This window comes from Numida meleagris, chromosome 1, assembly GCF_002078875.1.
Source record: "Numida meleagris isolate 19003 breed g44 Domestic line chromosome 1, NumMel1.0, whole genome shotgun sequence".
NCBI classification, from domain to species: Eukaryota; Metazoa; Chordata; class Aves; order Galliformes; family Numididae; genus Numida; species Numida meleagris.
In genome coordinates, this window is record NC_034409.1 from 107060178 (window position 1) to 107131689 (window position 71512).

Genomic DNA, 71512 nt, shown 5'->3' on the forward strand with positions numbered 1-71512 from the left:
GCCATCATGTTATGTTTGTGGCCAATGAAAAGAGTTTGTTCTCACTCCAGTGAGCATTTCCAATATCTATTAAAATTCATGAGCATTGTATTTGCACATGAAGGTGGATGGGGGTACATAAATGAGGCAGCGGTACTTCTCATGTGAAGGATTACTGAAATAAAATGTTAATTTACTAGCTGTAGTCAGTATTGCTTCACTGTAGGTATGAGCTTCAATATCTTTTCCAACAATGCTAACTAGAAGCAGAAAGACAGTCAACTGGAGCTGAAGAAGATTATCTACATCTAAGCAGAGGAACATGCAACAGTAATGTTACTAACTGAAGATGTGTCTGCTTTTTAACTTCAAAAATCGTAGAGCCATAAAATGAATGAACTGGAAATGGAAAAATCCAAAGAGATCATCCAGGTCAACCTCTACTGTGGCAGATGTGGTGGGGTGCTGCATGGAACTGCATGAACTGATGCTTGGATGGCTCCACATGCCAGACCTGAGGAGCAAAGGTGCTGCTGGACAGTCTGGCTGTGGGCTTTGCTGGTGTGGACCCTGGGTCAAGCCCCATGGACATCTTGGGGTTGAGCAAAAAGGTCTCTTTTGGCACTGCTCTCTGAGTGCTAACCACAACACCTTGATCAACCCAAGGCACCAGCCAGGCTTTGAGGGCTGAACAGATCAGTAAGCTCCTGTCAGGGCAGCATCAACAGCTCTAGGCTTAAGAGAAAACAACAGTAAAGAGATCTTCGGTCCCTGCTGTCTCTTTCTCTAAAATTAAGCCCAATTCTAGGCTTGCCCATGTTTGCCTGGAGAGCACTTTGTGCCCCAAGACAAACCAGGAGACGCTTGCTGGTATTACCAGCAGTCCTCCCTCCACTTTGGGAGGTGTTGCAAAATGTGTAAATCAGCATAGCTCTTCAGCCCATGGTTTTCTTAATCAGGGCTTCAACTCCAGCCTTTGAAGCAGGCTGTACTCACAACAGACCTATTAAGTTATTTGCTTCTGCTATTGTATAACCAGGAGATCCACACATGCCCCACAGTTACATAGAAGCCATCCATGCTTTCTAACATCAGTATTTATGCAAATCTGTGGGATATATCATTTGGCTTAGAGTTTTGACCAAAGTGCCAACCCTATATTTAAAAACTACCGTGCCATGGAATAGTATCTCAGCAAATTCTCCCTGTCCCAGAGAAAAAAAAAAAAAAAACTGGAGCTATTGGCTTCCAGTCACACCATCTCTAATTCTAGCCTCCAAGCTTTGAATGATTCAGCAGCAGCAGACTAGGATCTTCCATGCATTATTTTGATCCCTAATCCTGCCCAGTCCTCCTCCTTTGATATGTAATAGGAGGCTGCTGGCAATTGTGGTGAGTGGCTGCTGTTTGCCCAAGGGTGGTGAGCAGACACCAAATGCCAGAGCTGAAGTGTGTTACCACTTAGGCAGACTCTTTGGCATGGCCTGAAAAAAGTAGATCTGCTGCTGCAGCTGGAAAGGCCCCAGGGATAGAGCTGATGGTGAGTTTGGCCAGACAGTGCTCACTGAGATAGTGAGGAGGGCTAAATAACCCCAACAGTATGACATCGGCTCCCAACCTAGCTTCCCACTTTGCCAATTATAGCAGGAAAACAGGCTCTCCCAACCCGAGCATTAAGTGTATGCCCATAGACGCATATATAGGAGTCCCTGCCTCATCCCAAAATAGTGCAGAAGTCATTTTCTCTTTTTAATATCAGCTCTCTTGCTCCTTATCTAAGCTCTGCGAATCACTTAGGCTTCTCAGACCCTGATGTTCCTATGCCTAGCCTTCATCTTAGCACAATACCTCCTGGAGCATGTCTTTATGAAAAACAATTAAACCCTTGAGGACACTGCACAGGAACTCATCCCAGGAAACTCCCCAGCTCCTCTTGCACAAAGCCCTGGCCCTGCCTTGAGCTTTCTGGGGAGTTTCCACTCCCTCTGGGCTTTGATTAGCACTGGTGCCACGTGGGTGGGTTTTTGGTGGGTCATGTGTCTGATGGACTGCATGGAAAGGGAAAGGTCTGAAGAGCTGCATGGGCCGATACGTTGTGTATGTCTGCAAGGCTAAACAAGCAAAAGCGAGGGTGGTGTCCTGAGGGAAGACACTGGTCTTTGATTTGTTCAGGTGTGCTTTGAAAAAAACATGGCAGAAGTCACGATGGTTAGGGTTTGGCTTCACATGGGCTGAAGACCTCTTCAGCTTTGTGTGCTGTGTCCTGATGGATGTAAAAGTAGGATGTCTTTCTTAGGTTTGATAGTCCTCATTCATTTTGAACCATCTCAGAGTCTGTAAAGAAGGATATTGAGATTACAGATGGGGCTATGGCTCAAGATGGCTCGTGAAAATCTGTAATTTCTGTTTGGTTCTTGTAGTCCTGTAACACCAGGGCAAGAGTTAGCATCACCTGGGGCAAAAGGCTCACAATTCATTTAGGCTCAGCTCAGGATCACTGGACTAGAGAGTTAAGAGCAGAAGCTGAAATTGGATGTAATTAAGCATCTGCAGAGCCTGTCTGGGGAAGATAAGTGTTGCATCCTGCAGAGGCAAATTGCCTTTTATTTGCTCAGAAGTAGGATGGGGTTTTCTGTAAGGGTAAAATTAGAGCTGGTGCCTCCTGGCTCAAATCCAGCGTTGATCATTCTGGGCCAGATTCAACATTGAATAGGCATCATGGCTTGCACCTAGTGTATAGGAAACTATGGTCACTGAGCATGAGACTGGAGCCAGGAACACTAGTGGAATGTCTTCATCTAGGACAAATGGAAATAGCTTGGAATTAATAGGAAGGCTGGGTGTTAGTAGTCCCTACTACTACCATTGGCCTGAATTTACCCAAGCTATGTTGCTTGGGTTACTTATTTTGATCCTGTGGCTCTTAACCCTGACTCTATATTTAGCAGAATAGCCCAACAAAAAAACACATGCTGATAACCTGTGCTGGCACCTTGCTTCAACTTTAGGCCATGTTCTGAACTTCTTTAGACCCGCTTGTACCAATCATCTGACTATCCCTCCAGCCATGAGCTTCCTTACACCCAGAAATCTTCAGCCAATTTCAGAATTATCTAGAGCCCCTCAAAAACTTGCCTCCAAGCCCATGTCCCCCAGGGCATTATCTGTCAGGACAACGTTGCTGCCCCAAGCCCCAGCTCTTACACAGGCACCACCTTGGTGAAGGTAGGTGGTAGCTTAAGGGTTGGTAACCATTTAACCCTATAGACAACGAGACTTACTCTACATCTTTGGCCCTTGCTTTTAACATACTGGTAGACCAAGCTCTTTGATTTCTTCTATACTTGTCCATAATCATAACTCTAGCCCTTGTGTTAGCCCATTAGCCTGGTCAGCTCAGCCCCACCCAACCTACTCAACAATAAGTTTTGAGAGCAAACTCTCACAATGAGCACTCACCCTAGGAGGATGCAACACATGAAACACATGGCTCTGCTGCCATCATGGTCATCTTCCTTCCTTAAGAGTCTACAGCATGCAATCATAAACCCAGTTTTCCAGCTCCTAGACCAAAGTCCTCAGATAAGTGCAGTAATACTCTGAAGCATTTCATAGGAGCTTCTTATTTTTTGGCCCTTCCTGGGGCCATTTTAACAACAAAGTGTAGGCAGTCTTGGGGGGGATTTAGCTGTCCTTACTTTGGCCACCACCATTCCTAGGTTTTCATCCAGACAGTCTACACTCCCTCTCTGGTCAGTGCAGGACACTCAGCTCACCCAGAGAGTCAGGTTGGTATGGGAGGAATAAACACACTGAGGTTTCCTCTTTTTCTCTCCACTGACTATTGAGGGAGTTTTTGCATGCTTGAGGCCTATTAAGAGACCTAAAGCTGGCTGTGCTGGATCCCACCAGGCTGTGAAAATTTATATTTAATTGATAGTCTACACAACTGTGATGAAATATAGCTGACTAGCCCCATTCTCTCAGTTTTATTTAACTTGCCAATATATTTCCAGCTTTTGCAAACATGTTCTTTGCTGGTGATCTCAAAAATTAATTAATAAGTAGTCTGCATACAGCCCCCTGCATTGAGATCTGGGATGTTTGGCAGGGGAGACAGCACTGCAGTGGGTGCCTGGTCCTGCTGCAAGGGCACTGTAAGCACAAGTCTTCAGTGATGCTTAGGCACCTGCTGCCATGAATTTTGGCAGTGAAAGGAGCTGGGACACTGCTGTGCTTAGGCAATCAGCTGAGCCCTTCCCTAGGCACCATACGTGGATCCCCACCACTTCTGGAAAACTGCCTGACACTGTGTGTCTATGTTCATGCAGCCCATGCTGAGCAAGGAAGCGGTGGTAAGTGGAGGCCACAGAGAGATGCTGCAGTCAGAGGGGAAAAAAAAGAAAACAAGCAAAAAAAACCCCATAATCTTCTTTTTGGTAGGAGCTGTCAGAAAAACACCTGGTGGAGAGCTAATTTCAGCTGTTACCTGATACCAGCTTGATATCACAGTACCATCTTGGGTGGGGTCTTTGTAGAGAACAACTTTGCTACAAGAACATTAAAGCTGTAACAGCTGGCTCAGACAATGCAGGTAAAAGGAAATAAAAGGGGAGGATAAGAAAGTAATTGTCATAATTAGGCAGGAGAAGAAAATTGAACAGTCTGTGTAGGGGGGAGCAGAGACAGCAAAGTGCTGCTGGGTTGCCTGCTGCAGGTGTTGAGCTTTAATGGCAAAGATTCAAAAAAACATTAAGAGTTGTATAATTAATATCCTATGAATAATGCAGATAGGTGCCCTCACAAGTAGTTGAATAACTGATTTTGTTACAGGGGTGCTGCATAATTTTACAATATGCTTCTCTTTTTTAGCTGCCTGGTTGATTTTCTGCCTCTTCTTCCTCTTCCATGTTTCTGTTTAATGATCTGTTGGCTTTTTTTTTTTTCATTGAATCAATAAATTTCCTGCACCTCAGCCCATTTCACTGCTGTGAGAGGTCCTTAAAAACCTGGCCCAAACAAGGCAGCAGGGAGTGAAGGAAGGCTTTCTGAAGTCCTTCATCATAGATAATGGAGTGGAAAAGGAGAAGGTTCCTGCAGAGGCAGTAGGAAAAAGTCTGCAGTGGCTGGGCCAAGTGACAGGTAGACTGAAGTGCAGGGGTTGCTGCTGGCAGCTTCACTCATGAAAAACTCTGAAATAGTTTCTCCATTAGATAAGACAGCAATGGCTTCCAGCCTCCAGAAGATACAGAGCAGAGGAAACACCTACAGTGGGGGCTGAAGGCTATGGCCCATCCTTTGTGTTCAGTTTTTCCTCCACTGTGAGTTATTCTTTGGCTCTGGAGGTCTTCAGTCACTGAAAGCTCAAAGGAAAGAAGAGGAGGTGACAACGGCAAGTCTTAAGCATCCTACCAGTGGCAGCTGGCTCACCTGAAGGAAAGAAGTGCATGCTGGGCTGCTGGTATGTGTGGTAGCTGTGGGCACACCTACGCACCAGGAGGGACAGCCAGGTCATGCCAGGGTGACAGCACAGCTGGCAACTGCAGTCATCTGGGAGTTCTCTTTAATGTCTCCTGGGTCAAGGTTGCTGTCAAGAATGAGGCTAAAATAAGAAAGGATGGATATGTTTATAGTCTGATGGCTTCTTAAGATGAGGGATCAGCACCTAGTGCAACCCAGGCATAAAAGCAGGCTCTAGCTTGGGGCAGCCATTCCCTGGAGAGTCTCCTAACTTCTTATTTGCATGTATGCTAGAAAACATCTTGGCTGCAGGTGGATGTTCCTGGTGAGAAAATGGATGCCTTCCTGGCCCATGTTCTTCCAATGACTTGAATGAAGAATGGGATGCAAAACAGACTGAATTTAATCCATAGTTAAAGGATTATTTCTTCTTGGCTCCTCAACAGTCACATGCTCAGTGGAAATCCGGTGGCAGCATGTGTGTCACAATGTAATGTTAACAGCCTCATTACATATCGACTCTGTTGCAGCCCAGACGCTGCAGCCAAGCTCCCTCCCTGGCAGCAGGGAGGTGCTGGTGCCCATGGTCTCACTCCACTCCAAATGTCTTTTGGATGAAATAGTAGGTTGGGGCTGGCTCTTCAGGAGGGTCACTGACGTGTTAGATGGGGTGGTAGGGTGAAAACCAACCCCCTGGGCTGTCAGCAGCTTTCTTCACACACCTCACCACCCATCCCCATGCCACAGCACAGAGCCGCCCCGAGCCCTGCTGTCTTGGCAAGATCCTGTTCCTGCCTTCCTCAGAATAGGGCGAGCTAGAAAACAAGCTTCCTGCAGCACCAGCATGCACCAACTTGCTTTCTGCTCACTAGCCACTTCTCCCCAGGTCCATTCTTCTCCATGACTGGCAGAGGAGAACCTGTATCTGATGGAGGATGGTGAAGAAGGCTATGCGGGAGGCCTTCAAGGAAGCCATTCTCCTCTGGCATGGCCACAGGACACAGACATGGCTAAGGACTGTGCTCTGCTTGAGTGGAAATTTTTGTCCCTTTGCATCTTGATACCCAGTGGGTTTTGTTAATCTGACATATATTTAGGACTTAGAGGCCGTTAGGAAAACAGGCAGAACTCAGAGAAACAGCAGAAGGACAGGAGGGGGTTTGAAGCATTGCTGCTTGTAAAGTGGGTCTAGGGCTGTGAGAATGCTCTCTGTGTGCATGTATGTGTGTGAAATACTTAATAAATACTTTATATAATAATAATAATACTCAAGTTGCATCAGGAGAGGTTCAGTTTGGATATTAGGAAACAGTTCTTCTCAGAAAGAGCAGTGAGGCGCTGGCACAGGCTGCCCAGGGAGGTGGTGGAGTCACTGTCCCTGGAGGTGTTCAAGAACCTCATAGATATGGCACTGAGGGACGTGGTTAGTGGGCATGGTGGGGGTGGGCTGACGGTGATCTTAGTGGTCTTTTCCAACTTTAATGATTCTATGATTCTACTTTATATAATAAATAACAAATAATACTTTATATATAAGTAGTAAAACTTTACAAACAACTCTTCTACTGGCCAAAGACTGCCCATTTCTGTAAACATCAGACCAGTGATGCATCAGCAGAGAGCAGATGGTCAAACAGATGTTCCAAAGATTTTATATACATATATATATATTATATATAATACTATACATATATAATATTAAAAGGACTATTTAACTATTACATATATTACATATTATACCATATATATTATATACCATATGTTATATACGTTATATATATCTTTATATATCTTTATATATTGTATATTACATACTTATGCACGTATGTAGTTTTATATATATATAAAATAAATGGCAACAGTTAAGAACAATGTAGGATTCTGGAAATCTTTAAATATTTATTACAGATAATGCAAACACTGTGGTGACTGTGATGTGGAAGGTGTTCTCCTTCTGGGCCTTTTATTTCCCCGCTGCTCAGAGCAGGATAGTTTTTAGAGTCTTCCTCCAGATTTTAATGCTGAAAATGTTGAGTCAAAATGTTGAATTTGGTGAATGTTGCTCTGATCCAGCCTGTATTCAGCAGGCTCAGAGTATCTAAACTGGAACAGCCACAGTAGTGCTCATGGCTGTGCAAGAAGCTATTTCTTCATCTTGTTTTTGCAGCTGGGATTTGATTCCTTCCCAACAGCGGCAGCACCTCGAGGGAGTGGATTGCAGGGCTGCGGTCTTGCTGTGATGTGTCTGACTAGGCAGCCTGGAGCAATGCACCTTGGGGCAACTTTTGGCTATTGGGATGATCTGACAGACCACAGGGAGCAGGGATGGAGCAGCTAAGTGGGAGAGCTGCAGGCTGCGCTGGCACCAAGTGGATGGTGGGATTAGGTTAGCAAAGCATCACACTAACTTCAGTGCAGTACTGCCAACTCCTGTCTGATTTTCGTAGTCTGTTTCTGAAAGCAAAGCACTGCAATCTTGTCTGAACATGGCGTGGACTGGGGCAAGTTTGCTGGATGTGGTGGTTTAAGAGCTCCCTACCTTGAAAAGGGCCTAATTTTCACCACAAAACTAAGAAGTGAATGTCGCATTTGTGGATGTGTGCGCAAACACCCACCCATGTGTGTGAAGGCCAAGCGTGGGCATGCATTGGCTCTGTACGTGGGTCGGCCAGTGCGCGTGTCTGTGTAGGCAGGTACACATGCACACACACCGGGCCATCCCTGTGATCAAAGTGAAGAAACAGCCGCATTAAAAAGCGTGAATAACTTCAGATCACGTCCTTATTGCCTCTGGTGTCTCACCTCGCCCAGCCTCACCCTGTCCCACGTCCCTGCTAATTGCCTGCAAACAGCAGCAGGGAGGCAGCGGCTGCCAGGACTGGAGCATGCTCACCACGAGGCTGAACGGGTCGGGCCTTTCTCTGTGAAGCTGTAATGTGTTGTGAAGCTTGTGTGAGGGTGAGACACCACCTCCTTGGCAGCCGCAGAGCAAAGGGCAGGGAAGGTGGGAGAGGGGCCAAGGGAATGCCCTGTGTGGAGCAGGCATTCGATTTTGCAAATGACCAAATACGTTGTACACGTAGAACTGCTACTGATAGAGCCACTGAGATAAAAGTTCCCAATGTTTATTATAATTGTGGCCTGCTTAACCTCCTACAATGCCCTTAGCTAAGCATCTCTGCAAACAAAAAGCAAACAAAACAAACAAACAAACAAAACAAAAAAAAGCAACCAAGATGATGCTGCGACAAAGCCAGCCTCACCAGGGGTTTTAAAACGCAGAGCAGGCATCAGGAATGACAGCTCAAGACTTGGCATGCTGTGCCGTGAGTCTGCAGCCCATCTTCATCTTGCCACAGCCAGAGGTTGCTCCCTGCAGCTGTCCTGTGTTGCCTCTTGCTTTCCCATAGGGCAGATGTGCTTTTAAAGGATGCTCCATCATGACAGTGCAAAATCAAGTAGGGGCAAAAACTTTGGGGCAGTGCTTGCAAATGGGCCCTTGCCCATTCCTCTGCAGGACAGCACAGGGCATCTTTCCCCTTGCCATTATCAGTTCTAGTGTCTGCTTTGTGCTTTTGCATGTTTCTTCTCAAGCCTTCCCAAGCAAGGTGTTTCTGTGCAGATCACGAGTTGCTCTTTGTTAGCATTTAAATGGTCTACATAATTGCAGAGGGAAGCCTGAAACTCTCTCCATTAGTTTTCCAAAAGCAAAAGGGAAATAAGGTGGCAGTAGCGGTGATTTCGCTCCACTTTTGTTCATATGCCTGCTGTGTGGTCTCCTACAAGCTCTTGACATCCTCAGTGGGGTGACGATGGCAGCAAGGTGTTCCTGGTTGGACTGGGAGCTGTAGGCGGGCTTTGTGCCAGCCTCTCTGCCACAGCCTCGCTGGTGAATCAGAGCCATGCAGCCGCCTCCCCGTGCCACTTGCAGTCTGCCTCGCAACGGCTGCCTTCTGTGCCCCATGTCTGGCTGCTGGCAGCCCGTGACGCCAAACCACAGCGTTATCATGACCACCCAACATGCTGGGATCTGCCCTCTGCTCTCTCCTCTGTTGAAACAGTTTCCTGAGCTGTTGCCATCCATTTAATCATCATCAGCTTTGGGTTGGAAGTCTTTCCCTAGTGTGGGTCCCCAGAGATATTATTTGGTGTTTCACTGCAGCGGGGAGCTGAAAGCATGTCATGAAAGCCGGTGGGAGCGGGGCAGCACCATGTGCCATGCATCCTCCTGCACTACCCAGCCTCTGTTGTAACAGCAGTCAGAATCTTCATGTGGAGGCTCGAGCACATGTGTGAGCCAAAGAACAGGATGAGCTGAGCTCACAAAATCACAAAATCAGAATATCTCGAGTTGGAAGGGACCCACAAAGATCATCAAGTCCAACTCCTGGCTCCACACCAGAAATTCAAACCCTGTGTTTGAGAGCAGTGTCCAAATGCCTCCTGAACTCCAGCACTCGGGGGCGAGCCCTGGGCAGCCTGTTCCATGCCCACCACCCTCTGGCACAAACCCTTTCCCTAACCCTCAGTTACCCCTCCCCTGACGCAGCTCCATGCCGTTCCCTCGGGCCCTGTCGCTGTCACAGAGAGCAGAGCTCAGCGCTGCCCCTCCGCTCCCTGTGAGGAGCTGCAGCCGCCATGAGGCCTGCCCTCAGCTCCTCTGCTCTGGGCTGGACACACCGAAGGGCCTCAGCCGCTCCTCACACACCTTGCCCTTAGACCTTTCCCCATCTCTGTAGCTCTCCTTTAGACGCACTCCAACAGATTTATGTCCTTCTTACATCACAGCACCCAAACCTGCACCCAGTGCTGGAGGTGAGGCCGCACAGCACAGAGCAGTGGGGTCAGCCCCTCCCCTAGCCCAGTGGCAGTGCTGGACCTGGTGCCCCCCGGGGAACAGTTGTCCCTTTGGCTCCAGGGGATGCCGCTGGCTAAGGTACAGCTTGCCATCAGCCAGAACCTCCAGGTTCCTTTCCGTGGGGCTGCTCTCCTGTCTCTGATCCCCTGTGTGCACTTATATTTGAGGTTGCCCCATCCCAGGTGCAGAATCCAGCACTTGTTCTTGTTAAACTACAGGCCTCAGGACTTGCATGCAGAGCAGCCTGGTGCCTTGCTTGTGCAGGTTTTCACCCCTCTGCCGAAGGAGCCCTTGGTGGTGCAGCTCGGCTCCCACACGCCTTGTTTTCCTGGCAGCCCTGCCGTGTGGAGCTGAGGTGGTGCAACGAGGAGGCAGGAATGAAAAGTCTGAGGTTTGCCTCCAGGCCTCTTTGCAATCGCCCAGCAATCCTCTCCCCTCGCCTGCTGCCAGGCGTGTTTGAACCGCAGGCTTGTTGAGTCCTCTCAAGGCCTGTAGAAACATGGCACTGCAGCTCCTGGGTCTGAGGAGTGGGTAAATAACACCAGCGGGTGCTGGGAACAGGCTGTTGGGAAGACAGGTCACGCACCACGGGCTGCCTCGTCACCCAGAGACCAAAGCTTGGATCCAGGAGGTGGCAAGAGGCACTGTCCGCTGCTAGGACTCTGCTCCTCCGAGCTCTGCTACTGTGGGGGGTTAGAGCTCAGCTCTGCAGCACTCTCCTTGCCATCACATCGAATACCAAACCCATTTGCCAAGAACACAGGGGTTTGAACGCCTTTTTGGGGATTGTGCGATTGCTGGAGCCAGGGGTTGGAGCGGGCAGAAGCTGCATGTGGCGTGACAGCTCCTAATCCTGCCTTTGCTCGATTCTGGGTGTGCGCTGAGGGTGAGGGAGTGAAGCTGCTGCAAAGTCCAGCTGGGACTTCAGTAACTCAGCAAGCAGCACACATGACCAGGAAAGTCACCCATGGGAGACCTTCACAAAGCAGTAATTCCTAGCTGCTCCTAATGCTCACACTGCACCCCATTCAGCCCTCCTGCCTCTATGGGAGGCCGCTACATGAGGAAAATCGCCCCTTCCAACCTCAGCAGCATGGCATTCAATCCCCTAGTTGCTTTTTCCCCAGTGCCTTCTATGTAACACATAGCTGTTGCCTATTGTTGTGAAAGACTGGAAAATAAGGACTCATAAGTGTGGCTTCATGTTTAATTAGAAGCTAATGTGCTAGTATTATTAGGCACTGAAGGAATGTACTGGCGAAGCAGTGCTCGAGTTGTTTTAAAAGCATAAGTGTATACTTTCTCTTTGCCTAGCTGGCACACGCTGGCATTATTAGGAGGCACAAGTGCTGCTACTTAGTCCTACAGCTCTTCTTTTGAAGTTCAGGCAAATACCACTGGAATTAAGTATCTCAAATCTGTTTGTTTGGAGGACTTGAAGCATAAGGTGTGTCCCAGGCTAAGCCCAATGTTTAATCACAGCAGCACAGGACTTGAGAGAGTAAGTGGTCTGTGGCTAAATTTCTGTAAAGAGATAGTGATGAAGTGCAGCTTAATGAAACACAATAACTGCACTGGTCTCAGAAGAGGCTAAAGGAAGCAGTAAGCAAATTACAATATTCTTGTTTGTTTTATGAGAAGTTTCACTGTCATCGCATTTAGGAAACTTGCTGTGACTGTTAGGCTCAGTAAGAGGCATACTGCTTTGTAACCTCCAAATACTGACACAAGCACAGCTTCACCGCCTACTTCGTAGTACAGTTCCACTAGGCAGGTGGTGAAACATCTCCAACAGGGAGCAGTTTGCATCTACCTGCTTACATAAAGCTCTGCACTACATGGAATTTAGCCAGAGGGTTTCAAACAGGTACAGAGGGGTACCCTCTGTGTAGCCAGGAACAGTCTCAAGCAGCAGCGAGCACCAACCCTTCCTTCTTTATTGTTCAGCCAGCACTGCTGCCATCACCCACGAGAGGAGCAGCTTTGCTCTCAGGGAGGTAGAAGCCTTTGATTTGCTTCAAGATGGGAAAGAAAACCAACATGACAAAATACAGGCATGTATGGGACACAATATTTTATTAATAATGTGCCACATTTGAACTTTGACAAGAGTGAAATTAAAAGGTGTATTAAAACATACCCACTCTAAACAATCTATTTTCTTCAGTAGAAAAAAAGCATACAACAGGTGGAAATACTATATACACAGTATATCAGTCTAGGCAACACACAGTTCATTCTCCCAGGACATGTACTGTGGCGTGGCTGGTATGGTTCTCTAACATGTCCCTACAAACATCACTTTGCAAATAGATAAAATGGTGTTAGAATATACCATCCAGTTAAAGTCCAGTATGAATTTTCTTTTTTTTTTTTTTTAACCACTAAGCACATACTTCAGCTTACTGATCTTAAAATGGATAGAAGATGGTACTGCATATGAAGAGATCAGTGTTAAGCTTTTACTTCTGCTTGTGTAATTTCGGGATCCTTTCTTGTTAATGACAGTCTGCCTCAGTCATCTTGATTACATGGAAAACTATAATCAGTGTCTCCATTAAACAGAATACCTTCTGAAAATGAAACTTAGCCAGGGTTTATGATTAACAGTATCTTGAATAGCTCTTTCTTCACCTCTTGCATTCATTTCCAGTAGATTTGTGTTGGGTTTATTTTACTGCGGAGGCTTCGAGCCCAAAATACAGATCACTGCAATAAACCAGGAACCTAATCCATCCTTTTTCTGAGGAAAATCAGAATGTTAGTTCTTAAATTAGTTTGTCCAAAAAAAAAAAAAAAAAAAGGCAAGGGGAACCCTTTCTCACAACATCGTGGGAGGGGAATATCACTATACAAGTGGGGCAGGCACACGCAGAGTGGATGATCCAGACCACAGTGTGGTGGGCTCCAGCTCTTAACCTTACATTTGGCTTTAGTCCACGTGCTCCCTCTCACACACTTGAACATGAGTAGCTCCTTGCTGGCCGCCCCTCAGTCCATCTGCTGACGCTGCTGGCGAGCAGGTCACTGCACAGCTGGACAAGGCTCTTGTGAATCAAGTTCCAGCAACCTTCTCGCACCAGGCAGAAAGGTAGCAAGTACTGTATCTTTTGGTTAAGTCTCACTTAACAACACAGTAACTGAGCTACTGCTGCTCTGCTGAGTAAGCCGGAGCAGGGTCTGAAATGTGGGCCTTTGCAGATCAGTGAGTGCCCCATGCTTTAAAAGAACCTCAACTGTTTTTGTGTGCCCTCCTCTTGCAGCCAGATGAAGAGCTGTCAACCCCTCATCGTCAGAAACATTGATGTTTCCTGAACTGACAAGTTCTTCTACTACTTCAGAGTGCCCGTTTTCTGCAGCAAGATGCAATGCTGTCCTATTTAATGGGCCTCTGGCAAAAACATTGGCCCCTTCATCCATCAGCAACTTCGTTGTTGCCAAATGGCCGTTGCGAGATGCCAAGTGCAGAGCAGTACATCCTTCCGCAGTTGCTGCCTCAATGTCTGCGCCATGTTTAAGGAGCAGCCTTGATGTGCTTGTGTGGCCAGTTTCAGCAGCTATGTGGAGAGCAGTCTGCGAGAGCACATTCGGTACGTTGACATCTGACTCCAGGTCTATGAGTAGGCGAGCGACACGGTAGTGACCTCGCTGAGCAGCCAAGTGTAGCGAGGTCCTTCCATCCACGGTCTGCACATTTACATTTGCACCTGGCTGTTTGGCTAGAAGCTTTACGATGGGAAGATGACCTTGCCAGGCAGCATAGTGCAGTGGCACCCAGTCATCCTTTCCTTTGATGTTCACATTAACGCCTCTTCTCAGCAGAATCCGCACAATATTCTCCTGGCCATACTGACAGGCTATGTGGATGGGAGCTCTGCCTTCAAAATCTACCTCATTCAAGGATGCATTCTTATCAAGCAGCATTTTGGTGCTGAAGTCATCCCCGTTTTGGGCGGCAAAGTGAAGAGCAGTCCACTGATCCTCATCTTTGGCATTAACATTGATTTTCCTTGCCATAAGCAGCTCCACAATGCTTTTTATTTTCTTCTCAATGGCTATGTGAAGAGGGGTGGATCCCTTCTTGTTGGTGAGGTTTGGATTAGCATTGTAGAGGAGGAGCCATTTGACACATTCTTCTTGACCAGCTTCTACAGCTAAGTGCAAAAGACTGCAGTTCCCATCCAAAACAATATCAACGTCTTGAGGCTGGAGGATCTTCATCAGCTTGCTCGTGTCTCCAGCTAAAATGGCCTCCGTTAGCTTCCTTTTCTGTATGTCTGTAGTACCAATATCTAGACAGAAAAAAAGACATCACAATGTTGATACTTGACAATGCTTACTTGTCCCTGGCTAGCACAGCTGGTGGCTTCAGTAGTGTTTTCTGACTGCAAAAATTGCCTCCCTCTCCCACTGCCATACCTGCAGAAGTTTCAGAGCTAGTTTACATCATATTTGGAGCCCACACCTCCTCTCATTCTGTCTCCAATCAAACTAAGAACAAAGGAAGCAGCTGTTGTCTCCCTCCACTAATCACGCTTTGCCTAAGTGGAAAATAGATGCCTGTTTTATGCAGTACATATTGAAAAGGGAGCGGCTTATCAGGGGTGTCTTTTTTACAGTGTTCCTGGGGCTGCTGAGAGAGCTGCTTGAATGTTCTCAAAAGACAGATGCCCAGACTTGGGCTTAGTATTAACTGCAAAAGCTACAAGCTCCTGTACTGGCATTAGCTTTAGTTCCACTCTGACGAGGACACTAGACAAGGTGATCTCCTTTCCAACCAACATTTCCATGACTGATTCTGTAATTGCTTTGATGGGAATTCGGGTACCTTCTTTTGGAAAGTAAATTAAATGTATTGTTTCTCATTATGTCATGCTTGGGAATCTATTCATTCATTTTATTTAATATAGCTACCTCCAGCAAACAAATTTGCAGTACTGACAGCAGGAGAAAGCAAGGCATATTATTCTTTATATGGCCACTCTCCAACCCATGGGCTCCCATGCTCCAGTCCAAACAACTATAGAAAAACCAACAACTAAAAAAACCATGACTGTTACCTGAACTCTCTCTTTCAAAAGAAAGGGAAAGGGAGCCTCTGGATGAAAAAGCTGAATCTACAGATGAAACTCCTGAAAGCCGCTTGTCGCTGGCAGCAAGTTTGGATTCAGAAGAACTGCGGCTGAGATCCTCAGGGCCTTCCATAGTCTGTGAAATCCCTGAATCCAGCTGGGACAACAATTCTGATAGACTGTAATCCTTAACTGATGCTAGAACAGGCTCCTGTTTCGGCTGGGATAGTGCAGACATCCCCTTCAAGAGAAACACACAAGCATTTTAGAAAGGTCACTAAGGAAAATGGAGTATGACCCTCTACGAGAGAAAGCCTAATTCTGTTAGCTTGTAGGTAGCTTTAAGCACTGTTCTTACTACATGAAATCTGTCTAAAGTGTTTGTTGTTTTCTCATTTGTATTATTTTATTTTTTTTAAGATCAGACACACCCACATAGCTCCAGCCCTTATTTTCTAACTGTTTTGTTGTCCCCCAGCAGTCTAAGGATCCAGTGGAACTCAGTTTTGTGCAGAGGTTTTCCTGAGCTTGCCTATACATCTGCTGTCACTTCTGCAGTCCAGTCCTTCAACAAGACCCAATTCCACCAGGCAAGGAGGTGTTAAAAAGCAGCAAAGAGAAAGCTGTGTAGAAGTTAGTCACAGAGAAACCTGTTTCTGGCAGAAAGAAAGAAAAGGAAAAAAAAAAAGTGCATTTTAACATGAGATAGAAAGACGGAATACCTCAGATCGCTGCTTTGGCGAACTCTTGGTGTCCAAGTCCTCAGCTATCATTTCCTTTGTTTCATCTTCTGGTTTTTCACAAAGTGTCTCTGTTTCTGAAGTAATTTCTTTGAAGAAAGAAAGACAGGCTTTACTGTTTGGTTGGATGGTTGGTTGGTTTTGTTTGGTTTCTAAATAGGAGAGTTCTCCCCAGGTGCCCTACTGCTTTTCTCCATCTTAATGGTTACGAGATATTACAGGAGAAAGACTCCAGTTTTGGCTATTCCACCAAGCATCTCATCAGAAGGCAGAAATGTACAGCTAAGCAAAGAGTGCACAGAACTGACTGAACAGTTCATTTTCACATTCAGACTGGACTGATGTTATATAGTGGCTACACGCAGGAGTTTGAACTAGTCAACTGTTAGCAGACTTATGTGATATCTCTTCCCATCCATTGCCATATTTTGTTCAGGGAGAAAGAGGGGAGTGGATGGAGAGAAGAGACAACTCTCTGTCATTAATCCTAAATGAAGCCACTGGGGGATAGTACGTGCTACACATTCTACTGCACATCCGAATTCATAACAGGTGCTTTGGGCAAGTTCAAACCTTTGGCCAGAGTTGCCTTTTTTTCTGTAAACAGAAAAATGGTAGTGCAGATTGTTTTGTAACAAGAAGACAATTCTGTTTCTTGGCACACAATGGTATATCTCAAGAGCCAGGGTATTCAACACTTTGGTATGGGGTACAGAGTGCATCCACTCCATCTTGGCATCTACCCTGATACAGGTGATCGGACATGAACATAAAACACCCTCCTTTCAGGTACTGGCTAAATGGATCAACTGGTTCAGTACAGATCTTATTCCCGATATGTTTACATAAAACCGTCATGGTCTGACTTGTCCCCAGATAATCTCTTCCGCCACCAATGAATAAGCGGCCTGCATCATTGTCTCCCTACAATGTGCTCTATTTATTCTGTCACAAAGGTTCGCAGCGTTTACCTCAAGGATTAACAGAGTCCTGAGCAATAACGTGACTCATAGAAGAAGAAACAGGCAGCCAAGTTACGAGGAAATCTTACCTTGAAACGTTGGCCGTTCACCAGGATCATCCTGCCAACATTTTTGCATCAGTTTGATCAAGTTATTACATGAATGAGGTCTGGATTTGGAAACAGCAGGTAGCTCTGGGCGGTGGCCTTTAACTACTTTTACCATGATATGTAAAATATTGTTTTCCTCTGTAAAGCAAAAGCGCACAAATGAAGCTCTCAGCAAAAGGAAGGATTTCTCTTTTGTCTAAGAGTACTAACAGTGCTTTAGGTAAAAACTTAGTTTTTCACACTTTTTTTTTTTTTTTTAAGGTCTAGAGCACTTTATCAACAAGGAAAAAAAGATAAATTGGTCTTATTCTTCCACAACACTTTCAGCAACACATTAACATCTACTTCTCATGTATCAGTTAATCATCAGTGAGTGACTACGTGGTTTTTCTACCCATAAAAGAGGCAGAAACAGAGAAAAAAAATACCAAAATCCTCACAGTTCTTTGCTACCTCTCTTCGGTTTTCTGTATCTGCTGCGTGAAAACTGAACCACAGTTTTTATATAAACCAAGTGCCTGAACTTTACATAAAGGTGAAGAAAGAACACAGCATAGTAACATGCCTCTTGACTCTGAAGTCAGCCACTGGGCTCACTAGAAGAAAAATGAGTAGTAGACTGGAACTCGCTCAAACATGTTTGCTATTACTTAGGCTAGCTGCATACAAAGGAAAATAGTCATAAAGAATAAATAACTGCCTGTAGATTGGTACATTTACTGTGGTGCAGAACAAAGCTTACTCTCACAGGCAGCTTTTTTATTTTTATTTTTTTAATCTGCACCCGCAAACTACAAATAAACTCCAGAACCACTCTACAGAGAAGCTGTTTCTGAAAACAATAGGGTTGCCTGCCAGTTGGCTTTGCCCTGCACCTTCCTTGCTGGCTGTGAACATCTGTTAGAAGTCTGAGCAGGCCACACACTGATCTGGATTAGTACAGCAAACTCCAGCAAAAGCAAAAAAGCGCAGATGAGGGCATCCCATGGCAATATAGGTTCTGCTTTTAGGATGTAGGACAAAGGACTTGAAATCGTGCTTGGAATTTGAGAGCTTACATACGCTTATTGCACAAGACCAAAGGAATTTGAAGAACATGCATTATACATATCACTTGTCTTGTGGGGCTGGTGGGGAGGGAAGCGTGCACATCACTGAAAGAAAGGTAAAAGAAAATCCAGTGCAAACCACGATACATCAAACTTACCTGCAAAAGGCTTCTTCTGTGTAAGAACTCCCCAAATCACAATGGAAAAGCTACAAATATATACCAAAAATAGTTTTAGAAAAGCTTTAAAAATAATAAAAAAAGCCCACTATTAAACAGAAGCATAATTTATTTTGCTAAGTTCTCTTTCCTTGGCCTTCACTACTGTATGTGTTTCAGCTGAATAACACACACAGCAAGATGCAACCAAGAACTATGATCTGAAAGTCTTATTTGTGCAGGAAGGAACCCGAGGCAGTGAACACAGACTTACTGGATACTGCGGATTTCTTGTTAACATTTACCAATTACTCCACAAAAACACTAACAAGATCAGACAGCAGCAAAGAATTACTACGGATGTTATTTTAATACTAGCCTGCAACACAACTATACAAAAATACATTTCATTTAGAACATGACATATCTTGTAATCTACAGCTATGACTTCCTCTTCCTAACAGCCCTACTGCGAAAGAAGAACCAAAGACATAGTGATGAAATCCACTGAAGATAGCTAAGAATTGTGTCATAGACTAAGAAAGTGGGTCAGGATGTACCTTTAATGGGGGAAGATAAGGTGGGCAGAGTAGCTCCCATGTCAGTTGCTAATAAATAAACATTACTTAGAACTATTGATTTCCATAAGACCAGGATCAGCTGCAGTTTGTTAAAAGCCTTCTACCTTGTAAAGACTTCACATAAAGCAAACCAAAAATGAGCCTTTGCAAGATGAGGCTGAAACTAGAGAGAGAGTTTTCATGCTCAGTTTTTTGGGTCATTTATTCAAGCACTTTTAGGTATTTTCACAGTTAACTGACCTGTACACATCATGTTTGGTGTCAAAACACCTGTTCTTCTCCTTGATGCGCTCTGGAGGAAGGTATGCAATTGTGCCACACAAGCCGTCCATACTGAGGTCATGGGAATGTGACAAGCCATTGCACTTCGCAAGTCCAAAGTCAGAAATCTGCAGGAGATGGAGGAGGAGGGGAGAGAAGTGTGCACGTTACTATCAGACTTCGAAGGAGCTTACGAAAACCTTTTTGTAAAAAGAGAGAGAGGTAATGCAGTGACTCAAAAAAACCCATAGCGAGCTACTACTCTGAAGTGCCAAGCTAAGAAAACAATGCTGGAAGCATTACGCTGTTGTTGGCTTTTCTTTAAGGTTAAGCTAAATAAATAAATAAATAAAAGCAGCTTTTTGCAAGCAGCAGCATGTTAACCCATTACATGGCAAACACAACAGTCAGACAATTTATTGCAATTTAAAACCAGTCAAAAAGTAGCTAGTGCAAACTAGAGGTTAACACAATTACTGCTCTCACCATCCCCTTTCCCTCTGTAACAGCACATTGCCTGTTATGTTGAAGTGTTCTGAGCACCTGTTTTTAGACCAGGGGCACAACCAGTGCAAGAGAATTGCTCTTCCAGATATTACTGTTGCACTGACCATGCCAACAAAGACCAAGCCCGAGACCAGGGGCACAAAAGGCTTAAAAAACACACACTAAACCCACACAGGGAATTCTTTTTGGCAATGAGCAGATACGGCAAGTTGGTGCAGTGACGCAGTAAATGCAGCTGAAATGAACTAAACAAGTGACAGCAAGTTGAGAAAAAGGAAAACACACCTCCACTTTAATTTGAAGTGTCAAACAAATATGCATTCATTTGCTCTCAAAGGCATACCAATCATCAAGCAAACAGATAGGCAAGGAATTTTCCTTTGTCTTACTTATTTCCCACTGGTCAAAAATGTCTATTATGCTAAGTGGAAATTTCAAGACAAGTCGAGCCTTTTTGGGCCACTCAGCCCACTGGCTTCTGTCTACACGATAGATAAGATTTCTCCTTCACATAACTGCCCTCCACCCCAAAATGGACTTAAAGATTCTTTTTATCTCAAAAATACTCCAGTTTTTCAATGACTCACTCCCTCAGCACCCTTTTGATCTTCACAGCTTCTCCTTTGAGAAAGTTCTCCCTCAAAACAACAGGCATAATTAAAAAAAAAAAATATATATATATATATTTTTTTGTAAATAGACTCCAGCTTGACACTTCCAGAAGCTTCTCTCTAAAGATACCACAGGGCCAGTTGTAACATGCACCCACTGTTGGAAAGGGAGAAAACTGCAGCCAGATCCACTCTGCTGGAGATTGGGCAGGGTACACACTGCTGTTGCTCGCCAAATGGTAGGAGTCTCCTAGCATGAAACAAACCAGCCCACACCGCTTCAGGAGGAACTTCTCCTAGGAAGAAAGAACTCAGGAGAGACGTTGTGTAGACTGCCTGTGCTCCAGCACACAGGAATATAGAATCAAAGGATCACATGAGTTGGAAACTCAAAAGGCCATCTGGTCCAACTCCCCTGCAACGAACAGGGATCCCTACAGCTAGATCAGGGAGCTAAGAGCCCTGTCCAGCCTGACCTTGAGTGTCTCCAGGGATGGGACATCCATCACCTCTCTGGGCAACCTGTTCCTACCTGTATCTTAAATCTGTATGGCAATATGGCAATAACTTGAGAAAAAGAAAGAAATGGGAAGTCATCTGGAGGAGCAGTTTCTCCTGCCATGTTCTGGAATATAGGAAAGCAGGGAGTAGTCAAAAAAACCTGTGTTTGCAAGCCAGCTACCCTAGGAAGAGCTGCACTGATGGCCCCACTGAGTGCTGCAGGAGTTTGGGGTGCTCAGTGCTCCACACAGAACAAAAGCACAATGCCAACATCACGCAAATCCTTGTTGTCAGGTTAGTAAACTCTCTAACTCGTGCAAGCCTGAACAGATCCGACTTGGCAGAGCCCTGCTATCCTTTGATTAACATGAAGCAAAGAGCTGTATACACCTCAAGAAATCCACATGGCATGCAGGCATAATTAAAGTAATACACCTTCCTCTTTGTCTAAACAATACCAGGTTTCCTACTGTGTAAGTTAAGAAAAAAGATGAAATGAACACAGTGCAGTGACAGTGCTGTGTTAGGCAAAAACTGCAGCTACCTTGTGTGCATCTATGATGGAGCAAAGAGGCGAGGTTTGTGCACTACGAGGTCTCACCCCAAGCCTACACACCAAGAAACAGGTAAGACACACTGCATACAGCCTTGTGAACCCGCCCCTACCAACTGTGAAGGATTAGGCTTCATACCAAGTTAAAGGAAATTCATCTGCTGAGCAGAGCTGCCATCATACTGAATGCTGCAGAAAGCACTGGACATGAGGACGTGTTATCTGCCAGGCTGCAACAAAAGAGCAAGATCCCGCAGACAGCTTTTGTGGCTTTCATTAGTTCCTTTAGGATAACTTTTCCTCACAGCACAGGATATTTAGTCATGCAGTTTCTTTTAACATCAGTGGGAACTGTGCAGTGGGTGGAAGATACAGCCATTTAACTTATCTCTCCTGCCTTTAAGTTGCCCATCACATGCCTCGTTCACCAAGCACCTTGCTGGCAAAGTTCCTGTGCCTTCCACCAAGTCCCTGCTACCTGCAAGCCTGTGCCCACCCTGGGAACTGCCCCGTGCCACCATCGGGCACTTAGTCCTTGCTTCGGATGGATCCCATCACGCTTCAAAAGCGCACATAATAGCAGCATGGTTAAGAGGAGACACGGAGGCGACAGCCTGCTTCATGCAAAACAGGTGGTGAAGGGGTAGGAAGAGAAAAGAAAGAACAGCGGCCAAACCCCACAGAGGCAGCGGGATCGTTCATGTTCAGACAGCTCACCCGCTCCCTGCCTCTTAAAGGTCTGTGTGAGAAGAAACACGTGAGCAGTCACTGGGGAGGGGAGCTGCCCAAGCTTCCCTGCCCACAGCCCAGCAACATCACCCTACTGCCAGATCCCAGATCCAAAGGGCATTTTCCACAAAACTTTTCTTTTTCCGTTTGTTTTAAACTGAGAGTGTTGCGCATGTGGACTTCTAGCTGTTTCTGCTTTTTGCAGACATTTCATAGAATCATGAAGGTTGGAAAAGACCGCTAGGATTACCTAGTCCAACCATCAGCCCATCCCCACCATGCCCACCAACCACGTCCCTCAGTGCCACGTATTTCCATTCAGGTTTGTGAAAAACACTCACTTGCAAAGGTTTAAATGCTTCAGTTGGTCAAATTATTTTACAGAGCTTCTACAGAAACTAAAATCTCTCTCTCCCCTCCCATTCAACTACAGGGGTTACTGAAGCTATTCCCAAGCAGTGCTGGGGTCTACCTCCCAGAAACAAAATTAGTGATTGGAAACTGATGGCTCCTGATAGCCCACCCTGAAGCGTGCACGCAGTTCTGCATGTCATCTTTCCGCAAATAAGACTCAAGCATCCACCACAACAGACTCAAGTTAGAGTTCGCCCAAAGGTTTTCTTCATCAAATAGGTAACATAAAGCGGTCAGATTAATTTTTAATCTCTGTTGGCACATCCAGTATGTGTCCCTGGCCAAACTCTCCGTGCACTTGGCTACTGAGAATGCCATTACATCTGTCTACAGGGATTTGGCGGTGGGGCTTTTTTTTGTTTGTTTGTTTATTTTTATGGGGGTGAAGAGGAAAGGTTGTTTGGTTTTGTTTTTTATACATTAAAACGTTTTAAAAGTCTTACATGGGTTATTTCTGGTGTTTCAGATTCCAAATCTATAAAAATTAATTATCTTGATTTCACATGTAGACAAAGCTACCATCTGGACTTCAAACATGCCTTTACATCAGTGTTTACGAACACACTTCAGATAGCTACAAAACAAAGTCCTTCTAACAGGAAGCTTTAAAAACCATCTCCTCACAAATCTGTTTTTTTTTAATCTGTGATGTTTTCAGTGGTTTCTTCAGAAGAGCAGAAACCATGGTGAAACGTCCATTCTAATCCATCATGAATGTATATGCCCACAGCAGGGATGGTCTTGGTCCCCCCTCTGTGCCTTCACTAGAGAACTGACCAAGGTGAAAATCGGCTCAGTTGGCTGGGATCAAAGAGCCAGGTAACAACAGCCCTGCATGGAAACCTTCATCTGGAGGGGTGGGAAACGGAGAAGGGACTCAGAACACAACAAAGCCTCTTCTCATTTCTAATAACAGGAGAGCACTTGCAGCTAATAAAACGGCTGTTAACTACATCAGCTAGTCTAATAAAAGAGAGAACCTCTCTCTACAAGACTGGCCTCCAGCTGTTACCTCTACCTACATCAAGAAGCTTTTCCATCAATTTTCTACCTAAGCTTCTTCTCACTTCAAACTCTATAAATTTTGCACCCCTTCCCTTCAGCTGAAGGTAACTAAACATGGACAGGACACCTGTGTGGAATGAGAGCACAGCAGGAAACTTCACACTGGTTTAAGCTGGAACAACAGTGGGGTGAAAGCCCCACTGAACATTACACAGCTGAGACAGTTCACCCTGACTCAAGTTCTTCAAAACAAAATCTGAGAGATGAAAAATAACTGGTGGGATTTGCTTGTGTATGTATCTACACAGAGAAAATTATATATATACATGCACAAATACATACAATACATATATATAAACACCTATATATACATATACAAATGCACATACATATATATATGAGCTGCAAAAGCCAGACTGGATAATAAAAGAAACAAGGTCTTATAAATAATGTTTTTACCCAGAAGTATTAAGTTGCAGGCTGACTTCGCTTTAAAAACCCGAACAAAAAGTAGCTCCCTTAAGAAGATAAGGAACCTGGAAAGCAGTAACAGAATACATGGCCACGATAGCTGGCAATAAGTCAGACAGAGAGATTCCTGCGTGTGGGGGGTGTATTCCCCTGCAGATGGCCCTGGAGAAAGATCCCATTGGATTAGCGCTGGATGCAGCATCACTTCCCCAGCTCCAGCTCCCTGCAGATGATTGCCAGAGACCAAGGAGCTCGGAGGAAGAATCCTAAATTTGCACAAGCGATGGTAGGGCAGGAGAACAAACTTGCTAGCTGTGCTCCAGGTGAGCAAAAACTAGCTGTTACAAAGTCCGTAAGCATTTGAAGCCTGCATCTATGAAACATCAGAGAAAGGGGCAAGGCAGGTCTCACTGATACAGACAGAAGGAACAGCTCGAAATTAAGGAAAAAAAATGCAGGCTGTTGGTTGCTAGCAAAGCTTGCCAGGGTATGCAATAATCCTCCCAAGGAAATCACGCTGCTCAAGGCAGCCCAGAACAACAGGACAAGGAGGGGAAGGGAGCTCCCACCTCAGACTTTTCAGGGCAGGAGGCATGCATACGACTACAAATGACAGCAAAGCCTTATTCCAAGTTATACATATTATATATATACATCTAGAATCAGCAAGGAATCCCCCAACGTGAGAAAACTAATAAACACACAGCTATCTACGTCTCAGCTCAGGCTAATCTCTCCTCTTAATTATCCTCCCAGTAACCAAATTCAGCACACACACTTATGTAACAGACAGGAGACAGCTTTAAGATATGGAGGCACCCACTTGATGATAAGTTCTGTGCAACACTGCTGCATTAGTCATCATCCTCTCTTGGGGTTTTTACAGTAAGTGTTGTGCTTGTAAAAGAAGAAGGGCGTGTTTCCATTGAACTAGCAATACGGCTCAAGAAGCTTTTCTAATGTACTCCACTGCAAGACTGTTTCCTGGCTCAAGGGCAAACAGCTTATAAAAATCCTCCCTACCTCCAAACTCTTCTTTTGCAGTCTGCAACATCCCTTCGCTCACTTTAGGATCCTATTAGGGACAGGTCACCTACTAAATTAACACTAACATTTTAGAAGTAAAAACACTTCAATCATCACCTTCATTAGCCTTCCAGCAAGAAAATGCACATTAAATGAAGCTGCAGGGTCTGAAATTTAATTACAAGTTTCACATCACACAAAAAGAAGGTTTGGGGCCACATTTTTAAAGCGAAGGCTCCTCGAAGAATATGTACATCTCTTATTTTGCATGTAGGTTTGTATGTCTGCTTTGCTGATTGGAGGACTTTCCAAGATGGCTGCAGACCTGAAAAACTTCTGGCTGGAAAAAGCTTAGATTAGACTATTCTCTTCTGAGCTTAATGGAAAGGGTCTGAAGAATGTGCTCTACATATGAAACACAAAGGAGCAACAGCTTAGAGAAGTCAACAATGACCTCACCTGAAAAAAATTTTGGTGCATTTTGCACTTTGCCCCCTCGTATTACATCACCTTACAGATATAGCCTATAAAGTAGGCAGAATATTAGGCAGCATTTCAGCCTCCTGAAACGGTGAGAAAAATACAGCCTTCATATCTTGGCTCATGGATGAGTCAAGAATTAGGAATGTAAAAGTTATGCAAGCAAGCATAAACTTTAGATAAATAAATACTTAGCAAAGGCCTCTGAGAACATGTGTGAGAAAATACTTTGAACAGTTCAGATCTCAGTGTTCTGACCATAATACCAGGGATTGCCTGCAATTGCCTTGTACCTCAGACAGAAAATCTTCCTAAGAAGTAAACCATTGTATGGCCTAGAAAAAAGTTGAGAAAGTGTCAGGTCTGATTCCATTAGGCACATGCTTCTTACGGCTCCAGCTCTCTTAAGACATCAGGAAAGGTGTTTTAATTTACTGAAAACTTCATTTTTAGAGTAGTACAGCAGGATCACAGCCATTTGCCCACTTTGAGGAGAGCAGAAAAACAGGGAGAAGGCGGATGATGGCACTGGAAGATCCGTGACCACATGTGCTGAACTACATCAGCCAGGGTTAGAGCTGGGCCACTGATTTGAAGGAAAAAAAAAAAATCAAGAAAAAGATATATTTCAGTCTCTTTCCTCTCCAAATGGAAGAATCAGAAAGCAGACACAATCTCTTCAATCCAGCTGTCAAAACAGAACAACAGAGAAGGCCAACAAATCTGCCAAGTTACTTTGGAAAAGGATACCGAAAAGAATTCTGTTAGTGATACAACCATAAAAATTTCCCTGAGTAACTTCTTGGTAAGCATAAGCAGTCATGGGAGAGGTAATTTTTTGTTGTATATGCTCTGAACAAAAGAAAGAAGAAAATGAGTTGCCGCCAGGAAGGCTCTGCTTCTCTGGACTCCCACTGTAAATGGGATTCAGGTTATTTAGTGGAGCATACACAGCCCAGACCTAGACAAAACAAGGTTGTCACTGAGAGATGTGGCTCTAGTATAGATGATTTAGATATTCACACTGCTTTGCTCTCCCCTTTCTCATCTGCCTTATGACCCTACTGTAAGGAAATCTGTAACAGAACCCATTCCTTTTGCAAAAACAGAATTCACCACACTAGTACTCTACTAGAATTTCAGGAGACTTCTCACAGGCTCCCCAACTCTACCTCCATTTATATACCAAAATGGTACATAAATCAGGTAGGCAGGTTTGGGGAATGGAACAGTTAGGTATTTTTCTAACTCAAAAGGAGTTGTTCTGGGTTTCTTCCAGGCCTTTGGGTTTGGCAAAAGCCGTGCAAGGATATGCAAAAGTGGGTTTGGGGCTCAGAACACCCAAGGCATACCTTGACATGGTAGTGGGCATCAAGCAGGATGTTGGCAGGCTTGAGGTCCAGGTGAAGCAGTGGAGGGGACATGCAGTGCAGGAAGTTCATGCCCACAGCTGTCTCATGGATGATTCGGAAGCGCAATTCCCATGGCAGAGGTTCAGAAGCCAGGAGCTTTTCCAGAGATCCTGTCTCCATGTATTCCATCACCAAGCCAACCGGCTCTTTGCAGATACCATAAACAGGAAGGATATAACGAAATTTTGCCATTTCCATCTTCCTAGCTTCTTCCAATAACTCCATACGCTCCCTAGGTAGGAAAGAATATACGGTGAAAGATGGACTAGCTGCTTCCTCCCTCAAAACAAGCACAAAATACTTGAAACTGAAAAACATGTTTTGTGGTCATCACCTGGCTGAATCACACTGCATGCATCCAGCCTATATACCCCAGGAATATTTTCACATTTACTGACTTGACAGTTCACAGTTGCTGAACCACAGGCAAGCTCGCACACTTCAGCACCGCAAGTCCCCCTAGTGCAGAGCCCACCTCATTGTTCTGATGCGTGAACGATGCGGTTAAGAACAAGGATTATATGTGTAATGCTCAGATTCACCACTGCTGTAACTCCCTGGACTAAAGTAATTAGCCTTTTCTGAGTCATACAGCTGTGATCAGAAGTGAGCATGACAGCACTGCTTCAGCTGCCTTGTGTCCCAGGCTGCACAGACCCAGCACTGGCAACAAGAGTCCCTCAGACCCAATATTTAGGGAAGAAAGCTCCCCGTTGCAACCAGGTGGGGCATAGTAGAAGCCTTCTTTCCACCAAAATGTGATGTGGCACTGAGGGACACGGGCTAGCAGGCATGGTGGTGATGTGTTGACGGTTGGACTAGATGATTTTAATAGTCTTTTCCAATCTTAATGATTCCGTGATTCTAAAATCACTTCAGCACGACACTTGCCACACCACAGCTGATGCTGGTGTTCATTAGGTAACAGGGATGGCACAGGTAACGAGCACCTGTGTGTTGATTGCAGGTGGCGGCTGGCCTGACCCCGCAGCATTAGTCAGGCCAAGGCAAGGCATCCCGGGTCAGGACCCTTAATTGCTACGGCCTTCTTCTGCATGGCTGTGAGCTGCAACGCCCCAACATTATCTGTCTGCAGCCAAGGTCAAAACGCAAAGAGGTGGTCGTGTTCTGCACCTGTGAAGGGGAGCCCTGCGTGACAAGTCAGTCAGAAGTTACAATTTTGATGGCAACACACAGAGCAGCTTTGGGTCACAGGTATCAGCACAGCACAGCAGCTGCCAGCCACCTACTAACAGACCAGAACATGAGGTGGTCAGAGATATAATATTCCTGGACAGAATCTCCCACAGCCTTCTGCACGCCTCCTATCTGGGACCTGGAGCGCTGAGGACGCTTGGGGATGGACAGGTGACAGCAGCAAGATTTGTGTGGGAACACTGCTGGCAAAAAGCTCACAGTATGTCCCCACAGTGACTGCAAGAGCCATCATGTGACACCCAGCCTGTGCCCTGAGGCTCCCCGAGAACGCCTACCATGATGGCAGCTCCCAGCACAGAGGCAGGAAGGCCCTGCTTTGCCCAGTGTGGGACTGCTGGGTTGGCATTAGCTCTGCCTTATGGGTAATAGCTGAGGGAACTAGGGTTGTTCAGTCTGGAGAAGAGAAGGCGCAGGGGAGATCTTATTATCTTATTGCTCTCTACAACCATCTGAAAGGAGACTGAGGCAAGGTGGGAGCCCACCTCATCACCTAGTTAACAGTGATGGGATGAGAGGAAATGGCCTTAAGTTGCACAAGGGGAGGTTCAGGCTGGATATTAGGTAACACTTATCCAAAAGAGCGGTGAGGCAGTGGCACAGGCTGCCCGGGGAGGTGGTGGAGTCACTGTCCCTGGAGGTGCTTAAAGAAAGGGTAGATGTAATACTTAGGGACACGGTTTAGCAGGCGACATTGGAGGTAGGTGGATGGTTGGACTAGATGATCTGAAGAGTTCTTTTCTAATCTTAATGATTCTATGATCTCCTTGTAGAAACCTTGACCAGCTGCAGCACTCTGCAATGATCTGATATGCTGAACATTTCTCCTCAGGAATGGCTCCAATCTAGCAAGAAGCTGCAGACCTATTTCAGAGACAAGATCAGGCTGAAAAACGATTGAAGAGGGAAGCACACAATACTGGAAGGATAAAAAGATAAGAGAAATCTTTCTTCTATATTAACCATGTCGACTCCTGCTGCTCCCTACAGCAGCTTTCTTGTGAAATAATTGCCTTTGTAGACAAGTACCCAGTTTGCTCTCTGGCACGCTGGAAGGGAGCGCCCCTGAATAACACAACCAACTCCTTGCCCCCAAGCCACATGCATAGCCAGCATAATTCATCAGGCTTCAGCGAGCTGAGCGCTGGAGTCAGCGATGTAAAACACCCGTCTGAGCCCTCCGAGGCAGAGCAGGAACCCAGCCACAGCTGGAATGGAACAAGAGCCGCTGGGCCCAGGGACAAGGGGGGTTCCCTGGCTAAGGAAGCACTGCCAAAATCAGAGATCAGCTGTTAGAAATGGGGCATCTTCCTCAGTGGAGAGGGAGCTTCCACTTAGAATAAAACAAAAATCTCCTTTTCTATTTCAACCAGGCTCAGTTAATTAGTCAAGTTATTTACTCAACTAACAGACAAGTGTCCTAAATCTAATTTGCTCATTTAAATAAAAATCCCACACAATTGCCATCTTCAGGTTCTTCCCATACAAAGTTCATTTGAAAATGAAACAGGCGGTGATCTGGCATAGCCACTACAGTGTAGGTAGTCTAGTTTTCAAACACAGCCCGTCACCTTCAGAAAACAGGAAAGAAAAAGCGAGAAGAAATAGCCAGAATACAACTTAATCATTAGTCAAGCACAGGAGTTCATTTGCATTAATCCTTTCAACACAAACATCTCTTTAGACAGGCAAGGCCACCTCCATCAGGCCAAGATGAAAGGTCTTTACTTTTGCTTCCCACTTGGTCCAAGGATCTGCTGGCACTCAGCACTCAGACAACATGCCTATCACCACAGTACACAAGTGCTAACACTACAAGGATGCTGCAGGTATCACTGTAGTCCTCCGAAGAGGAGGGAAAGATCCTTATGAGGCTTCTAAGTCAAGAGGCACAGGACTAGCCTCTGTTATAGTTTCTTATTTCACACCTACAACGTTGAAGAGTCAGAATTATCTTCTCTAACCACTTTCTCTCCATTCCCTTTCCTCCTCCAAATATTCTAACATTACAGCAGTTAAAAAGATTTGCATCCAGGACAGCTCAGCTCCCATAAATCTAGGGGTACGTACGCTTTCCCACAAAAAGCATTAGGGGAGGGGGCATGGACAACAAGAGACCTAGCTCCAGATTCAGTGGCAAGTGACACCTGCCACAGAAGCCAATGACAGATCATCCATTTTCAGAACAATCAGAAATATTGGACAAATCACTATACAGGACCTCCAGCATCCCTGAAGGCAGACTGAGCAGCTGTCGCTGCATGCCTTGGGTTCTCTGGAAGGGACAAGGGAATTGCTCCTGCGGCAACTTTCACCACAGAAATTATGACTGTGCCCACACTTGTACATACCTGATCTTTACACTCTAGAGATAACATTCCGTGTGCAAAGACACAACTTGCAGCTCATGAGGCAGTCCTTCCCACACTGCTCTCCAGCTGGGAACACAGATTACCTCTGCAAGCTGCTGGCAGTGAACACTGGGTCCACAAAAACATGACACCCCTGAACTTTTCATGCACTCTTTCACTTGCATCAAGGCAGACATTTAAGAGCACTCTGTGCTCTTTGCTGTGCCATCTACAGCTGTAATGACCTTCACACTACTGAGAGAATACAAATAAGAAAAAATATCGGATGGTCAGAGCAGAACATGCTTTGGGCCAAAAATAAATCAGAAAATCCCTTCTTTCGAGTTAACACAGCTCTCAGACTTGCTGACAGATTTCTGCTGCACAGCCCTGGCGTGACAGGATTATAGGTGAACCAGCACAGCTGGGCTCACTCTGCCTCTAAAAGGGAGTGAGGTGAGCATTAAGTTCTACCAACACATCCAGAGACCGCCTGAACACATTCAGTCACCTCTGTCACCTGCCTAAACAGATGCAGCATCCGCTAACAGCAACACATTCCTGCACCCCGCTCTGTTCCGAAGTTCTACTCCATTTCCAAACCCAGGTGTGCATAAGATTTTGTTCATTTTTCCCAGGCATGAAGGCACACCTTTCCACCCCCGCATCCAGCAGGCACCCTCACCGACCAGCACACCTAGCCAGGAGCATGCTCTGGGAACCGTTACATCGTTCACACTCCTTACAGTCCATCCAGTCACATCCCGCTCTAAGAAACACACAGTAATTTCCAGGCTGTTCTCTCAGAACTTGCTACCTTTTCTCCACACCAGACCTCTGTTCTGGCCATTGGAGGTATGGAAAAGACTTGGCTTTCTGCCTGCAGGTCCTGGGGGCTGCCCCCTCCGCTCTGTTCTTCAGCCTTAGGCTGACCCTACCCATCCTGAGAGTACCCGGAGCTGCACGTGAGAACTCCAGGTCAGGGGAGGAAAAGTGGGAGCAAGTAAACCCTAATAAATGGGATTTGGCTAGACAGCCAGAGAGGGCTTGGATTTAAAAGTAAAAATATTTCTGGCTGTACATTCCATTTTTCTTCTGCTTGAGGCCGCTTCACTATCCGGTGAGATAACTGCCAGGGGAGTTACTCCAAATCTCTTACTGTCTGCAGAAACACTGCAGGAGACACTGCAGAGCGCTGCCAACACCAAACCAGTAAAAATGGGGTTTTAATATGGTCCCAAATAAATAAAGAAAAGCCTCTGCGCTATTCAGTTAATGTTTTTATGCCTCCGGTAGCTCTAACTCTGCCACTTCAGACACTTCCAAACATGGTTCCTCAAGTTAATCTCCTGGATTAACAGTTCAATTATATGGGCTTGTTTCAACTAGCTCCAAAACTTGTGAACTACATGGGGAGTGTTTTATTGTGTCTGTGCCCCCCTGCTATTTGAATATACAATTTGCAGTAACAGCCTTTTCAAATGCCAAGGACCCTCCCCCAGCTTCTAATTAATGCTCCCCTTAAGCACCTGAAACAAATTCTGCAGCAAAACAAATACACTCTTGTTCCAGTAACTGGATTGCCAAAATGAACCATGTGCTGCAGAAGCCCCATGCTCTCAGTGTTCCAAAAGTCTCAAACCGTTTTAGTTCACTGCACCTCAAGTTCACGTGATTTCCCTCATACTTGCAGACCTTGTAACCACTGGAAGAGAGGCAGCTCTCCACTGCACACTGAGTACTGCTAAGAGAGACATGGACCTGTTGGAGCGTGTCCAGAGGGCCACAAAAGTGATCCAAGGGATGGAACACATCCCCTGCGAGGATAGGCAGAGAGAGAGAGGGCAGTTCAGCCTGGAGAAGAGAAGGCTCCCGGGAGAGCTGAGAGCGACCTGTCAGTATCTACAGAGGGGATACAAGAAGGAAGGGGACAGACTCTTTAGCAGGGTCTGTCTGATGGGACAAAGGGAAATGGTTTCAAACGGAAAGGGGAAGTTTAGACTGGATATAAGGAAGAAGCTTTTTATGATAAGGCACTGGAACAGGCTGCCCAGAGAGGTGGTGGATGCCCCGTCCCTGGAGACACTCAAGGTCAGGCTGGACGCCGCTCTGAGCAACCTGATGGAGCTGTGGGTGTCTCTGCTCATTGCAGGGGGGTTGGATCAGATGGCCTTTAAGGATCCCTCCCAACGATTTTATGACTCTACCACAGAGATTTGGTGGCATCTCTCAAAACTAATCATTCACATTACAGTAGGTGGCAGCACAGTTAATCTTATACTGTAAAAAAAACTGAATGCATTTCTAAAACGTTCAGCAAATAAAAGCGTAAAAGCCATTCTAACTTATTTTTAAGGGGTGTTTTAATGGCAAAAATCGATCAGTTGCGGCACTGTTTTGCTTAGGGCTCAGCAAGCATCAAGTTTAAAGTTTCAGCGGCAGGAGGCCAGCCCCGTGCTGCTCCGAGTGGCCGAGCGGCACGGCTTATTCCCGAAGGGGACAGAAGTAAAGGTGGTGGCGGTGGCCCTGACGTGTGACAACGGCTCGGGGAGCGCTTACTGTCCAGGCTCCCTGCACCTGGACACTCCGGGCTACATCGCCTGGTCCGTCCGTCAAAAATAAGGTGACACCAGCAGGGCAAACAGCAGCGCACCCTCAGAAGCGTTTGAGCTGCTGCTCAAATCTATGACTTCCATTAGCACGCTCAGTGTAGGCTAAGCAAAAAAAAAAAAAAAAAAAAAAGAAAGGAAGAAAAAGGAAAACAAGAAGCATCGGTGCGCTCTCCATGCCCGGTGCAGACAGCCGTCCCGCCCCGTCCCCACGCCGTCTACCGAGGCGCTGCCGCCTCGCCCCCTCCCCAGCCGTTGCCCCGCGCCGCGCCGTGCCCAGCCGCCTTACTTCTCGTCCACGTGCAGGCTGGGCGAGCACTTGATGGCGAGCCAGGTCTTCCAGTGGAGGTGGCGCACCTTATACACCTGCCCGAAGCCCCCCGAACCGATCTTCTCCCAGCTGCCGAACTCGCTCTCCTCGAAGGTTTTCAGCAGCCCCATGGCCCACGGGGAGCCGCCGTCCCGCGCCATGCCGCCCCTCGGCCGCCGCCCGGTTCCGCGCTCCACCGCGCCGCCGCCTCCCGCCGGCCCAGGTGAGTCAGGTGCGCCCCGGGGGCCGGGCCCGGCCCAGGAAGTGACGGCGTCCCGGCCCCGCCGCCATGGCGCGGGCACGGGGCGGCGCTGCGGGAGGGGTCTTCTCGCCGTCGGGCAGCGCCATCCCTCGTCTCGCGCCTCTGGGGCGAGCACAAAAGCGGTGGGTGTGTGAGAGTGACCTGCCTCGGCGGCCGGGAGCTGCCAGAGGTCATAGAATCGCAGAATAGCTCGAACTGGAAGGGACCTACAAGGATCGTCGAGTCTAACTCCAGGCTCCGCACGGGTCAAACCCTATGACTGTGAGCAACGTCCAAGTGCTCCTTGAACTGTGGCAGCTTGGGGCCGTGCCCACTGCTCCGAGAACGGAAACATCAATGACTCCATTCTTGGCTTTTCCCGTAAATGGGGCCTATTCTGAGAGCCTCACCTGGGCTGCAGCCAAAGAGTGCATCCACACATCCTGCTTCAGACTGGGAGACGCAGTCCCACCTGCTCCGTGCTGCAGAGCCTGGGGTCTGTCTGAGTGTCCTTGGAAGCAAGGTTTTTTGTTTACAGTTTTCTGGGAAACTGTACTGCCAAGCACTGACACATCTATGGCTTTTACCTGCCCTTGGGTTGAGGGGCTTTGATTAGTTCAGTTGCAGATTTCAGTGCCTGAATCCTTTTGTGGATCTAGAATCATAGACTCATCTGAGTTGGGAGAGACCCCTAAAAGGCCATCTGGTCCAACTCCCCTGCTATGAACAGGAACACCTACAGCTACATCAGGTTGCTCAGGGCCCCATGCATCCTGACCTTGAGTGTTTCCACAGATGGGGCATCCACCACCTCTCTGGGCAACCTGTGCCAGTGCCTAACCACCTTCCTTGTAAAAAACCTCTTCATTTTATCCAATCTAAATTTCCCCTCTTTCAGTTTGAAACCATTTCCCCTTGTCCTATCACAGTAGACCCTGCTGAAGTGTCTGTGCTCTTCTTTCTTACAGCCCCCCTTTAGATACTGAAAAGCCACTGTCAGCTCTCCCCAGAGCCTTCTCTTCTCCAAGCTGAACAGCCCCAGTTCTCTCAGCCTGTCCCTGTAGAGGAGCTGTTCCATCCCTTGAATCATTTTTGTGGCCCTCCTCTGGACGTGCTCCAGCAGGTCCATGTCTCTCCTGTACTGAGGACTCCCCATCTGGTCGCAGTACTCCAGGTGAGGTCTCACCAGTGCAGAGCAGAGGGGCAGGATCACCTCCCTTGCCCTGCTGGCCATGCTTCTTTGGATGCAGCCCAGGTACTCCATGACTTGGACCGAGGCATAATCACTCTTAATCTGTTGCTGAGATACTGCAGCTGTGAGGAAGGAGTCTGCAACCTTTGGTAAGCAGCATAATCGTAAAGAGGCTATTGCTATCTGCATCGTGACCTTCACGCCTATCACATGTCTAAAGGTTAATAAAGCTTGTGATTGTTTGTTATGGTGAATATCAGACTCAACTTTATTGTTCTAGGCAGTCAGCGTGTGATTGTTTAATCTGGCAAGTTAGGCAACAGATGGAGGACAATATGTTTTAAAGCTGGGATAATAGCAGTAGTCACTCTGTTGTCTTTGCAAAGCTCCATTTAGAAAGAATTTGTAGAAACGTTTAATTATTTTCAAGTCAAGAGACATCAAGTCTGTTCTCAGGGCTTTATTCCACATGAACTACTTCCTGTTTAATTTACTCTGGATTAAACTAAACACTCGCTTACTCTAAATGAGAGCATCTATATGTACATAAATCACAATCAAGAAATAACTGTGTAGAGACAAGTCCTTAGTCCCTCTGTCTGGCCTCCTCTTCCTCCTGCCTGCCATCCTAACTTCCTCTTTCTTTTGATTTGGGTTCAGCTACAGCTGGATCCGTGTGGAGAGATGTCTGTGCTCCCAGGGAGCTCTGCTTAAACTGAAGCAGTTACCATGACTTAGTTCCCAGCAATGCACCAAATATTTCATTCCACTAAATGATACATTACAATTCAAACACCCATTTCATTGGTGAGATGGCAAAAACTGTCAAATAAAATAAACTAGACAAAACCCAACTTGCAATTAGCTTGCAGTTGATTTTAAGCAAGAAATTGATTGTACACCTTCTGTCTGCACAGTGACTGTGGAACTAATTCAGCACACAGCAGCAGTGAAGGAGAGCTCACGAGCAACCATGAAAAGAGCTGTTCTAAGAGAATTCATATTGCTCAAGTGCTTTCATGAAGGTCAGGCCTGAATAAAATTAACATTTATGTTGCCTAGAGAATGGCTGCTCAGCCTCGGAGGTTTTGGTTTGTGAAGTGTAGGGAGGCTGGAAAAGGGCACCAGAAGAGCTTTTCTTTAAGAGGAAGAAGAAGATGGCAAGGGAATTCCAGAGCTGTCTGTTCCCCAATTAAAAATAAACAGATAAATTATGCTAGCAGATAGCCGAGGTGACATAAGAGCAGTCAGTACTGGGTTTATTGAGAACAAATCATGTGACACCAGCCTAATGGATTTTTTCATGGCAAGGTAACCAGCCCTGTCTGTGTCTTCCTCTCCTGTGCATTAGCACAGGCATCATGAAGAAAACCCTCTTCCTACTTTGTTTCACAGCCTTGCAGCGTTCCTTGATCCTATCAGAGAACGGGGCTTAAGCCTTTTCATTTTGTGAGGATATCCTTCTAAAGCTTTGCTTGACGTATACGCAGTAAACCAGGCCAAAGCTTCAGTAGGTTGTGGGGCGTCTTTTCCCCCGTTAGAGACAAGAAGTTTTTCTCCTGTTGTCCATGAAGGGATAGCAGATTTCAACTATGTAACAGCTTTAAAGCTGATACAAAGGAACACTGATTTGTAACTTTCCAAAAGATAAAATAAAAAATCCATCCCTTCATCCAGGCTGCAAACCTCTAAGCTGTGGCGTAACGTTTTTATATGAAAGCAGTGCAGAGCTGTAGTTGGCTTAAACCAATCTGAAATGGCATCTTGCTGAAGGAAGTTTGCCATCCCCTCTTTTGTATTGGCACTGGTGCTCTCATGGTTGAAGAGTAACTGAATCAGCTTAAGGATATCACTTAAAAAAGAAAAAAAAAACAACAACACAACAGAAAGCCAAACCACCACTCCCTTGCTTAGTGTGCAGATAGACTTTAAGCTGGCCTGACTTACCACAAGCTCACTGATGTCAACAGACGGGGGGGTGAGTAGGAAGGAAATCGCCTCTGAAGAAGGTGGTGAAAGGGGCACGGTTACACATGGCAGCAGATGCAGTGGTGAACTCAGCATATGGAATTCCTTGCTGATCTCATACAGCGCAACTGCTCACTTCAAGAACAGTGGCAGACCGTAACAGAACGCACGCTGTATTTCATGTGATCTAGTAAGAATATTATGGTTTCAGGGCTTTAGGGAAGCTTTGCAAAGTGCTGTTGACATGTCCTAGTAATATGAAAGTACATGCCAAAAAAACAGACTGGGGCAAATACTCCTCTTCGAAATGTTACACTTTAAAGCAAGTGCAAAATGGTGAATGATCCAAATTGGAGGATTTTTTGCAAGGAAGAATACTACGCTTCTCATAACTGCTTTCTTAGGAACTGTTAAACTATTTTTGTTAACATTGTTCCTTGGTAAGGATAAGACAAAGCCCTGAATTCAGGCACTTAAATGTGAAGGATTAAACGACATCAATTGTATGTATATCTCATTAGCAAGTCTGTTTATAGCAGCAGAGGGCTTGTAAAAGTGACAGAACACAATGCAAATTATTAAAAAAAAAAAGATCCCATTAGCGCAAGCAATGAATAATAGAGTTATTTCTGTGGTGTTAAGAATACCTCGTTTTACATCTTCATTCTGAAACCTTGGAGAACAAAAAAGGTGTTCTGCATGACTTCCTCAAGCTGAGTCTTGCTCTGCCTCTTGGCAGACACCACCATTTTCCAGGTACATTTTTCCCCACTGCTAGCTGCGCTGCAGGGCACCATCTCCTAGGTCATCATCAAAGGGTTTCTTTGTCAGCCAGGCAAGCTGGCTCCTTCTCCCTCTGCAAAGCTAGAGCCAGTCTGCTCCCACTGATATCCACAATGGTCCCGTGCCAGACCCGCAGCGACGCGTTGCGCTGCTCTCCGGATTCCGGCAGACCCGTGCCAATTTGCCTTATCTGATGTTCTGGCTCCACGAGAACGAGTCCCACATGACTCATGTCCACCTCATGGCCTGATGTGCACGGGAAGGAGTTGCTTTTCAAGCTGGGTCCCGCAAATTCCTTGCTTCTCACAGAGCTATCTACTGGGAAGCACGGAATTAATACGCATTCAAGGCAGAGCTCTGCCCAACTCGCAGCCCATGCCACCTGCGGGGCGGTTCGGAGCACCCAGCCCGCGGGCACCCTCTATGGGCTCTGCTGGAAACAGCACTCGTGCGGATGAGAGTAACTTCAGAACTCTACATTAGATGACAGAGAAGGTTTCACTTTTTAGCTTCCCAAGGCCCTTGTGTGAGTGCGAACGCTGAGTAATAATGAAGTGGAACAGGTACCTAAGCAGCAGTAGGATAAGGCTCTACTGTGCCACTAAGCAGCGCGAGAACAATTGCTTTAAGAGATGATTTTCAAAATAAGTTCCCATTAATAAATGATCACCCTTCTGTGTCTGACCCCACCGTTGATTTTGTCTTCCAAAATACGTTTGATAGGCTCACCTATGTCCTGCCCTTCAAGTGTGGTTCCACAGCTCAAAAGCATGCGTGTTTAAACCTGTCATGGGAAAGCCCTGGTCCTGAATGGGCTTTGTGTAAATTAGCCCTGATACCTGCAACGCAGCAAACTCCAAATCAGGCAGGCATAGGCAACTGCCCAAAGGAGCGAATTGTTGGATAAAGGATTAGAGGCTTTTGGTAAACTATTATAAAAGATCTGCATTTTGGTTGACTAATACTTTCCATTATAAAGGGCTCTTTCTTTGGGAAGCATTAACACCTCTGTTGTTTGTTGCAGACCTTTGATATTTAGCAGGGGAAATCCCAGAGGCTACAGTGGTGCCTATTCATTGCCCAGAGACAAGTGAGTCAGTTTTACCTGTATTGTAGAGAATTAAAAATGTTGGGTCTCTGATTCATGCACAAAGGCAGATTAAAATCAGGTTACCACCCACATCTGTCTGGCCTGCCCCCTCCGCAAAAATGGCTCAACTGCTCTTGAAGCATCAGCTGAATTGCCACAAATTACAGCCAGGCATATTTAATAATACTAAAAGGCGAGCACGAAGATCTCAGCTGCTTGCAGAGCAGAATCTTTCCAGGTGGTAACAAGGTAGATGGCTGTGGGAGGAAATTTTTACTGCCACCATTTTCAATCTGCCTGTATTGGTGACAGGGACCTTACATTGCTTTTCGTTCTCTTGCCGAGATGGCCTAACGTTGCAGACAGCTTGCTCTAGGTTGTTAGACTGAAGCAGCAATGAGCACTGCTCTCTGAACACGGGCACACGCTGTCAGAGACATGACTTCAGGCTCTCTCCTACAGGCAGCCCCTCTCCCATTCATAGTGGGAATGTCACCAATGGCATAGAGCCTTCTGCTGGCTCTCCCTCCACACTTTGGGACAGCGAGTGCAGCAGGAACTGCACCCAGCTCCCTCAGAGCATGAGGAAGTAGAAGGAACAGTTCGTGTACGAGTGTAACAAGTCCTATTCTGACACCACCACCTCACCCCCTCCGACCAGCCTACGTGGGAGCCTGTGCTCTTCCAGCTGTGTGGTTGAGATGGAAGGAGTCATCGTCCCTTCCTCCAGCCCAGCACACGGGCCTAGCCTGTCCTCATAGTCCTCACATGCAACAGGTGAGGGCAGTTAGGGGTCAGTTCAGCAGAGAGAGTTTTCTATGGAAGATGCACGGTGCAAATCCTCCCAGATAAAACTGTCCCAGAATCCTTGGCTGCTTTGTAGTTACATGGCAAACTCACTTCTTGATTTTTGTTCTTTCAAACTATTTCCAGTCTGTTTGATACTCTGTTCTTGTTGGCTGGGATCTCACCCAGGTGCAGGTTTGTTCAGGTAAGGAAACGAGCATTCAGTAAGCCATGGTAATCACACCACCATCCACCATGTTTTGAAGGGTCTTGCCATGAAAGTTCCTGTTTCCAGGCAGCAGAGCAATCCACTCCCAGAAATTACCTCTGGCTCTTCAAGGGACGCTGGCTTGTAGTAACTAATACACTTGCAGGTGACTGAATGCTACTTCCTCATGTGTACATGTCTTACAGTTGTAACTTGGAGAGCTCATTCATTTCTTGTAAAAAAGGTTTTGAACACCGCATTTCAATTTTACTTTGACGAAAGAGAGCTGTCTTTTTGTCTATGCCTTTTATACAATAATCAAATGAATAATTTGCCAAGTGCTTTTCCTGGCAGTTCAGAACAACAGTGGCTATGTGGAATGATTGATGGAAATACAGTTAGGCACTTTTAGCTACACTGCCAGTATCATTAAGTTGCTTTCTCGTATTGTACCCGCAGCAGCCAACCAGTAACTACAAAATTTCAGTTACAGCAAATGGTACATAAATCCTAGGTTCAACTCTATGAACATCTTTAACCGAGGACTTACTTGTTATCAGAAGCCTGACCTAAACCTGGGACTGCATTATGTACTGCTAAATTTAAACTCATGTGACCCTCACCATCTTTGTTATATCTAAGGGAACAGAGAATAGAATATTCTGAAAATACAAGTTACAGACATAGTATTTATGAAGGAAAATAAGAATAACCTCTCATTAGATTGCCAAAATTGAAAATGTCAGCAATTAAAAGATGAATCAGACTGCTATTTATTATACTGTATTGAAACCAAAAATACTCAATGTAAAGAGAACTGACTGCAGCAGGGTTCCAATCAGTAGTCCTCATCAAATACACAACTGAACAGAAAATAAGAGACACCTATTTGTAGTTACATTTTGTTTGCTGAATTTTCTTGTGCCAAAATGGAAAGTACAGCTTGTTTGTACTATAGAAGCTGTTGATATATTTATGCACAGCTTCTTTCCTCAATAGATAGAACAAAAAGGTCAATAAATGTTCTTTCAACAATAGAATTGCAAGAATTTCCCAGTAGTAAAAGCTATAAAAACAAGAAGACTTAAGCCATCTTTACACTAGGATTTCCATAATGACAGCAAAATCTAAGAAGTGAATTGTTTCACAACGTTTCACAGGCTGCCTAAAGGCAGACCAAGCTTATGACAGCCTTTAATTCAATATCTGAATCTCTTATACAAAACCTAAAAAGAAAAAAATAAGAGTTACTTTGTGATCTGAACAAGAATCAGTTGGTAACATACCTGAAACGAGAATGACTGCTGAGTTTATGTGCTTTTCAGAGATGTAGGGTCAGTGTATAACTCCAGGAGAAGTATTTCTGAGAGATGTGGCACTTATATTTCAGAATACCATTACTCTTGGAAAGAAACACTGTTGGAGTCATTTAATCCTTTGTTGAAAGGGGGAAAACCACACTATCTAGTTAAAAAACCTTTTTGAAGTTAGCTTCCTAAAAAGTTTAAAATGTACATTTTTTAGGCAAACTTATCTGATTAAGGAACCCCAGCGAACATGTAAATTTTTGCATGGCCTTCAGCACTGAAGATATATCTTCAATACCAGCGTGACAAATAGCTTCCACTAAAATATATTCAGTTTACAAAATAGCATTGATCATAACTTGGAGAGTACAAACAGCCAAGAAGTGTGCGCAAACTATTACAGCTAAAGCTGTATTTTTAATGTAAAGCTCTATTTTTATTTTTAATTAGACTCACCTGACTAAAAGTGATGTAACCTTTACACACTTGATAGTTTCTCTATTTTCAGGTTACATACTGGGTCTAAGGGTAAAGTACTAACATGAGGAGGGAGGTAATATTGGATGTTAATCCAGTGTTTTGAGTTTCAGATTAGGATTGGCATGTTCTTAAAAATATATATATATTTATAGGTAAGGATGAATCAGGTATTTGCGTAAGGCTTGCAAAAGTCCTAGAAATATGTGCAAACAATTACCTGATTTGATGGAAAAATGAAAGATTTCTTTCATTCATATGAAACCAAACACATGCAAATGTGAAGATTAAGGATCATTTATAGCAATATATTTTATTCTGCTATTTAATATACTCACCACATGTGCTCTCTTGTAGTGCTGTCTCAGAGTTCGTAAAGTCCATGAAGTAAAACCACATCCTTCAACATCACAGCTGTAGGCATCTGAATCACTGTGTGTTTCAACATGTTTATGCAGATCACAGGCATTCTTAAAACTCAAAACAAGGTAAAACAAATAACAGATAGGATAGTACAGAGAAGTAGTCTTGCGGTTAATGTTTAGGACTGGGAGGTGGTAATTTTTGGCTCTGAAAATGACAAGTGAAAGCGGAATATGTGTAAATCATTTCTGTTCTCTAACTCAGTTTTTCCACCTGCGAAAAGGGGATAATACAGACACCTCTTTGATGTGCTTTCTATTTCATTTTCCATTCCCTCTTTCTTCCCACACATCCATACCTTGCCTGGATCTAGGAGATTTTTTCACAACCATGTTGAATGGCATCATCTTCTTTTTCTGTTCACACAGAAAATTCTCATCCATTATCTAGCAGTTGTTTCATTATTTTGGGGCTAGAAATTCAGATTATTTCCTTCTGTTCACCTATGATGTGAACACAAAAGTACTTAAATATGTGTTCACTTTATCCCACTCTCAGCATACAAAGACTAGACCTCTCATTTTCTCTGGCAAAGGTTATACATAAAAAGTTACACATATGCTTACACGTGCAATCTGGTCTATCACATCACAATGCTACTTTTTTGTCTGCTTGGTTTTAATTTCTCTGCTCTTTGACATCATACTGTGAAAGCAGAAAAGATGCCATCATAGAAAAATCAGCAACCAAGACTTTAGATGTTATAGTGAACCTGTGGCAGAAAAATCATTCCAAAGAGAAGATTGAAACTCTGAACAAACGGACAACAATCATTTGGAATGGCAAAACCCACAGTTTCAGGCACTACTGCTGCACATCTCAAATTGTCCTGATGAGCATTTTATAGTACACAAAGTTTTGCCAAGAAAAGTCACTTTTAACACATCAATCCTACTTCACTAGAAATTCATGAACTACAGCATTTCAGCATATGAAGGCAGATGAACAGCAGATAAATCTATTAGATTTCTTAATGGAACAGCTGACTATTTTAGCAGTTGAAAAGTTTCCTTATCTTTATTAACTCCTATCTAAGACGCTAACTCAGGGTTCTGTTCATATAGCTACAAGCCTTACATTTTCTTACCTGCTGTCACAGAGCTGACAATGGAAAGGATTTTCATTACAGTCTCAGAATCTGATGTGTGTTTCCAGTGAGAAGGCACTTGTGCATACCGTATTACGAATTGGACATGCAACAGAGTTAACTGCAGAAAGAAAGATACTTTCAGTTCTGCAACACAACTTCATCAGGATACTCTGTCCATATGACAAAAAAATAAAATAAAATAAAAGCTCATATTAAAAATAACATTATAGTAAATTGGGAATCAAACGTACACAGAAAGAAATGAGGTAAAATTTGAATGCAAATACAGTAAAGAGAGTAGTCAAATAACAGTCAGTCTTATAATCTTTTATATGCATGTATAATCTGATGATGTTTCAAGTTACTTTCCAAAAAGGTAAGGGAAAAAGACGTAGAGGATCGCATTTCACTCTCTAGGCTCTAACAAAAGGATGATTATAGTCTTGCCTTTAGCACTTTGGGAGAATTCCTAAAAGGTGCGTGTTGTCTGCAGGCCTTCTGACAGACAAGCACTGGCAAATCTACTTTTAATGTTTAAGGTATTACCACTCTTTCAGAAGGTGGCAGAAGGAGTATGTCTGTCCTCCGCCTCCCCATTTCACATTCGGATATTTTTGCTTAAGGCGTAATAATGGTAGGTGGTTGCTAAGCTGACAGACTTTGAACTGCACTGGCTGAGGCACAGGTTGGCTCTGCTGACTCTGGAACAGGGGAGAACCTCTGGCAGGTTGGCAGGCAGAACTGTAACATCTTAAGCTGAACAAGTGCTTGCTTTGCTGCAAGTGAATCAGCAACCTGATGAATGTAGTAGGAAGAGTCTCAGCAAAGAAGTTTGGGATTTAGATAAAATCTGTTATATGTAAGACCCTGAAACATTGCCTTATTTTATAATCAGATCAGTGCTTACCAGGTGGCGAGTGAAAAACATGCAGTTGAAGTGGTCATGTAAAAAATGAAGTACTTGTTCTAACTACTCTGGAATTATTCCTTGCATAGACACTTTTCCTCATCGTTTGTCTTAAAATTGGAAAAATGATTTTTTTTTTCCTTCCTAATATAAGTAGCTTCTTTTGTAAAATTAGTCTGGAATAACTTAGTATTTAAAACTGAACCAGTGATGTTCAACAATCTCTTGAAATGGGAGTATCCAACAGTTTACCTAGTTGTCTGGCATGTAAATGTTTCCATGTAGGGAGCAATTTCGGAATACCTGCAGCACTTGCATTCGCATAACAACTTATTTCACACTAATTTCTTATAGGTAGGCAAAGCCTTTTAAAGGAAATTTCAATAATTATCTATTACCAGAAAGCTATTATGAAATATGCTGGTGTAAGAATCTGAAAATGTCATGTCTGCACTGGCAATCTGCACTGGCATATGTATGCTGCCGGAATTTGTAAAGAAAGCTGAATCATGAACTGGGAAAGTAACTGGCTCTAATGTCTGAAGGGATTTAGGTTGTGCCTAAGCAGCTGGATCGAGAATTACTTCACAGCTTCCTCAGCCAAGTTCACGTTGTAGCTGGTTCACAGTGGCTTACTGGGACATGACACAGTAACACCTCACCCTTCTTCCTAGGTCTAGCAACCCTGTGATTTTCCCTGGCTGTGCAAGCAGAACGCAGTCTGAGTTACCAGGGAACGAGGCCAGCCAGGCTCCTTGCACAGTTCACAAAGGTTTAGATATAGCCAGAGGGACCAGAAACAAACAGTTCTATTAATCACGCGCTTTATTTTCTATATCAACTCTATTTTAAAATGTTATGCTTTAATTTTTTTAAAAACTCAGCGTATTTCAACTGCTTCATTAGCTAGTAAAAAATAATAAAAAGTATTTATTTCCAATTTCTATCCAAAGGAATAAAACTAGTATGATAAAGAAAAATCACTCTATTTTAGAACATAGAATATAAAAATTAAGATATTTTATATCAGATGCACGTCAAGTATAAAAGCATTTAAATACAAACATGCTTAGTCCTGGTAGCTCACAGTAAGCACCAAATTAAATGCATAGTTGTTAAACATCAATGCGTTGATTTGCAGACAGTGAAAAACTATGTTTTCTTTACGAACACAGCTAGAAAGTAGAATCTACTGCGACTGAACAAGTCTGCACAAAGCTATTTGTATGTTTATACAACCTAAATAACTGGTACCCAGGTCTGTCTACATGGTTCAAATATTCCTGTTCCAAAGCAAAGACCCACCCACCTTTCGGCTTCTGCATTTCCTGTATGTCCAAGAGCAATATCACATGTTTCCTTGTGCTTAGATGCTGGAGGATTCTTTCCCAGCAAGTCATAGGTGTTGTAGTATAACTTGTGAGAGTAATTTGGGGACCTCGGGGAGATTGTGGTTAGGTCAGTGAAGGACTGTTCCATTTGAGTGAAGCTGATTATGTGCTGCAAAGTGAGCAGAGTTGCAGCCCAAGCAAAGACACTGCTTTGGCTTCAACCATTCTGCCAGTCATGAAAGCAAGTAACCAAAGATGCAAATGAAGAATAAGCATCTGCTCAGGGAGCTACTGCAAAACAGAAAAGCCCACATTGAAAAGCCCCTTAAGCTTCTTAATCAGAAGGCATGGAGAAGGGAGTTCCTATGCTTCAGAGGGACTAGCAAATTCTTACTTTCCATTGTTTGTAACTCAGTTGCCCTAGTTCTGTCTATTAATTTTCTTACTTGATATAACAATACCTTAGTAACTGTAGTTTATCAAAAGCTCTTCTGTATAAGGTAACCTTGAGAAAACCATGATTTTTTTTAAAAAGCTCTCACTTACCATGTTCCCTCATGTGATCACGTAGCAGCCTGTCATTGGCAAAATGCTTGTGACAGTTCTGGCAAACAAATATTTGCTCTGAATTTAAACATGTAGAAATCGTTTAGTGGCAATACAAATACCTTACAAAAGGTATATTAATTAATAACCTATAGCTGTCAGTTTGGTGAATAAACTAATACCACACCGAGACTCATTATCAATATTTTTCAGAAGAAAACTTAGTTGAGGCTTAATGAAAAGGATTGTTTGCCAGTAGCTTAATTTCATTTTCAAACAGATAACAATCTGTTCAAAATACTAACAGCTTGAAATGTGAGTCAATTCTTCTTCAATTGCCTAGAGTACTTTTACTTTCCATCATCAAAGTACCCACAATTTCTAAACGTATTCCAAGTATTTAAAATCAGAAAAAAAAAAAAACAGCTACCTCTCCCTTTCTCATTAGCACACAGCAAAGTATGCCAATCAATAGACAGCTGATAGAGGTAGTGAGTGTTCTGGTGAAGAAAATACTTGCTGAAAAAAAAGGAAAGCTGAAGAGAAAAAGATATCTTTTGATCTGAAAGTAGTTAAAAGCCTATTGGGATTGCTTGCAGAGATTTTGTAATCCCAAGCCTAGCTCTAGTGGAGGTTCTCACTTCAATAATCTCCAAAAATGTAGGACATGCTACAACTTTTTCTTGCATGTGAGTTTGTAAGAGATCCCATAGCTTGTGTTTCCTTTTAAATATTCCTAAGCAGTCTAACAGAAACAAACAAAATAGCTGCACAAGAGTACCATACTGTTTATTACACAGAGATAACAAAAGTTATTACATATTTATGCTTTACTGTTACTTTTTTAGAAACCCAAAGTAAAGCCTTTCCTGGAAAATAAGATCGGAGTGTTAGAAACATCATGTGACACTTAACCTCGCAACTATCTGTGCCAACGTCCTATTACTTGTCAGTATTCAGAATTGACTTCAAGATATGTTAGATATGTTGTCTGTGTTTCCTTCTTATGAAAATTTTAGTTGTGAATTTGCAAAGGGCATGCTTTATACTTTTCACTCTCATGTGTCAAAGTTTTTTACTCCACCCAGATATAGTAGAACAATAAAATTCATTACTATTTCTGGTACTTCTCCATCAGAGAAACAGGAGAATAAGATAGGGTAGTGAATATATGTCAAAGAACTCTGCTTACTGACCTCTTTTTTTTTTTTTTTTATCTCCACATTTTCTATCTTTACATACACATTTACATAGTGGTTAACCATAAGCAATCAGCTATCCACTAAACAATCCTTGTCTATAAAAAGCTATATCCTCAGATCTCTTGAATTCAGGATCGGTCTGGACATAGACCAGCATAATCCTACAATGCTGGCTGTTGACGTGTGACATGGGCTTAGCAGGTTGATGTGTTAGTATAAATGAAGCTCAAGAAGTACTTTCAGCAGAAAACTTCCGATAGATGTGAAGGAATACCCTACCACATCACATAAGGAGAAGCAGCCACAAGACTCTCATCAACCTAGCAAAGACAACAGCCATGCAGAAAACTGCTTTTTTAGGGAGGTGAAATAATAGCCTGGACACAGAGACTTGAGAGCAAGAGACTAAATTCAAATTGAGGAACGAGAAGTGAGAAAACATGAAATATTCTTTTGTGGATAATGCATGAAAATGGTAATCAAGTGAGTCAAACTCAAGGATAGGTTGCTTATCAGGCTACTAGAGTGAGTTCCCCTGCTAAAAAATTGCATCTGTTGTCAGTTGATCTCAGTATAGAAAGGAAACAAACTGATGTTGCCTTACATCCACTGACTGGATTTTGCCATCATTGCAATGAATGCTTAATTCAAAATGTAACTTTAACCTATAAATTGAAAATACTTACATCTGGGGGGATCACAAAGAGGATTCCAATCAGATCTGGACTTTGTTGACACACATTACAACACACAGCAAACAGTCCAGTTTAAAGCAAATACAGAATGAAATCTGTTCCAGGACCAGAGTCCAACAAATTGTCTCATTATTCTTCAGCACGAAGTCTTCTTGAGAGGTTCTGCTCACCTCATAGATCTGAATGAATGGCACGTACATCAAATCGCAGTCCATACTTCAGGACTTACTCAAACAATAAAAGCATCTGCTATGAAAGACTGTCAACGGAATGCAGCTTCTACAACAGAGCCAAGGGCAGGACATCAGCTTTGAAGCCACGACAGTAATTTTAACACAAGAGGTAGCTAGCAACACAGACAACATAATAAAAATACTCTCTCACCACAGTGTTGAGAAAAACTAGAATGGCAACAGGTGTGCTTCTCTTGATTTAAAGGAAAGAGATGATGGAAAGCAGTGAGTAAGCTCACCATCAAAGATTAACGTGAGGGAAATATTCATGGTCCTTACTGGTAGGATACAAATGAAAAGTCTGTTTGAATGGTACAAACCAAGACTCACAGGATCAATTATGGAGAAACCCAGCCTTCTTCAGTGATGGCCCTTCTCAACTTCAACTAACTGGCAGCTTTCAGTCCCATGGGTGATGAACTATTCTACTTAAACCATAGATTCTATGTAACAAAAGTGTTTCCACAACTATTTAAGGTAGCTGAAAAAATATCTGAAGATCTCACAAGTTCCTCTGTAATATTTACTACTAAGTTAACGATAAATGCTACAGATAAAGTTTTTTCAAAATTAAATATATTTTTTAAATGAACTGCCTTTCCAGTGATAATAAACAGCTTTCTTCTGAACTCTAACAGTTTTTTCCTCAGTAGCATAAGCATGATGAACAACATGTTGATAGAATCACTCTGGGTTATTGAAAATAACCTAAAAAAACAACAACAGGAAGCGTTGAGAAAGCAAGAGAGTTTTGGCAGGAAATCAACTGACAGGAGCACAGCATTAAGTGTTTTCAGAAACCAAAGAGACACCAGTATATATTCCAGTAACATTTAATTAACTCACCCCAATCCCAAGAAAATTACATCAATTACAAAAATGTAGAACATTCTGCAATATCCCACACAAACCAGGCCCTGAATTTGGACCTACCATCCAGTAGCTGAAGTCTGTCTAGACTAATTGAGGGAATGCTACCCATTCTTTGGGGAGAACATGTTTAGACACTTCTTTCTTTGGTTTATTTTCATCTTCTCCCCTTCCTTCACTTCTGCCTGCTCCTGCTCACCAGAAAGCTATGAGAGCAACAGAAAGAGGAAGGCCACACAATTATTAGACTGCGTTAGATGCTAGAGACACAGCACTTCACCAGGCAGTAGTTACATGACAAGGGGGACTAAGCCTTAAATAGCCTCTGCCTCACTCCCCAAAAATCCACAGCTGTAGTGAAAGTATGCTGGGTACTGCACCTTCTTCCAGTTACATAGGGTGTCGGTCAACTGCATGCTGTCATCAGTGGCAATTTAAAGTAACTCTCTAATTTCCTACTAATTTAGCCCCTTAACCTCTGCTGCACTAGCCCAGTTTTTTTTAAAGCAACACACTGAACTGGGACAAGGAATGGATCTGGCTTTAAAGAGAATCTGTTTCATCAGAATTGATCTGGCTTTAAACACTGGGCAGAGAAAATGGGAAACAAATGAAATTCCTTAGGCTGATACTGCCACTGCAGATAATGTGTAGTTGATTCAAATCTAAACAGTTTTATCTTTCCAAGATGACTACATAAATTAAGAAAACTATTTATTATCCTTGTAATCATCCTAATCTTAGGAGAGTCTATTAAACTAAGCTTTTAAAAGCACCCTTTGTGCAGAACAGAGCATTCACACAAGGGATTGATGCAAGCAAACTGCTGCATTTTTAATTCCTACTCCAATCTATTTCACAATAACTCCCTGAGGAAGGCAAGCTCTTATTTCCTCTGAAGGGCTCGAAACCTGATCTGAGACATCCAAGGTCCTGTGTATATCAAAATGTGCAGGCATATTATGGTGAATCAACTAAACATATGGACCTAAACAATAATGGAAAGAAAGCCTCTTCACTCCTCATTAGAGTAACCATGTAGAGGTTATATCTGCTTTTATTTTTTGGCACCGTCTCTTTAAATCTTTCACCCAAATTTTCTTGAATAGTTCTTTATATATAAATAGGAGATAAGTTTGGAGGGCTATTGCTTGAGTTGGTAGTTTTACCTTTGGAGAAATGAAATCTAACACAGTAGGAGGCACAAAAAGAGTCAGGGAAAGCTGTATAGGTGGTTTTCAAAGAGAATTATATTCATAACTGTGGGAACATATTTGCAGGAGGGTGGGAAATGTAAGCAGGTTTCCCTGCCCTCACAGTCCTCTTTCTCAGTGTGCCCTACCCTGCTTGCTGGGTCTTGTCTAGCAGGCCTACTAAGTTGGGAAACATTCCTTCAATCAATAAAATTCACAACAAAGTTTGAACTTAAAAAAAAAAAAGTGTAAAACTATTTAGCAAAATGCTACGGACTAAAGGATTCCATCAGCCAAAACTGCCCTTTAACAGAAATGAAAAACAGAACATGAAATCAATTAACGTGAAGATTTTACTTTCTTAAGTGTATTTTTCAGAAGACTGTACTTACTGATGCAGCGAAATCAGTTTCCTGAGGGCTTTGAAGTTTTCCTTCATTTTTTTTTAAATGTATGGATTGATCATTGCACTGTGACAATAAAGGCTGGTTGGTATTCATTAAAAAGCATTAATACCTTAAAATCACCACTGTAAGAAATACAGTTCCTACCAGCTATAACGGAAATTAGATTTGTTTGTCACAGCATTTTGTAATCAAAGTATGCAAACCATCCAAAAGCTATCGTAAATAATGCTCTGTATGTATAATGCTTTGGCTTACAGCTTTAAAAAGAAAAGAATGAGGGTATTTCCATGCTTAATCCAATAGTGAATAAAAGGCTAATTGCAGAGAATTTCTCACAGATCAACCTAAGAACAGAATCACCTCTCTATAAACTTCACCCACAGATTTCTTTTTATGTCATTCCTATGTAAAGTAAAAATAATGAAAGAAATTAAAGCATTTTTGGGTCTAGCTATACAAAATGCAAAGCAAAAAGAGACAAATGGATCTTTCTGGATATTCTGCTCAATAACAACACACAGATGAACAGACACTCACCCTCTATATATGCTATACCATAAATAATCTGCAAGCTGAAACACTAAGAGGAAACCAGAAATAACTTCAGAGTTAGTAAACAGAAGATTAGCAAAGCAAAGCATGAGCTATAATCACCATCAGGAAACAAGAATAATTTCACTCTGTTGTTGCAGTATATTTATTCAAACATTACACTTATTTTAGTTCAACAGTGTCTAAGTGAGGGATACAATACATATATAAAGCAGCACCAGTCTGATGTTCTCTTGCATGGACATTTTTTCATTCATATTAGTGTTTGTTTATAACATCAGAAAGCATAGTTTACGTCATTAATTTTATCACAACTTTGATAAAAAAAAGTCATAGATAATAGAATAATAGGATCTACAGATGCTGACAGTGACAAGGAAAGTGCTTCCCTATAATGTCGTATCAGTGTGGGGCCATTTTTGATCAGGAGCGAACACCTCTAAGAAAGAGAAAGAAAATTATATAGGCAGCACTATGTTAACATTCTAAAAAAAAAATAAATAGAGATTAACAGCTGCTAATCATCTTGGTTCACATGATAAAAAAAAAGCACTATAGAAACGGAATGGATAATCATTTCTGATACAGAATACCAACAATTGGTCAAGATAAAACCATTTTAGCTGGAATCACTTGGGACCAAATTTGAACATGAGACTTACATGAGCAGCCTATTGCAAATGTCTGATTTCTGTCCCAGGGAAAAAAAAAACAACAACATTTCTAATTGACCATGGAAGCACCTAATATTCTGTCATTTTTTTTTTTTTTAGACTAACAACAAGCACTCTGGATCTCTCTATAAGCTACCAAATTCATTAATTTATCATTCAGTGGGCTTTACTACAGTTTTGTGTGTATGCTCTTAAAACGCAATAAAAGTTGCATCTTTGTCAAAAAGATCATTTTAGTCACCAAAAAGAGAAATAAATCTTGGAGATGTAGATGCTATATAATACCTTGCTTATGTTTTCATTAAGGCTACCATAATAATTCCCATATGTAACTTAAGAGGATAGTGGGAAACGCACATTTGTAAATTTGAGCAAAAAATTCAAATAGTCAAATCCACAGAATGCTAAGGTAAAATTAGGAAAGAAGAAAGAAATTAGTATTATCTCAACATGTTCCACTTACATCGCAGTTCTCCCAATTGCAAACAAACGCCACCAAGGTGCTTGGCAACTGATGCCAGCTCCAGCTGCCCAGCAGACATGCTCGCAAATCACTGTGCCATGCCCGTAACCAAGACCCTCTGCATTTCAGTTTGGTGTGGTAACTGGAAATTCACATGTGTGATCAGCTCTCTGGGTCCTTTTGCCCCAAATTCACCATTTCTTCACCAACACCAGTACTGCTCTAAACACAAGAGAGGAACATTTTACAAAAAATTCCATGAAATCTGCAACGCTGTGCCACAACAGTGGCAAAACTAATAGCACTTACATTTGTAATAGCCCCATGATCCGTAGGTTAGCTTAGCAGAGAAACCGATCGTTTCTATCTACTGATTACGAGGCAGGTAAAACTTGCAAATCTCAGTGGCAAACAGATTTGGCACAGTCTCAAAATCATAGCAACAGTAGAGCGCTTTGTACCTTAAAGAACTCATTACAGAACAGTACTTCATAGATTCAACAAGAAAATGCTGTAAAAGTTAGTATTTTTCTTAGGTATATATTAAGATACTCTTGGGATTTGGTCACACAAACGTTGTTAATGTTGGTTCAATTCTGTATTTTTCACTTTTAATTAAAACTCATTCACCTTTAATTAAAATGTCTACACCTGTAATTACACTTGATTATAGTGTTAAGAATAAAGGGCAGGATACACAAGAGCCAAAATAGTTACATTTAAAAGCCTAGTATATTATTGCCATTACATCCACAGGGACTGCCTATAATTTTCTGCAGAATTAGATTTTTTTTTGTTTTCCTTTTAAGTACACTTAGTACCATTAGAAAGATGTAGACTACAACACCAGTCATATAAAACAGCACTTGTGTCTGTAACCAAATAAGGCAAACACCACACAATCAATCAAGTTTCCATTTTTTCTATAATGATTTGTACACACGCTACTTTTAACTTGGAATTCTTAAGCACCAGGTCAGTTACCTAAAAGGGAAGCACTGTGCCATTCAAAAACAAATTTCCAAAATCTGTGTTAGACAATTGCACCTGCTGAGAACCTAACACTACGAAAATCCTCAGTTCTCATGACATCACCTTTCCAGTCTCTTTCCATTTTATGAACAATTATTAAAAAAAAAAAAAAAATCTAAGGCAAGGACAAAGGTGAACGGTTTAAAAGGGGAGAGATTTAGGTTAGATGTCGGGGAAATTATTTCCCCAGAGGGAAGTGAGGTGCTGGCACAGGCTGCCCAGAGAAGCTGTGGTGCCCCATCCCTGGAGGCGCTCAAGGCCAGGTTGGATGGGGCCCTGGGCAGCCTGAACTGGTGGGGGGCAGCCCTGCCCACGACAGGGGTTGAGGCTGGGTGGGCTTTGAGCTCCCTTCCAACCCAAAACCTTCTGTGATTAAGACAATCAGATTAAAAGTAAAAAGCAAGTGGAAACCCTCATCTGAGTGCTTCATGCAGCTGCACACCAGCAAAGCTACAAAGGTCTGCAGTGCATGTAATTGACATCAGCTACACTCAGAAGTAATCTTCAAATCTGCAATGTAGTATGTGTGACAGATGGGACACAAGTGACCTGCTGCTTCCAGGGGGCTACATATACTCTTCCAAGTATTTTGCAATGTGATCACAAAAGTCCTCCACGTGTCTTCCTACACAGAAGCATTCTTCCCATTCACATAGTAATACCAACTCAGAGTTCTTCAATTTGCTTCCAGGAACCCTCACCTAAAATTTTTAAAAGAACATAAGCTTTAGTTGTAGTACATTTTTGTAAATTTCCATTGTAAAAACAGAAGATTATGGGCTCCTGAATTATAAACTTTTTTTTTTAAATTACTGGATATTTTAAGAACCTATGGTCACAGCTGGCAGACATTTACACCTTGCCAGAAGCCACAAGCTGTCACATTTTCATTACAACCATCCAGTAACAGCCCTACAATCACCATCCCAAACAACTGCGACTGTAATTTAATTCCACAGCAGTGCTGAGGAACACCTTTCCATGTGGAATACCAGAAAGACACGACCAAAAGTGCAATTTCAGTCACTTTAACCTGACACAAGAGAACGATTGGCCCTAAACCCCTGTAGGCGAACCTGCCCCTCTGCGCCCCGCTCGCGGCCGGGGCAACCCCTCGCCACTCCGCCTGACCAACGGCCGAGCGCGCGTGACAATCGAGTGCGCCTGCGCAGCAACCGCCCCCCATTTTGGCGGCAGGCTTGCGTCCCCTCAGCGAGTGAGCGCTTCTTTGAGGGAAGGCGATGTGTATAGCGTATGATTACAACAGCTGTCCCTTCGATAGAAATGCTCTAGCTGATTGAATTATCCTGTAACACCACTCTTTTCCGAAGCTTCCGCCAGAAACGCCTCATATCTATTTCTCTTCAACCCACTCCTTACCTAACAACCACACAAGTATATCATGCCTGGAGGAAAACTTACTGCCTGTTGGGATTTGCATGTGTTTCATGGGAAAAGTGGTGGAAGAGGGAGGAGAGTGAATGAGAAATTGATGCACTTGCCTCCAGGACAAAGTTTCTCATTTTTCTCTTTGATTATGCAATCTGAGCTCTTCTCTTTTCCATCTTTATAAATGGTGCTTTGTCACGGGTTCCACTGTTTCTTCAGCAACAGCCTTCTATTTGCATCAGCGCAGACTTCACGGCAGTGGAGCAGCTATTCATCATTTTTTAAGACAGCCCCCAAAGAGTCCCACCCTTTGTACACATAGCTCCAACTTCACCCCTATTCATTTTGAAAACACATCCAGAATTCTGTATGATCACCAGGGCCCTTGGGTACAGGTGCCATTTTTATGGCAGGCAGACAAAGTCTATTATTTATTCCTTTGAAAGCTCACACTGGGGTCTTAACGCAGGCATGGATATGGAGAGAAAGGAAGAAGAGCTCATACATGCTGTTACCTTTTTTTTTTTTTAACCTACCCACTGCCCACACAGCCCAGCCTGTATAGCAGATTTGAGAGCTGTTTTTTTTTTTTTTTTTTAATCTCCCTCTCCTTGGCAAGGAGCTGGGGTAAGAACTTCCCCACCCTTTCCTTTAATCTGCTCATTTGATTTTTTTTGTTGTTGTTGTTTTGCTCTTTGATTGCAAAGCACCCCTCTTTATTCTAGTGTAATCCCCCTTATGTCAAACTTACGTGGATATAGCACATACGCAACAGAGCAGGTCTGTTCTGTGCGTGAGAAGGGACATTCAGTCTTGAGAAAATGCTGCCCACAAGCTTGCTTTAACTCTTTCCAGAAGTGATGAAATGTGGACCTGCTACATTCTCTTATCATTTGTGCATCTTGCATTTTGGTTTCTGCATGTTCCTGCGTATAACACACTGCGTTTTACCTTTGAATTTAATTTATGGTAAGCTAAGCACACATTAATGCTTTGCCCTCTACAAGGAACATTTGTAGGTTCTTCTAGAGAAAATCATCTGAACACAATAATCACTAATATTTAGTTAACAGGACTGCATCTACCACAACTTACTATGCAGTTTTGTACAGCAGGCTAAGTCTGTGTTTTCTCTGCCTTTATCTATCTATCTAATTATATGTCCAGTGTATTTTATTGCCTCTCATGTTCCAGTCTCATCTTTCTTTCCAATTTTGAATCTGTTTCATGAAGTTCACAGGTACAAGGCTCGGAGATGCCTACTCTCCTTTGAGTTCACTGCAAGCTGTCAGCTGTGCTGGGGCAAGATACTAAATTGTGTGCAGGGTTTGAGGGGAAGGCAGGCGAACTGAGCTGATATCTGGGCTCATTAACAACACTGAGCTCATCAGACCATACACAGGTTATTCTGGCAAACCAGCCACAGTATGTTCTATCTCCTTGTGCCAGTGTCACAGCAAGAACCTTAGACTCACGTGGGTAGGAAAAGGGTGGAAACTTGCAGAAAATTAACACCACTGGGTCTGCCAATTTTAACCTCTCATTCTGCCATCACTACACTTCTTTCTTTTTTTTTTATATATATATATATAGCTATTTAATTTTTGTTACAATTTCCAAACACCTTCAGAACTTTCTAGAATCAAAATCTAACTGTAAACAAAAATAAAGAGCTCAACTGATGGCAAAATGACATTAGAATTGAAAAACTCAGCTTGAGATGGAATAAATCCCTAAATTCAGTAATTTTAATTGCTTTTGACATCAGCTGTTCTAAAGTCACTGTAACCAGCCAGACATTAATAGGTCAAAACAGCTCATGGGTTAAGACAGAAGGGCAACAGCATTACACTACAATTTTGATGAAATCCTAACTTGAGAGGTAAGGTTGAAGTCTCTTGGAGGAGTCTCACCTTCATGCCACTCTCAAAGGATTCCCTTTCTGCCCCTTTCAGCTTGGCTGTTAGGAAGGTAAGTTTAGCAACACTGAGCTTGAACTCTAGGAAAATGATCCAAAGCATCAACCATTGTTAGGCTGTACTGCAGGGTCTCTGTATGCTAATTCCACCTGGAACTGAACTCTGCCTTTTGTAGCTGGCAGCAGTGCCCGCACAGAGTAGCTCTTCAGGACCTAGGAGGGAAAAGAAATCCAGAACAGCTCTCTCAAAGCATTTCAGAGCAAGAAACGTATTTCCCAGCCATAGATACACTGTATGGTGAAGTAACTGGCTTTCTGAAGTGGTCCAACATTTTTAATCAAGAAGACACCTTCTTGCCATTTACATTGAGAATATGATACTAGCATCTCACCAGTGAAGAAAATTGCTCTGAGCTGATGACAAACGCTATGGAAATGCCTTTTGTTGCTGTTGTCCTGTTGCCAACTTTGAATTTGCTACATGGCAAAACACCTTATGTGAATACAAATCTTGGCAACTGATCTCATGGATACAAGTCACTTGGCTGAACAGTCTTTGCTCCGAACTACTTAGAGCAGAGCTTTGCTGTGAATTGTGGTGTGGATCAGCAGTATCTTCCTCCAGTATGTTTCCTTCTCCCTTTATACCAGGATTAGGCCAAAGCACTCACAACCGCCTGACAACAACATGAACAGATATGCCAAAAATACAAAGAGTTAAGGATTTTCTAAAAGGTATGCCTCTATCAATAATAAATTTAAGACCAGCAGTAATTACGAAGAGTGACAGTATTACTTTAAATAGCCTAAAGAGCACCAAGGAAATATCATTCCTGAAAAAGAATTCACAAAGAAATACCAATAAAGCTATTTTCCTTATCTATTTTCATGCAATACCTACTGTTTATGCATGACTATCATTTGGGTGTATGGTATTTTTTCCAGTCATAATTTTCCAGATGAGAAATTCAGGCATCTTTTTGTCTGCAGAGCACTAGTAAATCACTCTGACAAATTGATAGGAAAATCAGTTCTAGAAATAAATTCATCAGTTTTCCAGTTCTTAATTTCAAAGTTTTTTTGAATCAGTAAAAAAGGTGCAGAAACTTAGTTGTTTTGGCAGAAACTGACTGGTACTTTTCTGCAAAAATACTTTTCTATTGACACATCTCAAAATAAAAGTTTACAGAGAATGTAATGGCACTTAATACAGTAGATTTTCCTGACAAAATTAATCACAGACTGCTGCTGAGAAATATGCAATCTCCTCTGTTTTTTATTTAGTATAATAACAAGCTATGGAATAAATGTTTCAGGATGCTACCCCGTTTTTCTATATATTTTGGGATACTTTGTGTACAAAGTTCTCTGAGATAACTACTAATCTTACTGTTTTTGAAACGTGTCTATGTGATTTGAGGAAAAAAAGTCTGATACGTTAATTGAGGACCAGAAAAGAATAAAAACGCTAGTAGAGAAGGGTTCTGTACCTTGTTGCTCCTTTACTTCAGAGCCCATGTGCCACAGACAGCATTCAGGTAAATTATAGTCTTACCAATAAACAAAGACAATACACAACACTACACATCACTCCTTTGGCTCAAAATAACTCCAGTTTGTTACTGAACAGTCATTACGCAAAATCTCCAACACATGGCTGAAAAAAGTAACCTTCGTATCCCATAGATGAAAAGGCTAGTAACAAATTGGCAAATGAAATTTAGATTGCACATCCCTTACATATTTTTATTTGTTGCGCAGGTTGAAAGAGCGACAGTATAACTTTGGTATTCATTTGCAAAAGGCGTAGCTGGGAGAGCAGCTGGCATTCACTAGCTCTCCAAGGTAAGTGCCATCTGAAAAGGAATCAATTTCTAAGTTCTCAAAAAAAATATATTTGTTTTGAAGCTTTTCCTGTTGCAGCACACTCAAGATACAGTTTTGTTCTCATAGGGATGTTAATAATAGTAGTAATAATGAGATCACACTGAGAAATGGTAAGATACCACAGCAAAGGTTGCAGGGAAAGTCAAAGTCATTTCTAAAAGGGGTGTTCTGGAAGGTTCAGCTTTTGGAGAGCTTTCTATTGCCCGGCCTACTCAAAGTGAGCTTCATTTTTTTCTCCTTAAGCAGACTATCATTTAAGATTTGGAGGATACTGGAACACTGAAGAGAGAAATCTCTTTTCCATGTGAGCACCAACATGCAAGCATTTACTCTGCAATCAGATTGTTCCCTTTTTAATTAGGATGAATCATTATCAGAAGTGCAAGATGTTGGCTTGCCTGGGTCAGATCTTGTGGGCCAGGAAGAGCAGGAGAGATGATACAGTCAGTATAAGACTACAGAAAACCAGAGGATCACACATAGGGATAAAGGGGTTTTGTGAAGTCAGAGAGAATCCATAATGAGTGATTACCTGCATCACCATTCATTTCAAATAGTCAGGCAATTGCATGTTAAAATGGCTCTGATTGATTCAGTGCATCCTGAATGCTACATCAGTGGTATTAACATAGAATAGATGTACTCACTCTGCAGCTGAGGCAGAAAAATCCCACTTAACAGCATAATCACTTATGTCTAGACAAAAAACCGATCTTCCAGAAACTCTGTATGCAGTACTGTAACCCTCCATGTTTGTATATATTTATGTATTTTTTTAAAGATCAGAGCCGTCTTTTATTTTCCACAATAACTTGATCCGGGACCTCTACATTTGCTTTCCTTTCTACTTTTTTTCAGGCAACCTGCCAAATTATAACGTGCCTTTCCCAATTAGGCACTGAACTCAGCAAAAGAAAAAAAAAGTTTCAAGTATGTAAGCAACACATTTTATTTATAAAACATAGCTTCCTTTTGACCAGTGGGTTTTGCACTTGTGGGGAGGACAGTTGAGGTTACCTGGCCTGAGCCAGTGGTGGAATAATCCATGCAATATTGGGGCATCAAGCTCTTGTTCTTGGGATATTGGGAGGCCAAATAAAAAATACGTGATCACAGAGTGTTGTTTGAAAAGGATCTGGGGAAGACATATAAGGGGCTAGGGAATGGAAAACTCTTTTGTTTCTGCACTGGTAAAAGACGTTTTCTCTTTCTGATATGCATCCTTGTACCATCAAATGTAGATCTCATACAGGCATTTATAGACTTGTTGACATTTTCAGAAAAAGAGCTCTGCTCCTCTGGCCCAGAAACTCCTTTCTTCCATCCTTTCCTAATTGCAACAGAGTATGTTGCAATTACACAGAGCCTAGCATAGTGTTGCCTCTGGACATTGCTATGGCACAAGGAAAGCCATGAAAGGTTAACTTTAATTTCCAGTCATTTATACTTTGGAAGGATTTGTTGCAGAGATTCTAAGGCATCATTTAGGAGTCAGGTAGTCCATGTTAATACAGACTTTCAAAGACAAACTCATTCCTACTCATATTTTTGCTAATACATACAACATTTTCATAAATATGATAGGCACAGACAGGATTTTTACAACCATCAATCTATCTTCACTGTTAAACACAGCAGATGCTTTACACCCAGCAAAAATCTTACGATTCTGAGGCTGGCTCAATTTGCAGCCCCAAAGGAACTTGTTCGTCAGCTGTAGCTGATGGGACAGTTTTGCCTTTCACGATTCCAGACAGCACCTGTTTCTTTTTGTTGTTGTTGTTATTGTTGTTCATTTTTAGTTAATTTCTTTTTGATAGCAGCTGTTTTTATCTGTGGGAGAGATACTCTCTTTTTGACATGAAAAATGTCCAGACTGCACATCAGTATATGGAGAATGGAATGAAAGCGTTGTATCAGCATTGATGTATTTCATGGAATCATAACCATAGAATGGCTTGGGTTGGAAGGGCCCTTAAAGCCCATCCAGTTCCAACCCCCTGCTGTGGGCAGCTTTGTCACCCACTGACTGCCCAACCCCCTGGTTTATAGCTCCAATATTCACACAATCCTTGCCCCTTCTACACTAGGGCATGCTGCCTCCACGTGGCCAATTGTGCTTCAGACTTTCTTTTGTCTTGCATTTCACACAACTGTGTGTGGCTATGAATGTTGGAAATAGAGCGGGCTAGAATCCATGCATTATTTCTGTGAGAAAGGGCAATAGAAAGATGAAAAAATTAATGACTTATATTGATAACAGTGTCCTTCACACAAATATTCACCAGAAATGCACAGTAAAGTACAAAGGCATATATATATATATGTATATATATATAAAAAGAATACTTTCTCAAATGTTTATTACACGATGAAAGACTAATTGAAAAAAAATTCACATCCTGAACTTGATCAAAGAGGACCGATTACTCTTCAGATCTATTAGCTAAAAGCAAGTTTGAAAGAGCAGTTTTTAAAAATTACATAAAACTGTATCACATTCTTGTTTCGGTTCATAACTGGTTTGATTCAGACTTGACTAGAAGACCATAAGAGTTGCTTTAGTATTAGACCAGCTATGTGATTCAAGTAGCACTAACAGTGTTATGGGTACAGGGTTCTTCCCATCACTAAAATGGAAGTACTTGTGAAATTGGTATATTTTCTTCCACACCACACTCAGCCCCGCCCCCAAGTCCCAGCTTCCACCTATTATACCAATGTTGTTAGAAAGAAGACCAAAAGGAAAAAGAAAACAATTATTGTTTTGCCCATTTGTGTGTACATTTCAGTCTCTACCAGCTGACCACAAGTGTATTCCAGCTCACTGTCAACAAGGTCTTCATATAAAGTTTCCAGCCTGGAAGGAAGTGTCATGTTATGGCTAAAAGGTTTTCTGAATTTCCAGTGCCATATTATTTAGGATTTCCCTGGCTTTGGTTAAGATGTATTATGACGCTTCCTGTCAAATCTCAGTCTTACTGCCCAAAATTCACAGTGCAAAATACACAGTACAATTTAGCAGGGGTACTAAATTCATGGTGGTTTTGTTTTTTGATTTTTTTTTTTTTAAGACATTGCAATGTTTAGAGACGATGTGAGAATCTCAAGATTCTCACAGGTGTTGCAGGGTGCAATGCCAATTTTAGCTTACATTTCACTGTATAAACACTTTCCCACCTCTGTTTGGTATCCAGCAAATAATCCTATTAGAAATTTTCCAAACATCTGCGTGTTTTTGTCTCTTAAGTACTGTCCACTTCAAATTTTCAAAGTATAAATTAGTAGCTATACATCTGTTGCTGTTGCTCTGCTTGAACCTGTTGCTGTCCTGACTGCTGTTGCGTTGGCTGTGCCTGGGGCTGCAAGACATCAGTTTGAGGCACCGACCTCCACGTCAGAGGATGCTGTTCTGTTATCTGGTTTCCTAGAGGAGCAATGGAGTTCACCAAGGTGGTTAGGTTTATAAAATGGGCCACGGAGTGAGGATTGGCTGCCTCTGGCTGGGGCTGGATCTGAATGTCATTCTGGCGGTTGTGCAGCATGGCGGAACCGCTGACGGTGTCAAACGTCACAGTGAGAATTGAGTTGTCCAGCTGCAACTGGCGCTCCGGTGCAGTCAGGTGGCCCACAGCCACTGGCTGCAGGTTTGTGAATTGCGATCCAGCTGCCGTTGTAATGGGGGTCACGGTGATATTTGTCAGTCCAACAGAACTGGACGGCGCTGTGACGTTTGGGTCGCCAAGGGTCACCACCACCTAGGGAAAAACAGAAAGGTAAACTCAACCTTATATTGCACAGCTGACTATCAAGTATCTAACACTGAGAAAGACCAGCTGAGTGCTGATGAGCTCACATGTTGCTACTGCCAGTAAAAGAATTCATACAAATAGATGGGAGAATAGAAAGCTTGAACATAACTTCCAAGTATAGAAGAAACAAGACAATGACAGGGGGGCATATATAACATTCCGAACCATCAGTCAAATTAACTGTCACACTTGTAGTCACAGCTTCATCCAGTTAGTGGTATTTGGCAAAAAAGGAGATGGTTACACCAAAGGAAATAGAAACAGACATGAAGAGTGGAGTTGAGTGGACCAATGCCTTTTTTTCCCTCTTTAAGTCTCTATTTATTTTCATCTTACTGAAATTTATCAAACTAGCCCTAAATGTTTTGATGATTCTTTTGTGTTTGGTATAAGGAAACGGGAAGTATTATTCCCCTAAGCAATTCCAGCTGCCCACCCTTCTACTGGAGCTTACCTGCTGAATGCTCTGTACAGCTGAATTAGTCTCATCTCCAACATTTCCTGTAAATTCAGCTTCCTTCTCTGTGTATTCACTGAAGGCAGGGTCCTCAGGCACTTGAGTTTCCTCCTCCTCACCTGACTTCTGCTTTCGTTTCTGGCCACGCTTAGGAGCTTTCATATGCTGTTTTCCCTCTGGTAATTCTCCCTGTTCCAAGGCTAATTCCGGCTGAAGCAACAAATTTCCAAATGAAACACTAAGCGAAATAACTTGATGAAGTTCCAAGTAAGACGCTATCACCTGTAGCTGGTTTACTGTTGATATTCAAGTGAAGAATCAAACTTCAGCCAAAACTTGATTTCGGGGAATGTGAACTCACCCTATAATTATCTCCATTTTATGAGCATGTGTTATATAACAAAACAGACTGATCTTGAATCTGCTTGTATTGCTTAGAAGTCAGCATGCCACACCTTAACCTGGGACTGATTCTCTAAAAAAACATTTTCCTTGCCTATCAGATGCCCATGCTTGGCTACGGTACATACCAAAAAAGCAACATCCCCAGTAGGCCTGAAAATCTTGGTGCCACCAGAATTCGGCAATGGTGAATTTACCTGAACAATCCCAATTGAAGAGGCATCAATGGTTGTAGTCTCTGGCAGCTGCTCTAAATCATCAATCTTCACTGAAAGAATCTGTGGACAAAGAGGTATCAGCCTGGTGAACTGCCAAACAATACAGTATTACCTTACCTAGTCACAAAGCAAAAATGTTGCAATCCAAAATTTCATACAAACCATTTAATATAATGGTTTAATTTAATATAACCACAGCTTGTTTTGTTTTAAATAGCCTTTATCTTATGGCACATGATCTTTTCCTTTTCACTGAAAACCAGCGAAGTTTAAAGACAACACTAGAAAGACGTGTTTACTCTCATATTCCAGACAAACCACAACTCACTGAGAAGTGAAGAATTCTGTTGAAAAGAAATGTAATATTTTGTACAATGTAATTGGCTAAAAATTACTTTATAACATTTATTACTATTAATAATAAACATATTAACTGTGTCCTACTTTGTTATCTCCAGCAGAATCTATACAGCTCAGCTTATCAAAAAACAGAAACAAACTGCCCTCTAGATTGGAGATATCTAGCTGCATTTTTAGTCCAAAAATCAATAAACACAAGCTTTTTGCTGGCATCCTTCCCTATCACTGTGATGAAAAGTAGACATAACTTAAGGCAAAGCAATACTGATGACAATTTGGTTGTAAAATAAAGTCTCAAATTGAAGGGACAAGCCTTAGACAACCTAAAGAAGAAATGCTGCAAAAAAAAAAAAGCACATACATTATTTATTCAGGAATTTAGAACACAGATAAAGCTCCAACGGAGTCAGACAAAACATCCCTCTAATCCAAATTCTCCACAGTCAGCATTCATCTTTAACACTGAGAATTATTTTGTATCACAGCAGATGCTGCCATCATATCTATTCACCATTTCTTTCAGATCACTTCTGAATACAGAGAACACAATGAGGAAAAAAAAATCAATTATGCTCACTAACAGATGAATACAAAATATGAAAAAATCGTACATTTAAGCTAAGGCAAAAAAAAGGATTTAAACAATCAGAAGAAATTCATTTTTAGGGAGTGACAATCAGATGTGTTTACTACTGAAATGTAACATAAGGGCTTACTCAGTTAAGTGCAAGCTTAAGAGATATTGTCTAAGCTGAGGTTAATTTACCCTTAGCCAAAATTTGCCTCAAAAGAACAGGGGAAAAAAAAAAGAAAAAAAAGAAAAAACAGGAGGTGGGGTGGAACACCTTTTAATACCTTTTACATCACCAAAGGCCATAAAGTTTCCTAAAGAAAGAAAAAAAGTCAAAATACCAAAACACCTCATGATCTACCTGCCAAACTAACTCACCTCTGGATGTTTACGCCTCATATGTCGACTCATGGATGCTCTGGTTGAAACCTTTGTCCCACATAACTGACAGCTCTGGGCTTCTACCTTATCATGAGTGAGCTGTATGTGTTTCTGGAGCATGTAATCAGTGACATACTTCTTATCACAGACTGAACATGTCCACTGTTTTCCTACTGGTAGCAGATGAAAGGAAAAGCTGTTAGCAACAGCCCCCAAAGGTGAGTAACATATTGCCAGTATCTCAAGAAGAGGAACTAGGAAAAAAATTAAGCTATAGTACTTGGCTATTGTTTTTTGGAGGATTTACCTGTATGAATCAGCTTATGAGTCTCCATTGTATTTCTCTCACTAAAAGTCTTCCCACAGAGCTCACACATGAAATCTTTGATTCCTGTATGAAGAGTACATTTAGCATAAGAGCAGTAATAGTTTAAGGCATCTGCGATAATTCTAAATCTTGTATTACCAAAAACCCCACCACACCGCCAAACAAGTACAGGAAGCCCAGCTCCTACTTTTTTCTAAACCATGCCACTCTATCAGTCAGAAAATAACATTTTGTTTTGGGAAATAAGAAACTAAAGACTAATTTAAAAAAGAAGCAACACTCTAGTCCTACCCTAGACCAAATCAACCTCCTTTAAGAAAGGAAAACACGCTACCAACCAGCCAATGGATCTTAATTGTATAATATAACAATGGTTCTGGCTGACGAGAGATCAAAATCTCACTTTTCAAAAAGCACAGTATGTGTATTTCTTTTAATATCATTTCTCATACTCTCTCACTCTTCTAGACAGGAGTTATCTCAGGAAGCATTTAGTGGTTTTTTTTTTTTTTTTTTTTTTTTTTTTTTTTTTTTTTTTAAGATTTTGCACATCTTTAGAGACCTCACCTGTGTGTCTTTTGTAATGCTTCAGCATGTTGACTTTCTGTGCAAATTTTCGGTGACATTCCTTGCACTCATATTCTTTAATCCCTTTATGAAGTTTCATGTGGTGACGAAGTGCATGTTTTGTCTTCATTCCTATGAAACAAAAAGATAGAGCTAAAAGCACGGTATAATGATTTTCTCCCACCTTCAGAGAAGAACTCAAACAGAACACATTGTTAGCCAGTAACTCTAAGATCATATCTGCTGTGTATCCACAAGTGAATAACTGTTTTAGGTAGCAGTGCACGTTATCACTATTATTTTAGTTCCAGGCAAAAGCTCTGGAAAACATCTGAAGAATCACTGAGGAAGAAGCAAAACGGCAAGGAAAACAAAAGTAAAAACATCATCAGAAATGTCACATTTAGTGCCTTCCACTAAAATGCCAGTTCGGTTATTGTTCAAATTATAACAAATAATTCAAAAAGTAGAAGCAACTTTGACTCTTAAGGCTCTTAGAGAGAGAAATCACTCTAAGTTTATGTCTGAAAACAATCTAAAATGAAAAAATAAAAAAAACAATCCAAACCCCAAGATTTTAATTCATTTTTGTGCTGCAAACACAGTGGAATTCAGTCAGAGAAGCACTCCTCAGTCTCACAGAACAGAGGCAAATTTTATTAAAATTAGATGCGCCTTACAGGTCATGGAAGTAGATCATAAAATTACAAGTGTTTTATACATCCATAAGACTCCTGATTAATAGTTTCTAACACTCAAATGTAAAGAACTTACATTCTGAGGACCTTTCCAATATTCTAAGAGTAGAAGTAATTTGAATTCAGATATTCATCTGCTATTCAGTACCACGATTAATGGAAAACAAGGCATTAGACATACCTTTGCCACATTCTGCACACAAGTATTCTCGGATATTATCATGGACCCGCATGTGTTCTTTTAACATGTCTTTCCTAGCAAATGATTTGCCACATTGCTCACAAGCATGACTTTTTACACCTTGAAAATAAATGTAAAAGACAACATAAACAAAAAAAAATGTTAATGAAAAATGTGCATCCCCTAAAAACTGCCTAGATTGGCGAATTAGAGGGCAACAGTCCACCTGGGTTATCAGCCACATCTTTCATGCATACTGTAGTCCCAACTGCATTAGGAGACGTTAGAGAAAGAAAAACTGCTTTTTTTGCGTGTGATCTGAAAAAGACAAAGCCTGAAGTAGGAAAATACTGTATAGCGTGAAATAATAATGAGCTGTTAAAAATGATTTTGCAATAGCAGTTTTCAGCCCATGTAATGGTGAGAAGGTGATATGGTAAGAATTTGAGGAAGAACGGAATACAGAATTAGGATTTTTAGCAGATGAATCCTGCACTGGATTAACTAAGGATCTGGTGCACTGTGTGCTTTGACCAAATATCTTCATTAACACTTTCTGCTTTAGAAAACTGGCCTACCTTAAAAGCACAAATAGATAATTTATCTTATTGTAACTTACAATAAAAACCCATAAACTTATTTCTTCCTGAAAAAAAAGGCAGGCACTGGCAACAGAAATTTTTTTTAAAGTATTGATTATGATAGAGAAACACAACATTTTTACCTGTATGTATAAGCTTATGTCTTTCCAGATTCCCTATACTGTTAAAAATCCTTCCACAGATTTCACATGGATGGATGTATCTGAAACCAAAAAGACCAAAACTGTCATGCTTTTCTTAAGACAGAGATGATTTTCAAACATTTCTGTCAGTGACTTTATTTGGTAGTACTAATTACTAGAAAAGCTCCTTGAAATGCAAATGCAAGCTTGGAGCAGTTTGGTATTGCTATGCCCTCAAACCATAGTTGTGTTGTTGTTGTCGTTGTTTTAATTCTTACTAAAAAGCATAGATTTATACTTTACAAAGCCCGAACTGGGAGGCTGTTGACTAATAACACTAAGTGAATTACTAATGTTATATAACACATTTTAGTATAGCCCAGTTCTCCTAAAGCATCAGAAGACAGAGCCACTGTGACTGTAAAAAGACAGCTCCTCTTATCAATCCAACAATTCATCTTACTTCTGCACATTAGGATCAGGCAGGTTCTCCCGGTGAATGACCATGTGTGCATGGTAAGTAGCCTTCAAGGCAAAACGTCGATTACAAATGCTACAGCCATAGCCTTTCTCTTTGTGCACGTCCATTATATGCTTCAAGTACTCCTTCCCTCGGCCGAAAGTTAACTGTGAAATGAACCAATAGTGAATGAAAGGGGAAAAAGCTCCTTGCGGACAGCAGTGATTTAGTAACACATTACTGGGATCTAGAGTCAGAAGCAGTAGTCAGAAATATTCTGCTTATCACTAGATAAAAAATCTTTGAAAGCTGGATTCAGGACTGAACCTGCTTGGCCATTACAAGCACCATAGGACATCAATTAACTCAGAAAACCAGCTTAAGATGGTATCTCTGGCACCTTGCTGACAGAGGGCAGAAGTGCATAAGGAGAACAGTTTACTTATTTTTGGACAGAGAAGTGCTTCTTACACAGCACTAGTAGAAGACCTCCAATTATTTGTGCACCGAGGAACAGACTTGAAGAGAGCCACGTGCAACCTTCACTAGCTGTTTAAGCAAGGATGCCACGGACAGAGATAAATGCCTTTGGGCTCTAGGAGCACAGTATTCCATTGTGCAGAGACAGCTCCGGCACTAGCTCCGGAGAGTTTGTATTTCCTGGCATGTGCAGGGCAGCGATTCCAGCTCAGCTCCTGGAAGCACTACAGCTACAACAGACAAGAGCTCCACCCGGGCTAAGTAATGCTGCATATTCTCATACGCTCCTATGTACCAGGGCAAAGTGCCATGACAACATGTTCTTTTGTTCTGATTTTGGGCCTATTCAGGGTATAGCTGACAGCACTGCACAGCTTGGTGAAGATGTCCTTTGGGAAAAGGAAACTAAGTGAGAGACTCCCGAAATCTTGAAAGGCATATTTCACTAATGCTCATTTGTATGTGGTTCTCCTTTAGGAGTGCGTGAGTTTTCCACCAAAAAGAGCCTCCCAATCTCACAATAGCTAACGCTCATCTTCCATTGCCTTACAGTTCTTTACTTCACAAACACCTGCAAAAGCACTAAAAAAACCTAGCTTCCAGAAACATCCTTCTGATTTGAAATAGCAAAATTTCCCTCATTTAGAAGCATACATTTTATACAGTTTACGTACCCATTAAGTGCCAGACATTAAAATTACCGAATTGAAAGCAAGTATATGATTAACTGCTGAGACACCACATCTTATGTTTACTGACATAAGCTTAAAATCAGTTTGCAGATAAGAACAGAAAACTGAAGTGCTAATATCTCCAAGTCTTTTACATGAAAAGAAGATAAGCTAAGCGCTTTCACCACATTACGTGTAGCTGTGATATAAATCCTGATTTCCAGAGGACAAGCCAGTGATTTAACTCCCAAGATTCTCCTGCTCTACTGTCAGCTTGGCCAGTTTTGCTGTTCTCACAGATTGTTTTTGCAACCCACTCACCCCAGCACAGCGTGCTCCCCATTAAGATACAGAACCTAAAGATCCCATTCTTCCTCATTACTTTTTTACAAAATGGCATAAGCCATGCAATTAAAGGTTGAAAGAGTCTTCCTCTGCTCGCTGACAAGTGAGTAAAGTATATTCCAGTAGTACCATCCTGTTAGTAATAGAGTAGGCCAAGAATAAGCATTCATGCTGAACATTAACAGGAGTGTTAATCCCCCAAAGTGGATGTCCACTAGAGCACATTTGATCTTTCCGAAATGAATCAAACTGTGGATGGTATAATTCAGAGATGCTATTTTAATTATTATTATTATTTTTAATTTGCACATAATTAAAAGGTAGTCTAAGAATTGAATGTTCCTTTATTGTTTCTTCCTCCAGTTTTGCTTGCTTGCTGCCTTGCATACAGGGAAATGGATGCATGTATCTTTTTAAGTGTTTAGCATTCACCTTGCAGAATACCACCCAGCGTCTTATGGAATGATATCACTTTGTAGATTAGAGCACTGCAGAGGAGAGCAGACCTGTGAGCTGGCCTTCTCTTTCCTAATCTTCAACGCTACTTAAAGTTATAAATAATTGATAGACATCGCCACTCCTTCCCCCCCATCAAATTAATTTGAAAGTATTTAAAGCTACCTGGCACCTTTTGCAGCTATACTTGTGAGGCTCAGAATCTGCACTTTCATCAGAATTGTCATCATTTTCCTCTGATGAGATTCCAATTTTACCAATGAACTCTTCCCTCTGGTGATCATCCATTAGTGCTATATCCTGTGCAAAGTAGGAAAGAATATTATGTTTTAATAGATTAAAGATCTATTTCAAAATGTAATACCTTGACAGCATTTTTGCCACACTGACTGCCTCACATTATCAACTACTGTAGTACTATTTATCAACATTATCTAAATTATCTTCCCACTTCATTCAATTAAGATAAACAAATTTGCTCTGTCCATGATTAACAAGAAACAACCATTTATCTGAACAGATAATACTCAAATTTTGTGTATAAAATGAATTTTAATGTAAACAGACTCAACTGGTTCAGTATTACATCCATATAAGTATCTTTACAAATGTCACTGAGTGATACAATTCCTTTAGATTTGGGGTTAACCAAGTTATGCCAAAATAATCAGCATCTGTTTAGATACTGTTGATGGTCATGGGGTTTTTTTGTTGCTGTTGTTGTTTGTTTGTTTTAAATGATTTAGACCATTTTGACAAAACTAGGTTAGGAACTGAGCTCACAGCCAGTTCTGCTGGTATATGCAAGAGAATCACAATCACTGGTGTGGAAAAGAGCAGGAACGGTTATTTTCCTTGTTGGTTGGTGAAGTATTTTTCAGTGCAGAGAAGGGATGACAGTAAGCCCTCATCTCAGCCCAACTACAGCTGCTAACAGAGGTACTGTTCCAGCTATCTTGTTAGGTAGTCATTCTTTCTGCTTTAAACCAGTCAACCTCAGTGATTCACCCAAAGTCCCAAAGGTGTATTTTCTTTATGTTCAGAAGAGTGTTCTGCAGTGGTACCTGAAATAACTCCAGCTGCAGAAACACAGAGCCATAGGTAAATCAGAACATTACACTTGCTAGACTACAGTAGAAACATCACCATGCAGGATACACAATCACTTGTGCTGCCAGTACAAACACATGGTTGTAACGGTCTCAACATTTTTATTGATATGTTTATTAATATTTGCTAAATAACGTGACTTTTCTACTAAACAATTAATACAATACCTTAAAATGGACATGAATGTGATCTCTCAACACATCCACTCTAAAAAATTTACGTCCACAGATTTCACAGGTGTATTTCTTGTCTCCATGTGTTAAAAGGTGTTTGTTCATATTGCTCCTGCATGAAAACACCTGAAAGAGAAGGAAGGATGGGTTTTTGTATCACATCCAGCAGGGCTAGTTTTTCAGAAGTTATCCAACAGATAGCTCAGAATGCATTTCCTGTCCTTTTTCATTCGTTCAGGCCAGAAAAACATAGGAACTCCTGTTATCCAGCCAGCAGACGACCTCAGAAACCACTGAGACAGCAGAACACAGATACGGCTCAGAAGAACTGGCTGAAACTGCCTGCTTATCAGAGGTGGGCTTACAAAAAGATGCAGTAGAATTACATAGGGTGAATTTATTTAGACAGTGTCTTTTGAACCAAGAATATTGCTACAAAAAGATATCAAAAATCCGTCTTCATTGATATTTAACATACTGAAAGCATCAAAATCAAAAGCTTACACCCCAACTTAAGAGTTGCTTGAGTTCCACCATGAATGAAACATTTATAAAATCACTAGTGAACTCACAGTCTTTGCACTGGTGACAGCAGCAACTTCAGATCATGAATATTAAGCTCCAAAATACAACAGTGGCATGATCACACAATGAATTCCCTTTGAATTCTAATAGAAAATGATTTCCAACACACGCAGTCAATTCTAGCCATTTTCATTCTGGCAGAAAAACTTCACTCTAAATACTGTAAGCCACGAGATTTCACTGGCAGACACAGCGGTCATGTTACACGTCCTGAAAAAAGTCTAGTCTGAACTTCAGTTTTGTTC

The 71512-nt window shown here is 42.4% G+C and overlaps 2 protein-coding genes and 2 long non-coding RNA genes across 13 annotated transcripts in view; 1 reads left to right on the forward strand and 3 right to left on the reverse strand.

The window, feature by feature from the left end:
- RIPK4 (receptor interacting serine/threonine kinase 4) lies at positions 12355–33677 on the reverse strand. Its single transcript, XM_021406105.1, has 8 exons — positions 33404–33677; positions 26880–27171; positions 19210–19358; positions 18389–18438; positions 17161–17319; positions 16092–16198; positions 15358–15610; positions 12355–14589 (listed from the first exon to the last, which is right to left on the reverse strand). Exons 1-8 carry the CDS (start codon positions 33583–33585, stop codon positions 13412–13414), a joined length of 2370 nt encoding a protein of 789 aa, XP_021261780.1. The 5' UTR covers positions 33586–33677; the 3' UTR covers positions 12355–13411.
- On the reverse strand, positions 34861–54242 carry LOC110403213. 3 transcript variants are annotated; one of them, XR_002441562.1, is made up of 7 exons: positions 54171–54242; positions 52372–53795; positions 52063–52284; positions 42987–43107; positions 42198–42342; positions 41815–41953; positions 34861–40918 (listed from the first exon to the last, which is right to left on the reverse strand). It is a non-coding gene; the product is annotated as an uncharacterized LOC110403213 (long non-coding RNA). The 3 variants fall into 3 exon arrangements; XR_002441564.1 differs by having other exon boundaries at positions 54128–54211; XR_002441563.1 differs by lacking the exon at positions 54171–54242 and having other exon boundaries at positions 53644–53755.
- Positions 57050–71512, forward strand: part of LOC110403208 — a 23307-nt gene continuing 8844 nt past the window's right edge. Inside the window, exons 1-4 of the long non-coding RNA XR_002441558.1 lie at positions 57050–57136; positions 58163–58246; positions 59147–59218; positions 70921–71037. This is a non-coding gene — a long non-coding RNA (uncharacterized LOC110403208). The remainder of the gene's footprint in view (positions 57137–58162; positions 58247–59146; positions 59219–70920; positions 71038–71512) is intronic.
- Positions 59213–71512, reverse strand: part of PRDM15 (PR/SET domain 15) — a 34241-nt gene continuing 21941 nt past the window's right edge. For 6 of the 8 annotated variants that reach the window (XM_021406173.1, XM_021406164.1, XM_021406146.1 and 3 more), the window contains 11 exons: positions 70677–70808; positions 69565–69699; positions 67451–67614; positions 66988–67067; positions 66264–66383; positions 65385–65516; positions 64797–64880; positions 64487–64662; positions 63157–63237; positions 62555–62767; positions 61570–62046 (listed from right to left, as the gene is read on the reverse strand). In XM_021406173.1, the coding sequence (XP_021261848.1) occupies positions 61570–62046; positions 62555–62767; positions 63157–63237; positions 64487–64662; positions 64797–64880; positions 65385–65516; positions 66264–66383; positions 66988–67067; positions 67451–67614; positions 69565–69699; positions 70677–70808 (1794 nt within the window). Of the gene's footprint in view, positions 62047–62554; positions 62768–63156; positions 63238–64486; positions 64663–64796; positions 64881–65384; positions 65517–66263; positions 66384–66987; positions 67068–67450; positions 67615–69564; positions 69700–70676; positions 70809–71512 lie in introns of all 8 variants that reach the window. The other 2 variants (XM_021406154.1, XM_021406120.1) reach the window with 2 other exon arrangements.

What these genes read in the sequence shown, in the direction of transcription:
- RIPK4 (XM_021406105.1), bottom strand. Translation starts at nt 33,585, where the DNA reads ATGGCGCGGGACGGCGGCTCCCCGTGGGCCATGGGGCTGCTGAAAACC. An exon ending in AGCCTGCACGTGGACGAGAA is followed by an intron (nt 27,172 to 33,403) that starts GTAAGGCGGCTG and finishes TTTCCTACCTAG; the next exon opens with GGAGCGTATGGAGTTATTGG. An exon ending in TGAACGGCCAACGTTTCAAG is followed by an intron (nt 16,199 to 17,160) that starts GTAAGATTTCCT and finishes CTTTCTTCAAAG; the next exon opens with AAATTACTTCAGAAACAGAG.